The sequence below is a fragment of the Notolepis coatsorum genome, assembly GCF_963971535.1.
Source record: "Notolepis coatsorum genome assembly, chromosome: 13".
NCBI lineage: Eukaryota > Metazoa > Chordata > Actinopteri > Aulopiformes > Paralepididae > Notolepis > Notolepis coatsorum.
This window is the reverse complement of record NC_140177.1, coordinates 40,393,250-40,455,691: the sequence shown is the minus strand read 5'-3', so window position 1 is coordinate 40,455,691 and position 62,442 is coordinate 40,393,250. Positions and strand designations below refer to the sequence as shown.

Genomic DNA, 62,442 nt, shown 5'->3' with positions numbered 1-62,442 from the left:
CGTGTTTTTATAAATTAACACTTTAATCGCCGGAAACGCCGAAACTCGTCATTGCCCGCCATGCTCATTCTGCCGAAGACGCAACACGTCTTTGATATCAATATTTCAAAAATCTGTGATCGACATCATATTTCTCTCCCGGGACCTGAGATATACTGCTGAGCTCCACTCAACTCTCTAACGGTTCAAGAGCGCCATCTGGTGGCCGCTCGGCAGATCACCCAACAGGAAGTCATGTGGATGAAGTGGTGCTCACCCATATTTCGTCCGGGCACTCGCTATCATTAGCAGGACTCCATCTTGACACAGTTAACACCGATCGGTGCACATAACTCGATAAACAACATGATTTGGACATATATACTATTATACAACCTGGAAATGGATCGGATATTTCGACATCCCATAATAGAAAAAATTCTATTCCACGCTCATCCCCCAACGGCGCGAGGAAGATACGGTGAGTTTCAGCGTTATTTTCTAACGTCTGCTATACTAACTGCTCTGATGATCATATGACCCACACTAGATGAATGATATAACGTTGATCATCAATATAATGCATTTGGGGCTATAAATCAAGTTCTGGAGAAAGCTGCAGAAAACGATAAAAACATACTTATACTTTAGACCGTATTTTAGTATGAATATGTGAATGAAAAAGTATAACGTTGCTACACCCTGAACAATAGATATAGGACATTGAATGGGCCATAATAATGTCAATTTAGCAATACAATTAAAAAAGTTATAGCCCTGCAAAGAAGGGGAACTTCTCCATAGACAAATAGAGCTGGCTAGGGATGGTAAATTATGAATTTAACCATGGCGATCAAAGTGTTAATACAAAGGAATACATGAAGACAACAAGCAACAATACAATCCTGCCATAAATATTTTGAGAGAGAGAGAGAGAGAGAGAGAGAGAGAGAGAAACGTACAGAGGGACAGATACATTAGATTAGATTCAAATGTATTGTCATAGATTCAAATGTATTGTCATCATTCAGCACAAGTACAGTACAATGAAAAGAAGCTTGGCATCCAACCAGAGTGCAAATGTAACAGTAAAGTATAGAAATATACAATGTAGAGGTGATTAAACTCTTACTAGACGTAACTAGTAAGAGCAGGATATGTACAGATATAGATCAGCATTACATTAAAATAAAACAAATATAGATGGAATTATATTCCATTAAATAAACACATCAAATTCACCTTAAATTAAAAGTAAATCACTATATACGTAAAACAAATACATGTTAAGCGCGGATAGGATCTAAGTGGGATAGTGTGATCCTTCCACACGCTACGCCCTCTCAGTGAGAGCGGTTGATTGGCTGGACGTGTGTCGGAGGAAGCACGTGGTAGCCTCCACTCTCCCAGACCGACTGTGGGGGGTAAGTGCGCAGTGACCAGGAAGGGGATTGGGAATTGGCATAATGACTAACATTGGGATGGGAGAAAATCGGAGAAAAAGGAGGGGGAAAAAGATCAATAGAAAAAAATAAAATAAAAATACATGTTAAATTAAATGAAAGATTCAATAAATCCTCCAGCCAATCACCTTGCTTGTTGTCAGCTGGTGCCTGTGGCAGGTTGCCTAGCTGAGCTCCAGAGGCTCCGGCCCCAGAGGGACTCAGCGCACCGCTGCTGCAGAGAGGCAGAGCTCCCTGGCTGGGCAGAGAGGAGCCGGGGGCCAGGCCGCTGGTGCCCCGCTGGTGGGGGAGGAGCAGCAGGCAGCAGGCTGGTCAGACCTTCTGATAGGCTGGAGAGGATGTCAGTCATAGCTGTTGAGAGAGAGAGAGAGAGAGAGAGGAGAGAGAGAGAGAGAGAGAGAGAGAGAGAGAGAGAGAGAGAGAGACGAGAGAGAGAGATGTTTGTTGAATGAATAATCAAGTTTCAAGTTTGTTTTTATTTGTAATGTATAAGATACATGTACATTACAGTGAAATGCTTGGTTCTGTATGAGCCCCTGAGAATGTGCTTCATACAGTAAAAAAGGTAAGTAAAAGAGGAATAACACTATACAATATACAAACTAAATTACAACCTAAGTACAATGAAGTAGAAATTCAGACAATGAGGTACAAGATGCAGCCAATGAGGTACAAATATATATTTTTTAAGGCAAGGTGCAAATGCAAATGAGGTATATGAATGTAGTGCAAATCTCTTTAATAAATAGATAAATATGTCTAAAGTGAGTGTTTTTTGTTTTTTTATTATCTTTCCCCCCCCCCCCTCCTTTTTTTCCGATTTTTCTCCCATCCCACTGTTAGTCGTTATGCCAATTCCCAACCCCCTTCCTGGTTGTTGCGCAATCCCCCCCTACTGTTGGTTCGGGAGGCCGGAGACTGTCACATGCTTTCCTCTGACACATGTGCAGCCAGCCGGCAGCCAGCCTGGCCGCGCAGATTCTCACCGGGAGAGTGTAACGTGTGGAAGGTCACACTACCTTTCTCCAGATCCTACCCTCGCTGTGCAGGCGACCCGACCGAACTGTAGGGGTCGCTGTCCACAACACCCAGGACCCACCCATCAGCTTCCCTCCCCCTAACTCAGCCAAACGAGTTAGTATAGCGATCAGCCCGAGCCAAGGCAATGCTGACTCTCCGGGAGTCGAGACCGCAGCCTCTTGCATTGGTGACGAGCACAATCTCCGCTACGCCACCTGACCGCTCCTAAAGTGAGTGTTAAGGTGAGTGTTTGTTTAAAGTGAGTGTCTGCATGTGGATGTGTGCAATGAGTGTAGATGGATGGGTTGATGTTACACATGGAGTCATTGAGCATCCTGATGGCCTGGGGATAGAAGCTCCTTCTGAGTCCTCTCTGTACTGGCCATGAGACTCCGGTAGCACTTGCCTGACCCGCAGCAGTTCAAAGAGGCAGTTGTTTGGGTGACTAGAGTCTTTGACTATTCTCTTAGCCTTGGCCCTGCAACGCTTGGTGTAAATATCCTGAAGAGTGGGAAGCCCACCTCCAATTGTGCGTTCGGCTGATCGAACCACTCTCTGCAGTCTGCTGCGGTCGTTTGCGGGAGGTGATGTTACCAGTCAGGATGCTCTCTATTGTGCATGAGTAGAAGTTCTTAATGATCTTCTGACTCACTTTGAACTTCCTTAGGCACGTAAGGAAGTAGAGGCGCTCCCGTGCTTTCTTGACTACACTGTCAATGTGTGTGGTCCATGTCAACTAAGTCCTCGGATATGTGGACTCCGAGGTACTTGAAACTGTTCACTCTCTCGACCGGAATAATAATGATATTCATAGAAGGATTTTCAAAACGTGCTTAAAAAGTGTTTTATCAATTAATACAAAGGAATAATAATAATAATACTACAATCCTGCCGTAAAATACTTTGAGAGAGAGAGAGAGAGAGAGAGAGAAGAGAGAGAGAGAGAGAGAGAGAGAGAGAGAGAGAGCGAGAGCGAGAGAGAGAGAGAGAGAGAGAGAGAGAGAGAGAGAGAGAGAGAGAGAGAGAGAGAGAGAGAGAGAGAGAGAGAGAGAGAGAGATTATCAAGCCCCTGCAGTGCCAAGAGCTGAGGAGCATCAGGAACCCCCTTACCCAGCTGGTCCTGAGGCTGAGTCCACAAACCTGCTCTCTTAACACACCTCAGGAACAGAACACGTCACCAATCAGAATCAATCAAATTACTACACAGCTAAAACAAAACTACATCACCTATTGGAAAACACAAACAAAAGCACAGAGCAAAATGCAGTGCTATCTGGCTCTAAATCGACAGGTACACCATAGCAGATTATTTGAGCATGGTGACTGATCAACAACTAAAAAGAACCTGACAAAATACAGACTGAGTGAGCACAGCCTCGCTGTTGAAAAGGGGAGGCACAGGAAAACCTGGCTTCCTGCAGAGCAAAGGCTTGTGCTGTCATTGCACCCGCAGTGAGCCTGAAACTGAGTGGCACTTCCTCACCAAATGTGAAAAATATAAATATATTAGAGAAACGCATTTTAAAAAATTTGAATTAATAAAAAAAGGCTTTCTCACACTACCAGATACAGAAAAAACTACCAGTCCTACTAGGGGAGGACTCAACAAGCTGTGAGCTAGCAGCAGCATACGTTGCTGCCTGCCACAAACTGAGGGACAGTGAGTGACAGTCACCTGACATGTTTACGCCGTAATACTTGATGTTTTATTTTACAATGATATTTTGTATGTACTTATATCTGTTTGTAATCCATGTTTAATATTGCTTTGGCAACATGTAGAAGTACGTCATGCCAATAAAGCCATTTGAATTGAATTGAATTGAGAGAGAGAGAGAGAGAGAGAGAGAGAGAGAGAGAGAGAGAGAGAGAGAGAGAGAGAGAGAGAGAGAGAGGTCATATAGGGGTCACAGAGATTATTACAAACACACTACATATTGTGAATATTTAACCCATTAGAACTACATTTCCCATCCAAACACACTACATACTGTGAATATTGAACCCATTGGAACTACATTTCCCATCCAAACACACTACATACTGTGAATATTTAACCCATTAGAACTACATTTCCCATCCAAACACTACATACTGAGTAACTGAGCGGCTCAGTTGAAAAACACACTTAACAGGTTGGTCAGTTCCGCTCACTCTGAGCCACTCAGAGTGTTGCTGAGCACGTTCTGACTCAGTATACTGGGCACGTACTGGGCTCAATATACTGGGCACGTACTGGGCTCAGTATACTGGGCACGTTCTGACTCAGTATACTGGGCACGTACTGGGCTCAGTGTACTGGGCACGTTCTGACTCAGTATACTGGGCACGTACTGGGCTCAGTATATGAAGAAATGGATCCTACATGGACGCTCTTACGTCTGTCAAATGCAGATGGGTCATCCAGCTGCTCAGCACTCAGATAGAGCAGAACATTTAAGGGGAACTATCTTATAAATGGCCTTTTTCAGTGTTTAGCATTGTTTAATAGCTATGTGGACTTATATTAACACTTTAACTGCCAGAAGACGAGTTTAGGCGTCCTTCCCCGCCATGCTCAAGTTGCCGAAGACGCCGTAACTCGTCTTTGATATCAATATTTCAAAAATCTGTGATCGGATTCATATTTCCCATCCGCTGGCCTGAGACCCACCAAAAAGCCCCACTGAACCCTCTAGCGGTTCAAGAGCGCCATCTGGTGGCCGATCGGCGCAATCGCCTAACAGGAAGTTACTTGGACGATGTGCTGTTCTCCCATATTACTTCCGGGCACTCGGTAAAGGTCCCGGCACTCTAGCTCGTCACAATACATAGCGATCCGTTGCCATAACTCGATAAACAACATGATTTGGACTTATATACCATTATACAACCTGGAAATGGACCGGGTATTCCAACATCCCATAAAAGGAAAATGTATACTCCACGCTCATCGCCCAACGGCGCGAGGAAGATACGGTAAGATTCAGCGTTATTTTTCAATGTCTTCTATACTAACTGATCTGATGAACATTTGACCCACATTAGATGAATGGTATAACGCTGCCCACGGAATTATAAACGCCCCCTCGCCCATTCCGTCAACATCAGATGAAGTGTAGTAACTTCCAGAAGTCCGTCCCGTTGGATTTTTTTATATCGCGCCGATTGCTATCAAACTGTATTTTGATCTTCAATATAATGCATTTGGGGCTATAAATCACGTTCTGGAGAAAGCTGCAGAAAGAGATGAAAACATACTTATACTTTAGATCATATTTTAGTATGAATATGTGAATGAAAAAAGTTTAACGTTCATACACCCTGAACAATACTTATAGGACATTGAATGGGCCCTAATAATGGCAATTTAGCAATAGAATTTAAAAAGTTATAGCCCTGCAAAGAAGGGGAATTTCTCCATAGACAAATAGAGCTGGCAACCTATGGTATATCATGAATTTAGCCTTAGGCAATCAAAGTGTTAATATGATCTATGTCTCTAATTCTCATATTGGCGCATTCTTCCAATTCTCCTCTCACAATATTCACCCTCACTGAACTGAGTCATCTGAAAATGTGCTGATCTGTGATGTCAGAGATGTCTCAGCTGCATAAAAATGTGCACGGTTGGCCCCTTGCAGCACCACCGTGGCCTCCCAGCCTCAAAACGGCTTAAGATCTTGAGGTAGAAAAATGCTGTTTTTGAGTAGTTGATTAGAAATACAAAACAATGAATTCAAAAAAATAAAAAAATTACAGAGGTGTTCCATAGACTCACAGGAATTGTGTAAAAGTGCCCAAATAGTGAAAGAAATAGTAAAATAGTTCCCCTTTAAGTGATCATTTCTTTTTAACTTAATGCACCCATTGTGAAACGCTGCGTTCATGTGGTGTCGGACGAGTTTCGCCGCCTGGAAATATCAGCTGAACACAGTCTACCAAGTGGGATAATATAGGAATTATAGGATTATAGGAATTATAGGAAAGTCTGAGACTCAGGGATGTTGTTACGTTAGACCACGTTGACCTGTGCTGCCATTGGCTAGTTCAGTCACAATGGAATGCAGTAGAAAACAATATCATCAACTAGGTTGAACAGTAGTGGCTTAAAGCCGTAGCTCCTGTGTTTTGAATGATTGCCATTTCATCTGACTTTGACACATGAACGCTAGGAGGTTCGGATGACAAACGTCACAAGTGGACTACAAATCCTCTGGTAAAACTACATTTACCTGCCGCCACCTCAGCACTCTCACTGTTGGACCACTTCCTGTTCATCGCTGACTTCCTGTTTCCTGTTTGAGGCGAGGTTAGGAGGGGATGATGTGGACAGTGCAGAGGGACAGATAAATCAGATTAGATTAGATTAAATTAAAATGTATCATCATTCAGCACAAGTACAGTACAACGAAAATAAGTTTGGCATCCATCCAGAGTGCAAAGTGCAACAGCAATGGACAATGTAGGGCTACAATTAAACTGGGTACAAAATATACAAATGAGTACTACTGTAGTGCTAATCAGATGTATGTACAGAGTTGTAATATTAATATGTACAGTAATACAGGTATTAGGACAGTATGGTAGTAGTCATACTGGCCAGCAGCGTAACTAGTAAGAGTAGGATATGTACAGATATAGATATCGTAACCTACCACACTGGAGCTGGTAGTCGTTGCAGCAGGTTTTGTAGCGGGTGCAGCTGGAGTCCACACACACACAGAACGACCTCGTTTAAACGCCTCACCACAGCGCCCTCTACAGGACAAACCTCCTGGACACATTTGAAAGATGACATTACATTCCGACTCAAATATGTCAAGGTTCAACGTGGGTTTAAGAATATTTAACATGCATCATCTCCATCTCACAGCCTGACTATCAGCTATCTTACTACCCAGCTAACTACTACCAGCTATCTACTACTACCAGCTAACTACTACCAGCTATCTACTACCAGATATCTACTACCAGCTAACTACTACCAGCTATCTACTACCAGCTAACTACCATCATCTATCTACTACCAGATATCTACTACCAGCTATCTACCACCAGATATCTACTACCAGCTATCTACTACCAGATATCTACAACAAGCTAACTATCTACCATCTATCTACTACCAGATATCTACAACAAGCTAACTACTACCAGCTATCTACTACCAGATATCTACAACAAGCTAACTACTACCAGCTATCTACTACCAGATATCTACCAGACCTCTCATATCAGGACCATTCACCTACATTCAAATACCTCTGATATTAGCATATTGACATTAGAACCAACATTATCCCCAAAGCATGTTTGTGCATGAATGTATCTGTGTGTGTCTGTATCTCTCTCTTTCTCTGAGTGTCTGTGGTCTGTGTGCGTGTGTGTGCGTGTGTGTGTACCTGGTCCAGCAGCAGTAGTGGAGGCTATAACCAGGGCAGCCAATAGGAGCCAAGATGCCATCATTTTCATCATCTTCATCATCAAGGTTTTCTGTTACTAATTAACATCAAATCCATTAACTAAACATCAGCATCCTGAAAACCTAATCTAAACACACTTACATAATAATATATACTCTTAAATAATAATCTAAAGGACAGATAGACAGACAGACAGACAGACAGACAGACAGACAGACAGATAGACAGATAGATATAGATAGATAGATAGATAGATAGATAGATAGATAGATAGATAGATAGATAGATAGATAGATAGATAGATAGATAGATAGATAGATAGAAGTAGAGACGTTACCTCAGTAGAATTCTTGTTCTTCTGTGTCTATCATTGTGTCTGTTGGTCTTATATACAGCAGATTTTATTAGTGTGACACACACGCAGTCACACACACATACACACAAAACTAGTAAATCAGTGGAGAATACAGTGAGATTTCCCACGCAGACAGGAATTGACCTCCTACACACATGACGTGACCTTCTCCACAAAACCTGCCTCCAGACTGACCAATAGGGAGCGGGATGTGGCTGGTAGTGCCACTGTCATCATAGCCAAGTGTGTGTGTGACCACGTGTGACCGCGTGTGTGTGTGTGTGTGTGTGCGTGTAGGTGTGTGTTCAAGTTTCAAGTTCAAGTTTCTTTAATAGTTGTCATACAGAAGTACAGAATACTTTTATACAAAATGCTTCTTACTGTTACGCTCCAGAGACTGTGCAAGACAAGATAAGTATGAAATAAAATAACATAGTATAGCATGTAAAGTTACCAGTTAATATACAATATACAATACTGTGCAGTGTACTAATATACAATACTATATAGTGCAAGGCAGAAATGGGATGAGGTGCAATTTAGGTACAATTTACAGTAGGTGTACGAGTTGTAGTGCAAATCCTTTATCAATAAATATAAAGTGTGTTTGTGTGATCTAAAGTGTGTAGAGTGGGTGCTGCAGTGTGTGTGTGTGTGTGTGTGTCTATTATGTCATGTGTGAATGGTGTGTCTCCTTAAGACAACATGACTTGTGAGGGACAGTATCGTATGTATTTATCGAGTATAAAGATTGATTGATTGATTGATTGAACATTTTATTAGCAGATTGCAGAATGGGTACAATACAGTACAGCTCAATACACACAATTGTTAAGGGGATGCAGACCAGAGAAAGACTTTCATCTTGTTTACATCAGGGTCCCCCATTTTCAATTCATCATAACATATATGACATACAGATAGACAGTACTGCTACATCTATACATTTATGACATACCAGATTTACAAATACAGTACTGTTTGTGATACAAAGAGTCTAAAAAAGAGAGTATATACATTTGACGAAGAAACTGTACATTGGAGGTGGTTGGGTGGGTGGGGTGGGGGTTGGGTAGGCAGGGTGGGGTAACTGTACATTGGATTATCGACGAAACCTTACTTGGTCCCAAGAAGAGGGTCTCGTGTATTATTGGGTTAGGACATATACTGGGGCCAGTTTCTAATTGCAGTCTCCTGTAGGTGCTCTTTGAGAGTGGTAGTGATTCACATTCCTTTACAGCTTTGGGTAGGGCGTTCCACATTGATGTGGCATAATTGCGAAACGTGTTTAGTCCCTTGTTTGAGCCGAATCTGGGTTTAACATGATTTGTGGAGCTCCCTCTGGTGTTGTGGTCGTGGTATTCACTGACCTTTGGGAAGTATTTAGTGCTGTCAGGCGACTAAAAAAATGAATCTAATTAATTACAGGATTTGTAATTAATTAATCTAATTAATCACATTTTAATCGCATAACCATTTTATGCCTGATATTCTATATTCTATAATCATATTTCAAATTGCATGTGTCCGGATGGCAGAATTCAGTACTGTATCTACAAAACCTTCTGTTTAATCATCTTCCATCTATTAATTTGCTTAGATTTTTCAGGTCTGGTCAATTTGAGCATAATGTTATTCACAGTCAAAGATACATTTTTTTTTATTGATATTCTCATTTGGTTCATTACAATTTACTCAAGCCTAGTAACAGACACAGTATTTCTTTGTGTGTGTTTATTCTACATTCTTATGGAATGAATGAGATAATTTTTTTTTTGTAATACATTTTGAGTACATTTTCATAACGCGATAATTTGCTATGTAATTAATTAATCTAATTAACGCGATAAACTGACAGCCCTAATTTTTGACATGTACATGGGTACCTTAATCGTGTAGTGTTATGGTTTGACACCGACCCCAAACGCAACGACACAAGAGAGTAGGATTCAGAGTTGCCAAATACGAGGGCTTGTTTATTTGGTACTAAGAATAAGAGAAACAGGGAAAGCAGGTCAAACAAGACAGGTACAATGATCAAGGGGCAAAGTTCTGCTGCTCTGCAGCTTCTCCCGTGAGGGTTGTCTTGGGAAGCAGGTGTTGACTTCTGAACCGCTCTGCAGAATCCTCTCGGCGGGTTCTCAGATGTTGTGGCGAGACCGAGAGAGGGAGAGAGGGAACGAGTCAGTGACAGAGCAGTCTTAAACGAGCAGGAGAACAGGGTGTACAATTCTTCGTGTTAACAACACAGTGAGCACAGTTCCAAACACAGCCCAAGTGAATCTCTTCGTGTTAACAACACAGAGAGCACAATTCCAAAAACAGCCCAAGTGAAACTCTTCGTGTTAACAACACAGTGAGCTAACTCCAAACACAGTCCCAGTGAATATCTTCATGTAAACACACAGTGAATATCTTCATGTAAACACACAGTGAATATCTTCATGTAAACACACAGTCCAATTGTGAAATAATATCTTCGGTGTGAGCAAACACACAGTGGATATCTTCATGTAAACACACAGTCCAATTGTGGAATAATATCTTCGGTGTGAGCTAGCACACAGAGGGAGATGGTAGATCCCAAAATATCATTCCATAAAGGAACAAGCAAAAATAGATAAATGGCTGGGTGAGTGACTGTCTGACAAAAAGGTGGTAGTCTTCAGTGTAAGTTTACACACGAAAAACGGAATAGGTCAAGAACAGTCAAATAGATAACTCACCCAGACGAGATGCGTAATTGGAACTGGAACAACAGTGGAGGCGAGCGCGCGCCACGGGAGCAGGTATCCAAGCGAAGGCTTCTAGGAATTCCTGGAGAACAGCACAGAGAAAAAAGCAGCAGCAACAGCAACGGGGAAAAATATCCAGAGACAAATCAAGGCGACAAAACAAGACGATCCAACAACTTAGGGTGGGGAGAAACGGGGTATAAATAATGAGGGATCGATTGATTGAAAAGCGTGGGGAAGTGAGAGAACCAATCAGCGACGTCTCTGATGACGTCAACGGGGAGAAAGCAGTGACAGCTGGGGAATGTGATTGAAAAGCGTGGGGAAGTGAGAGAACCAATCAGCGACGTCTCTGATGACGTCAACGGGGACAAAAGTGTGAACGAGGGGATAGAACCAATTGACAGAAAATGAATGAAAACATAGCGCGGGTGGTTAAAGGAACAGAACGAGTGAGAGCGCAAGGACAGAAACCTCACATGTAGTGTATCTTGTAGACCAGGCCCATTGCAAGTTGCTGTACTCGGTCGTCTACTCCAAGCCATCCTAGGTTGTCAGAGTGGGCAGGGGTGAGGTGGGTTCTAGGAGTAAGGTCAAGTAGTAGTCTGACCAGTTTGTTTTGTGATGTTTGTAATCTTGTTTTTAGCGCCTTTGAGGTGCTTTGGTACCATGAGGTGCAAGCATAGTCGTAGTACCCTTGAATGAGTTGATTGAATTAACTTCTGAGCGTTATGTTGTCCAGCCCCCGTGGGTTCAAAGACAATATTAATCATCACCTCCTGTCACTGTGTTAAAGTACAGATAGGTGATATTTCACTGACTTTTTCACGTCCGATTCCTTCCTTCATTGACTTCCATAGTAAACCAGACAAAGGTCAGAGAAATGGCACCTATCTGTGCTTTAACACAGTGACAGGAGGTGATGATTTATATTGTCTATCTGTGCTTTAACATAGTGACAGGAGGTTTGATTTGATTTTATTAGGGATCCCCATTAGCTGGTGCGATAGCAACCAGCTAGTCTTCCTGGGGTCCACACAAAAAAACATACAAAAACAATCACTATTGCAAAAACAAAATGATTAAAAGTCAGTACACACAATGCATAATGAAACTACTGTAACAATTAAGATAGCTAAAATTACATTAGTGTAAAACAAAAACAAAAAATTACTTTACAGTGTTAAAAACAATTTAAGATTCTTTTAAAAAGTGAATCTACTGTAAATGCAGCAGAGGTAGGTGATGATTAATATTGTCTTTTGAACCCACGGGGGCTGGACAACATAACATTCAGACGTCAACTACATATCCTACTGTATTTGAGTATTCTGGTGTATATTGTACCATGTTTTCATTTGAATGTATGTACATAAACGTATAGGATGTAAAGGTTTTTTGTCAAATATGAAAACATTTAAACTAGCTTCCAGCGAGTGTCCCCAAACTTACAAGGGCAGTGTGTGTGTGTGTGACAAACAGAGTTTGTGTGCATCTGTGTATATATATGCGTGTGTGTATCTCTAATTAAAAGCGTCCTGCCTGAGAAACAGTTGAGTTAACGACCTGAGTGATGTCATCTCATTCTCATGAGTTAATTAACTAACTGTGATTGACAGCTGCTTAACGAGCCCTGGAGGCGGGTGTGGGCATTCTGGAAGGCATTCCGATTGGTCAGCTGGTGTCATAAACATGCAATAAAGCTTTACTAGCTCCCCACGGTGTAACAATGTACAGACAGCCAGCCAGACACCTCACCACACACAGCTCCAGCTGTCAGAGAGCTGTCTGTAGACACGTTCACCAGTGACGTCTGAATGGTTCTATGTTACTGGGGATATTTTGTCTTTGACCTTATATCACCTGTATCCTATGTGTCTAAGATGTCTTTAATCTTATATCACCTGTATCCTATGTGTCTAAGATGTCATTTATCTTATATCACCTGTATCCTATGTGTCTAAGATGTCATTGATCTTATATCACCTGTATCCTATGTGTCTAAGATGTCTTTGACCTTATATCACCTGTATCCTTTATGGTTTGATTATCACTGATACACAGTATCCTTTTAACTTTACCCTTTATGATTTATGATCACAGGGACTCGAACCCACGATGGTCTAGTAATTTTTACCCGAAAATTACTCTTTATTATTGCATTGTGGGGGGGGGGGGGTTATTGTTTACATATGTCAGCTGTCACTTCTAGTTATACGTCGAACGTCTATGCACTCTATGTATGTATGTATGTTGGGAAGTAAAGGGAAGAACTCGACCACCGTCTTGTTAGATTATGGTTGATCATTACCAGCCTTCATCGCCTCTCCTGGCCATGTCTGCGACTGCGTTGTGTTTATTTGTTGATGTGAGGCAATCGTTCGGTGGAATTCTGTCCTCCCAATGCATCCGGACAAAATTTTTACTGGAGTTGTCAGAAAGGACGTTTATTTCCATAAACATAACATCTCGTACAGAATGAAAATCTTTGGTGGTATAAGAAACTAGATTAATAGATTCTATCTCTGTCGATCGATTTGGTGGTTCTGCGGCCTGTCCTGTTAGCCAAAGCCTGTCTGTTAGCTGCTAGCTATCTCTCTACCTCGTGGTCCCCCTCCCCATCAGGAGGAGGAGGAGGCCTGGTGTCGGTCCGTCTCACTCGCTGTCCAAAACTCTTCTGCTCCCTACCGGAAGAACTAACAGCTATGAAGTCTCCGTCTCTTTCGTTGTTGTGGCTATCTCGTCCTCCTAGCAACGGCTTTCCCCCTAGCAACGGCTTTTGGCCCATATATACGCTGCTACTGCACTCCCGGCTATCTGACCTTGGCTCCTATCTCATCTCCCACAGGCCCTGCTACCGATAAAATGTCTGTCTTAGAGTTTAACACACACAGGGTCCTTTAAACTCCAATCTATATAGATATTTACATTACATACATGTTGTTATAACCATATGAAAACCAGTGATATCCTTGTCTGCTGTCTCATCCTTCCTGCACTCCCACATTGGTGACCCGAAGTACGTGAGTTAGATTCTATCATGGACAGAGAAGCTAACGTTACCATATACACCACAGCAATTAAGTTGCCCGACTTCTGGCATCACAACCCCCGACCCTGGTTTCAACATAATGAAGCCCAGTTCGAGCTGAGAGGAATATCCCAGGATGTTACCAAATGCTTTCATGTGGTGGCGGCGTTGGATAGTAAATTGTTAGTTGTTGTTTTGTAGCAGTTTTTATTGGTTAGGTGATCATGTGATCAAGTAGGTCAGCATTTTATTGGACATCATTTTTAATGATCCATAAATCCATTTCAGACATATATAGATATATACCAAGACTAACTCTAAATAACCCTTCAGACTGCCAGATCTATATTACCAAGACTAACCTGAAATAACCCTTCAGACTGCCAGATCTATACCAAGACTAGGCAAAACCTATTTTCCATAATATGTCCCCTTTAACTCATTCTGCACCGGCCATTTTCCGGCTCATCCTGTTCTAGCTAGGCCACGCTTTAAAGATAGGGGCGAGTCACCTTTGTAGAGATATATCTATATACTATGGTCATTTGACAGTCAGTATCTTCTGTCGAACATGCAAAAAAGAATACATTTGTTCATGTATACGTCTACTAAAAGCATTGGTGTTTCATCCCTGGACACGCTACTATTTCCAAATCAAATGTATATAATAGGCATTATGTTTCATCATGAATGCATGAAAGGGGCGGGCGGCTACGTGGCGTAGTGGGCAAGGCGCTCGCCATGAATGCGGAGACGCTGGGCTCGCCTGTTCGAGCCCAGCTCTCCACATTGTTTTCAGTTTAGCTGGTCGTCCGTACTAATACACATTGGCCGTATTAGGGGGTGGGAAACTGATGGGTGGGGATCGGGCGTTGTCGACAGCGACTCCTACAGGTCGGTTGGTACGCCTGCGCAGTAGAATCAGGAAGTGTCGGGGGCAGCGTGAGCCTCCCACGCGTTACTCCTCGCCACTGAGAGATCGAGCTGCGCAGGTGAAAAGATGCGACTGCTGTTACCTCAAGTACCGGAGGGGACTTGTGCTATGTATGACTTAGTCCACATTGCAGCCGGCTTGTGGGAGGCAAGAAACAGCGTCCGTGACAGGGGAGGGTTGAATTGGATGATACGAAATTGGGATGGGAGAAAATATAGAAAATGGGAGAAAAAGTGGATAAAAAAAAATGACTGCATGAAAGGGGGGGGGGGGGGGTCGTTTCTGATGCTTTGATTGCCAGTAACGGCATTCGTTGTGAACACAACACATGCTGATCAGCTGGATCGATATGAAAACATTGTACGATCAAGCTGGAATTGACGTCAGATAGTCCTTACCTTTGATCGGGGGTATTCCAAAAAGAATATTCCAATTGTCTAGGGGTTTAAATGTAACACACGGTCTGGAACAGGGTTTACTGCACTCTCGATACTGCCACCTAGTAGGATCTGGCCGGTACTGCACCCTCTGGGTCCCAGTATGCCTTTTAACGGCAACATACAGGTCCGTGACATTGAATAGAATATTAAAATCGAAAAAAGGAAAACGGACCAAATAACGTATATATACGTGGTTGGCGTTCACCGGTTGTCGAGCAAACACGTATATAAACGTTGTTGGCGCAGATTGAGTTAATAGAATATAGTAAAACGTTTAATACATTTTAAATCAACAGCTCTAGACACGTATTTTAGATTCATATCTTTATTTATTTACTATAAATGTATGATTCATGTTTTATTATAAATGTACATAAATGTTTTATCTCTGCAGGCTGAGCGGTAGGATCTGGTCTAGTCGGTTGCGGTGCAGCTGGAAGGCCGGTGTCACCCAGCAACCACAAGAACACTGGTCACCACACCACCTGAAGGAGCCCAGCTTACTACTACACTTAGGACACAATAACTAGAGAGAGAGGGGGAGGAGAGAGGGGGGGGGGCAGAGAGAGAGAGGGGAAGAGAGAGGGAGGGACAGAGAGAGAGGGAGAAAGAGAAAGAGAGGGGGAAAGAAAAGGAGAGGTAGGGAGAGGAGAGAAAGAGAGAGGGAGAGAAAAAGAAAGAGAGATAGATAGAGGGAGAGACAAAGAAAGAGAGAGACACAGAGAGATAGACAAGAGACAGAAGGAGGGAGAGAGACAGAGAAGGATATATACAGTAAATCATAGTGAAACCACTGAAATGTTTTATCTGTGAGTCAAAACGTTCTCCTCTCCACCACATTGTTCAGAATCAATTCATCTGGTGGCCTTAGTTCATTTAGCTTTATTTTTTATTAATTTACTGCAAATGTATGATCCATGTTTTATTATTAATTTAGCTATACTATCAAGACATCGTTACAGTTTGGGAAATTTATGTTTTCACCTTGATAATAAGAGATAAGAGATATTCATTGATAATAATAACTCTCAGTCCATACGCTTGGTGCCTGCTATAGTTGTGGTCACATGGTGTGTTGTGTATTTCAGGATGATTGACTGATATATTGTGATATATTTCAGGCGGATTAACTGATATATTGTGATATATTTCAGGTAAATGACTGATATATTGGGATATTATTTCAGGCTGAATTATTGATATATTGGGATATATTGTGTGTGTTACCTGTCCCTCCATGACTCCCACTAGAGCCTGCTCCATCCACTGGACTGGTTCTATGAAGTATGATGTACACTGGAGTTCCGCTGCTACACACACACACACACACACACACACACGCACACACACACATTTAGAATATTTTATTTATGTCCACATAAAAACAAGGTTTAAAGGACACAAATATTAACAGTGCGCTTGTACATTGTGGGATTATTCGGATACAATCGCGCCACAGTGGCAATCAAAGTTACAGACTCACACGGATGATGAACCTGACAATCAACACACAGCTCATGGGTACAGATAGCAGCGTCTTCTCCAAATTGCCCGGCTGCCAATAATTGCTGACACTGAGCAATATTTAGCTAATTGTTTGGCTCTTCTCTTCGGAAGACCGGCCAACTGAAGGCCTCTAACACCCAACTTATGGACATGACCCAGGCTTCCAAATATGAAGACTAAAAGTTTACAGTTGTAGCCGAGTTGTGAAATGGTACACACACGCACACACACACACACACACACACATGCACACGCACACGCACACACGTCAAGTCAAGTCAGCCAAACCAAAGTGCTTCACATGATAAAAACACATACAATGCAATAAAATACACTAAAATTACAGAAAAAAGGTATAGTACAGTACATATAAGAAAACAAGGGCAAAGTGCAATATAAAAAGAGACAGGAAAATTGGATAAAAAGTCCAGAGTGACAGCGGACGTCATATGTAAGTGGCAGGCTAGCTCTGGTCAAAGGCCAGGGAGAAGAGGTGTGTTTTGAGCAATGATTTAAAAACCTTTAGGCTCTGGGCAGATCTTATGTGGGGGAGGCTGTTCCAAAGCCGGGGGGCAGCAGCAGCGAAGGCTCTATCTCCCCTAGTTTTGAGCCTGGTCCTAGGCACCTCCAGCAGCAGCTGGTCAGCAGACCTTAGGGCTCTGGATGGGGTGTGGTGATGCAGGAGCTCAGCTAAGTACAGTGGAGCCAGCCCGTGTAGTGCTTTAAAAACAGCCAGTAAAAGTTTTAAATCGATACGGAAACGGATGGGGAGCCAGTGGAGAGAAGCCATAACTGGTGTGATGTGGTCACGTTTCCTGGTACCGGAAAGAAGACGGGCAGCCGTATTTTGTACCAGTTGCAGGCGACGGAGCAGCAACTGGTCAATGCCAACATACAACGCATTGCAGTAATCCAGCCGGGTCGAGATAAAGGCATGGATCACCCTCTCCAGATCCTTCTGAGAGGTATGGCTTGGTCTTGGCCAGGAGTCTGAGGTGGAAAAAGCTGGTTTTAACCACCGAGCTAACCTGTTTGTCAAATTAAACATTTCTGTCAAAGATTACTCCAAGGTTTCTGACAGAGGAACGGATATTTGAGCCCAGAGGGCCTAGGGCATTGGCAGTAGGGTCAACCGAATCATTACTAAATAAAACTATCTGTTTTGCGCTCATTTAAGTTGAGAACATTTGCACTCATCCATATTTTTATGTCAGCCAGGCAATCTAACAGTGGCTGTAATGTAAACTTGCCTTTTGCTTTTAGGGGTAAATAGATCTGCACATCGTCGGCAAAGCAGTGGAAGGACATGTTGTGCTTTGCAATGATTGAGCCTAAGGGCAACATATATAATAAAAAAAGGATGGGGCCCAGTATCGACCCCTGGGGCACCCCACAGGTAAGAGGGGCCGCTGAAGAGAAGAATTCTCCAAGCTGGACTGAAACAAACACAAACACAAACACAAACACACACACACACACACACACACACACACACACACACACACACACACACACACACACACACACACACACACACACACACACACACACACACACACACACACACACACACACACACACACACACACACACACACACACACACACACACACACACACACACACACACACACACACACACACACACACACACACACACACGCAAGGTGCCCACCTGCTCATCGGGAGCAATTAGGGGTTAAGTGTCTTGTGCAAGGACACATCGACACACTGCCCGGGAGGAGTGGGAATCAAACCGGGAACCTCCGATTGCTCTACCTCCCGAGCCACTGTCGCCCCCATGCTGCTATGATGCCTGAATTTCCCCAAGGGGATCAATAAAGGAATATCTTATCTTATCTTATATACACACATACTTTTCAGGCCAGGTTCCATTCCCACCAGTGACAGAATAGATGTGTTTTCCTAACAGTAGAAGATTCTGCATATTGTGAAAACAAACTGATATTTTTCCCGATGTTAACAGTTTGATTGACAGCTGGTCTTACCGTTGAGGTTGCTGGTCTTCTTGTGGTTGAAGGCTGAAGCTCCGCCCCCTACCGCGTGACTCAGAATACTGGAACCTCTGAACAGAGTCCGTCTGCAGGGGAAGATAAACAACGTGACACCAAGGAAGACTCTCTAACCGACACGCGTCGCAGGAGAGGAGGAGACATCGGCTCGATCTCAGTCCACACACTCCACCCTTAGGGTTCTCCCTACATCTCAAAGTGATTAGGGTTCTCCCTACTGAAGAACATCTCAAAGTGATTAGGGTTCTCCCTACTGAAGAACATCTCAAAGTGATTAGGGTTCTCCCTACTGAAGAACACCTCAAAGTGATTAGGGTTCTCCCTACTGAAGAACATCTCAAAGTGATTAGGGTTCTCCCTACTGAAGAACATCTCAGTGATTAGGGTTCTCCCGACTGAAGAACATCTCAGTGATTAGGGTTCTCCCTACTGAAGAACATCTCAAGTGATTAGGGTTCTCCCTACTGAAGAACATCTCAAAGTGATTAGGGTTCTCCCTACTGAAGAACATCGCAGTGATTAGGGTTCTCCCTACTGAAGAACATCTCAAAGTGATTAGGGTTCTCCCTACTGAAGAACATCTCAAAGTGATTAGGGTTCTCCATACTGAAGAACATCTCAAAGTGATTAGGGTTCTCCCTACTGAAGAACATCTCAGTGATTAGGGTTCTCCCTACTGAAGAACATCTCAGTGATTAGGGTTCTCCCTACTGAAGAACATCTCAAAGTGATTAGGGTTCTCCATACTGAAGAACATCTCAAAGTGATTAGGGTTCTCCATACTGAAGAACATCTCAAAGTGATTAGGGTTCTCCATACTGAAGAACATCTCAAAGTGATTAGCTGGGAGGGTTCTCCATACTGAAGAACATCTCAAAGTGATTAGGGTTCTCCCTACTGAAGAACATCTAAGTGATTAGGGTTCTCCATACTGAAGAACATCTCAGTGATTAGGGTTCTCCCTACTGAAGAACATCTCAGTGATTAGGGTTCTCCCTACTGAAGAACATCTCAAAGTGATTAGGGTTCTCCCTACTGAAGAACATCTAAGTGATTAGGGTTCTCCCTACTGAAGAACATCTCAGTGATTAGGGTTCTCCCTACTGAAGAACATCTCAAAGTGATTAGGGTTCTCCCTACTGAAGAACATCTCAAAGTGATTAGGGTTCTCCCTACTGAAGAACATCTCAGTGATTAGGGTTCTCCCTACTGAAGAACATCTCAAAGTGATTAGGGTTCTCCCTACTGAAGAACATCTCAAAGTGATTAGGGTTCTCCATACTGAAGAACATCTCAAAGTGATTAGGGTTCTCCATACTGAAGAACATCTCAAAGTGATTAGCTGGGAGGGTTCTCCATACTGAAGAACATCTCAAAGTGATTAGGGTTCTCCCGACTGAAGAACATCTCAGTGATTAGGGTTCTCCCTACTGAAGAACATCTCAGTGATTAGGGTTCTCCCTACTGAAGAACATCTCAAAGTGATTAGGGTTCTCCCTACTGAAGAACATCTCAGTGATTAGGGTTCTCCCTATTGAAGAACATCTCAGTGATTATGGTTATCCCTACTGAAGAACATCTAAGTGATTAGGGTTCTCCCTACTGAAGAACATCTAAGTGATTAGGGTTCTCCCTACTGAAGAACATCTCAAAGTGATTAGGGTTCTCCATACTGAAGAACATCTCAAAGTGATTAGGGTTCTCCATACTGAAGAACATCTCAAAGTGATTAGGGTTCTCCCTACTGAAGAACATCTCAAAGTGATTAGGGTTCTCCATACTGAAGAACATCTCAAAGTGATTAGGGTTCTCCATACTGAAGAACATCTTAAAGTGATTAGGGTTCTCCCTACTGAAGAACATCTCAGTGATTAGGGTTCTCCCGACTGAAGAACATCTCAGTGATTAGGGTTCTCCCTACTAAAGAACATCTCAAAGTGATTAGGGTTCTCCCTACTGAAGAACATCTCAAAGTGATTAGGGTTCTCCTTACTGAAGAACATCGCAGTGATTAGGGTTCTCCCTACTGAAGAACATCTCAAAGTGATTAGGGTTCTCCCTACTGAAGAACATCTCAAAGTGATTAGGGTTCTCCCTACTGAAGAACATCTCAGTGATTAGGGTTCTCCCTACTGAAGAACATCTCAGTGATTAGGGTTCTCCCTACTGAAGCACATCTCAAAGTGATTAGGGTTCTCCCTACTGAAGAACATCTCAAAGTGATTAGGGTTCTCCCTACTGAAGAACATCTCAGTGATTAGGGTTCTCCCTACTGAAGAACATCTCAGTGATTAGGGTTCTCCCTACTGAAGAACATCTCAAAGTGATTAGGGTTCTCCCTACTGAAGAACATCTAAGTGATTGGGGTTCTCCCTACTGAAGAACATCTCAGTGATTAGGGTTCTCCCTACTGAAGAACATCTCAAAGTGATTAGGGTTCTCCCTACTGAAGAACATCTCAAAGTGATTAGGGTTCTCCCTACTGAAGAACATCTCAAAGTGATTAGGGTTCTCCCTACTGAAGAACATCTCAAAGTGATTAGGGTTCTCCATACTGAAGAACATCTCAAAGTGATTAGGGTTCTCCCTACTGAAGAACATCTCAAAGTGATTAGCTGGGAGGGTTCTCCATACTGAAGAACATCTCAAAGTGATTAGGGTTCTCCATACTGAAGAACATCTTAAAGTTATTAGGGTTCTCCCGACTGAAGAACATCTCAAAGTGATTAGGGTTCTCCCGACTGAATAACATCTCAGTGATTAGGGTTCTCCCTACTGAAGAACATCTCAGTGATTAGGGTTCTCCCTACTGAAGAACATCTCAAAGTGATTAGGGTTCTCCCTACTGAAGAACATCTCAGTGATTAGGGTTCTCCCTACTGAAGAACATCTCAGTGATTAGGGTTATCCCTACTGAAGAACATCTAAGTGATTAGGGTTCTCCCTACTGAAGAACATCTAAGTGATTAGGGTTCTCCCTACTGAAGAACATCTCAAAGTGATTAGGGTTCTCCCTACTGAAGAACATCTCAAAGTGATTAGGGTTCTCCATACTGAAGAACATCTCAAAGTGATTAGGGTTCTCCCTACTGAAGAACATCTCAGTGATTAGGGTTCTCCTGACTGAAGAACATCTCAGTGATTAGGGTTCTCCCTACTAAAGAACATCTCAAAGTGATTAGGGTTCTCCCTACTGAAGAACATCACAGTGATTAGGGTTCTCCCTACTGAAGAACATCTCAAAGTGATTAGGGTTCTCCCTACTGAAGAACATCACAGTGATTAGGGTTCTCCCTACTGAAGAACATCTCAAAGTGATTAGGGTTCTCCCTACTGAAGAACATCTCAAAGTGATTAGGGTTCTCCCTACTGAAGAACATCTAAGTGATTAGGGTTCTCCCTACTGAAGAACATCTCAGTGATTAGGGTTCTCCCTACTGAAGAACATCTCAAAGTGATTAGGGTTCTCCCTACTGAAGAACATCTCAAAGTGATTAGGGTTCTCCCTACTGAAGAACATCTCAGTGATTAGGGTTCTCCCTACTGAAGAACATCTCAAAGTGATTAGGGTTCTCCCTACTGAAGAACATCTCAAAGTGATTAGGGTTCTCCCTACTGAAGAACATCTCAGTGATTAGGGTTCTCCCTACTGAAGAACATCTCAGTGATTAGGGTTCTCCCTACTGAAGCACATCTCAAAGTGATTAGGGTTCTCCCTACTGAAGAACATCTCAAAGTGATTAGGGTTCTCCCTACTGAAGAACATCTCAGTGATTAGGGTTCTCCCTACTGAAGAACATCTCAGTGATTAGGGTTCTCCCTACTGAAGAACATCTCAAAGTGATTAGGGTTCTCCCTACTGAAGAACATCTAAGTGATTGGGGTTCTCCCTACTGAAGAACATCTCAGTGATTAGGGTTCTCCCTACTGAAGAACATCTCAAAGTGATTAGGGTTCTCCCTACTGAAGCACATCTCAAAGTGATTAGGGTTCTCCCTACTGAAGAACATCTCAAAGTGATTAGGGTTCTCCCTACTGAAGAACATCTCAAAGTGATTAGGGTTCTCCCTACTGAAGAACATCTCAAAGTGATTAGGGTTCTCCCTACTGAAGAACATCTCAAAGTGATTAGGGTTCTCCATACTGAAGAACATCTCAAAGTGATTAGGGTTCTCCATACTGAAGAACATCTCAAAGTGATTAGGGTTCTCCCTACTGAAGAACATCTCAAAGTGATTAGGGTTCTCCCTACTGAAGAACATCTCAAAGTGATTAGGGTTCTCCCTACTGAAGAACATCTCAAAGTGATTAGGGTTCTCCCTACTGAAGAACATCTCAAAGTGATTAGGGTTCTCCATACTGAAGAACATCTCAAAGTGATTAGGGTTCTCCATACTGAAGAACATCTCAAAGTGATTAGCTGGGAGGGTTCTCCATACTGAAGAACATCTCAAAGTGATTAGGGTTCTCCCGACTGAAGAACATCTCAGTGATTAGGGTTCTCCCTACTGAAGAACATCTCAGTGATTAGGGTTCTTCCTACTGAAGAACATCTCAGTGATTAGGGTTCTCCCTACTGAAGAACATCTCAAAGTGATTAGGGTTCTCCATACTGAAGAACATCTCAAAGTGATTAGGGTTCTCCATACTGAAGAACATCTCAAAGTGATTAGGGTTCTCCATACTGAAGAACATCTCAAAGTGATTAGCTGGGAGGGTTCTCCATACTGAAGAACATCTCAAAGTGATTAGGGTTCTCCATACTGAAGAACATCTTAAAGTGATTAGGGTTCTCCCGACTGAAGAACATCTCAGTGATTAGGGTTCTCCCTACTGAAGAACATCTCAGTGATTAGGGTTCTCCCTACTGAAGAACATCTCAAAGTGATTAGGGTTCTCCCTACTGAAGAACATCTCAGTGATTAGGGTTCTCCCTACTGAAGAACATCTCAGTGATTAGGGTTATCCCTACTGAAGAACATCTAAGTGATTAGGGTTCTCCCTACTGAAGAACATCTAAGTGATTAGGGTTCTCCCTACTGAAGAACATCTCAAAGTGATTAGGGTTCTCCCTACTGAAGAACATCTCAAAGTGATTAGGGTTCTCCATACTGAAGAACATCTCAAAGTGATTAGGGTTCTCCATACTGAAGAACATCTCAAAGTGATTAGCTGGGAGGGTTCTCCATACTGAAGAACATCTCAAAGTGATTAGGGTTCTTCATACTGAACATCTCAAAGTGATTAGCTGGGAGGGCTCTCCATACTGAAGAAAAATAAAACTGCACCTGTGGTAACCTGCAAAAACGATTTAAACACTTTTTAAAATAGTGGAGAGAACTCTTGATAAGGAGTTTCCTCCACAGCTGAGACAATCTGTAGTGAAGAGCTGCTGGTTTCAGATGGGGACATGTTGCGTAATTCTTTTCCGTAGCCGCATTTCTGGCACGACACTCTCTGATTGGCCGACGCCTGTTTCTACACTGGTTAAGCTTAGGCACTCTTTCGAAGTTGGTTAAGGTTAGAGTTTGTCTTAGAGCGTGACGGCAAGTTCTTTCGACGGTTAAGCTTAGGCACTCTTTCGAAGTTGGTTAAGGTTAGAGTTTGTCTTAGAGAATGGCGATAGAACGCCAGGTAGTTTGCAGGCTGTTTGACGTGGAAATGGGCAAAGACACAGGTCGTCACGCGATTGGGCAAACGAATCAACACCAAGCGCTGCTCACCTGCATTTCCTGCACCTATAGGAGGGTTCAGAGGAGCTGCTGTGGGCGGGGTCAGCAGCAAACACCTCCCTGGGCACCCGCTGAAGCTCTATACACACACAAATTAAAGGTGCTGTAAGTGGTATTTTTTTATTTGTTAAAATAACTCTACACTCAGACAGTCATCATGATGTGTCTGGTCAGTGACATGGGTCTCCCAGGCCCTCCGCTCTGCAGTAAACACAAAACATGTATTTAATAAATTTCCTGGTATCCCATTATCCAATCAGGACAGAGAACCCCACACTGCAAAAATGGTTTGACAACAATAAGAAATCAAATATAGTTTTAAGCAAATGTGTCTTGGCAAGATTTCAAAAAAATATCTAGGGTTCTCTCTCCTGATTGGATAAAGTGGTAACGGGATACCAGGAAATGTATTTTCTGTTTACTGCAGAGTGGAGGGACTGGGAGACCCATGTTACTGTCCAGACACTCTATATCAGTGATGGCTACTGTGACGTAGGTGGGTTGGTCATTATCATTATTATTGTATTTGTAACACCATGTGAACATCAGGGCCCTATTCCCCGTACCTGGCTAACTCAGGGTTAGCCGGATAATTTTCAGCATAGCTTGACTTAAGCCAGACCTTTCCGTTCCCCGACGTCGGATTTTCTAAGTCGCCATGGCAACAGATCGAAAAGTTTGAACCTGCTCCGGAGCAGGGTTTAGTTCAGTTAGCTGGATGAACCATGGCCACACCCTCGCAAAGAAATGCAGCTCGCTTCCTGAAATAATTCTCACAGTGTAGATCTGTATTATACCATTCTGAATTATGTTTTTGTGCTTCGTTTTCCTAGAGGGGGCTTTTGAAATGTAAAATAATAGACCTAAAATGCTGATAATAAATCATATTCAGCCTATAGATTTACTTTGTCCTAAATAATGCACGTCATAGTTATACGGATACGGCGCTCGGAGTCGCGATACACACTGCATGTGGTTATTTTAACACATTCCCCGCCAAACACGTTGTACGACGGGTTTGCTGATCATGCGAATTCCGCCAATCCACGGCGTACGACGTTATTGAGATCATATTTCATTTTTTCGCCATGGTATTCATAATTCTGCCACCCAGCCTCGGCTGAGACAGTGGGACTCGGCACAACCGTGCAATGCTTCAATACCGCCGCCTGGTGGATGATCGGGCGAGTTACAACCGGAAATGGATCTCTGGTGATCTCGTAGCCCCTTTCGTGACTGCGGTGTGCAAGCCTGGGGCTCTAGTGACCGCAGTCACTCTCAGCTAGACCGCGACCATTGTCAAAATAAGGTACCAAGCGTGATCGCGGGGCTCGGGGTGGGTCAAAAATATATCATGTATGAATTTCAAAGATACCCAGCGTACAATATGGGTTTAACACAGCTTTACAGTGGGGTCTGGAAGCTCGGAGTTGCTAATAAACAGTTTAAATCATTGTTACTCCACGAGTGGTACTCACAGAGCGAGCCGTGTATTTCCGCCTGTAATGCCTGGACCAGGCAGCCAAATGCCTGGTGCGCATGCGCGGTGACACCTAGAGCTGCCGCGGTATTGATTATTTCCTTACCGCACAAATTTGCAAAATATTTCCTACCGCCGCGGTTTTTACCGCACGCACACAAAAAATAAAAATAAAAAGTTTGAATGCATTTTTTTTTTTAGTAGTAGTCTACTCTTTATAGCATATAGCCTGCCTCTAGTCTAAATGTCTATCTTTAGAGGATGACTTTGCAGCATGAATATTGTTTGGGATTCGGCAAGCACGCATTAGTTATTGAAAGTGAAACACGGATGCGCAGTTCACTCGGTGTCGCGGGCAGGGGTGGTTACCCCTAACCCCCCGACCCTTTCTTATTATTATTACTATAAAGTTACTACTTTATAATAAAGGCATTCGTTTTGTGGCATTGACATTATATAGTTATACGTTCAATAACATCAGCGTATTTACCGGACCATAGCAAGCAATACTCTATTCATATCTCAGTTCCTTTCTTTGCTCAGAGCGTGCTGAGTTGTCCCATTCTGCGGTCTGTTAATAAAGTTTTCAATCAGACAAGTGTATAGAACGAAGGGCTTTTATTATAACATTCGTTGCAGACAGTAAAATCATTATGTCTCGTTTAGTACTCCTGAGGCGCGATGTTAGTCCACTCCGGCGGAGAGTTAAAGCTAACGTTATTAGCCGTGTTGTGATGTGCTGACATTCAGGACGTAAAAACGTGTGACGCGTCTCTCTTCTGACCAATCAGTGGTCTGCAATGTTTCACGTGACTTTTCTGGTACCCAATAGGGTCGCTTGGAACCTCGATAGACGAGTAGGGTATATCTGCAGAGCCGCAAGCCCAACGAGAGGAGGGTAATTTATTATTATTATTATAAAAAACAGCGGTGACGCGGTATTCAGCCTACTCTGCGGTGGCCGTGATGTAACAGCGATACCGCGGTAATGCGGTAATCGCGGCAGCTCTAGTGACACCAATGGCGGAAATACACGGCTCGCTCTGTGAGTACCACTCGTGGAGTAACAATGATTTAAACTGTTTATTAGCAACTGAAGGAGAATGGGCTTCTAAAGGAAAAGCAGACGAGGCTGGTCTTAATTATTATCGATAGAAGTTTATTCAACTTAAAGCATTGGTTTAAGAGTACAGAACAGAATTAATACAGAAGTAATACAGAACAGAAGTAATACAGAACCAAATTGATATGGAGCCGGCGCCGGCAAAGAAGGAGGAAGAGAAGAGGAGAGAGGTCCCTCCCTTTACATTGACATTTATAGACATTCTAGAACAGTTGATCACATGACAACTTTAAACAGGCGTCTCTTCCCCTAACATCATACGATCATGCCCTAAATGCTTCTGAACGGGATGTCATTATGTCCCCCCCCGTCCTGGTAAAGATCAACACATCCCCACAGAGGTCTGTTAATATATTACAGAGTTCTGTTAATATATTACAGAGCTCCGCGGGAGAGTGCAGATCGATAGTAACGATGATCTCATATGACATAGAACCTATACATTTTCTACTACACAACTCCGAGCTTCCAGACCCCACTGTAAAGCTGTGTTAAACCCATATTGTACGCTGGGTATCTTTGAAATTCATATATGATATATTTTTGACCCACCCCGAGCCCCGCGATCACGCTTGGTACTTTATTTTGACAATGGTCGCGGTCTACGTGAGAGTGACTGCGGTCACTAGAGCCCCAGGCTTGCACACCGCAGTCACGAAAGGGGCTAGTGATCTCGGTGCATCTGGGATATCCGTCCGGCAGTCACATATTGTTGCGGGACTCTAGCCACACATCCGTGTATATGGATCGCTGCCATAACTCAATAATCGATATGATTTGGGCGTTTATTGCGCCATACAAACCGGAAATGGATCTAGTCGATCGACGTCAACTAAGTGGGATCTTTTTCCTCCAGTCTCATCGGCGAACGGTAAGAGGACTGTAACGTTACTTTCAGCTTGATTGTTTATTCTTTTCAATGCAAACCGCTCTGATCAATATATCACCCATACTACATAAAGCATTTACTGACGATCACGGAATTATAAACTACCCCCCCCCCCCTTTCATCCGCGCATGATGAGTCATAACGTTTAGGATCGTATTCAGTTGGATTTTTTAATATAGCGTGTATCGCGAATAAACTGCAATCGATAATCTATATTATGCGTTTAGGCCTATAACGTTAGGTTATGACTATAACCAAGTTCTGTTAGTATAGCGACGCTCGGCATCGCTCTCTGCACTATCTCGCATACGTGCACGCGCACTGAATAAAGACCACAATGTACCTTTAATCCCAATTTTCGTCTGACCACACCCCTATCAGCTTACCCATATAAGCAGGGGTGGGGCCACCCACTCTCCTCCTTCCCAAGCTTTCGCCACAAGGCGAGGTCAAAGGCTGCAGCGGCGTCGGATGCCGAGCGTCGCTATACTAACAGAACTTGGTTATAGTCATAACCTAACTTTCTGTATCGTATCGCTCTCGCTCGGCATCGCTCTCTGCACAAGGGAGGCCGAGCGAGAGCCAACGGCCGACAAATACACCCCGCTGACAGCCCCCCACAAACCATCAGAACAGGGAGGGCCGAGCCCCCCCGACCCACCCTAATGGCGGGCACCCCCCCTATTAGGGGCTTCACGGGAGGGCGACGGACCCGACCGTGCGAAGAGGCACTCAAGCAACTCAACGCACAGGGTGAGCAGACCGTGGCTTGACCCCACGACTACACACACGCACAACCCGCATGCCACCCGGGAACGAACGGAGGAACAACCTCGTTACTGCCCCCAGAATCACAGGGTCAAGGGCAAACCCAACCCCGTGGCAAGGCCGTAGCAGCGGAGCACGAAGGAAGACCCAGACCCACCAAAAGGACTGGACTCCCTAGAATGGGGGCCCGGAGAAGTCCATGATGCCAGCATCAAGACCCCACCAGGTGGGCACGTAGTGCCCCGCCCCCCACATCGCCAGCGTATTCGGACAAAGGCCCCTCAGTTACTGCACCTGGTATTCCCAGGCGGAATCCCATCCAAGTACTAACCAGGCCAGAACCTGCTTAGCTTCCGAGATCGGACGAGATCGGGCGTGTTCAGGTTGGTATGGCCGTAAGCCGAGCGGGCCCTGTCCCCCCAATAGTACACCGCCTGGCACACTGACCCTGCAGAACAGGCAGTCAGCATGGCCGTAAGCACACAAAAAAGGTTAACCAACGGAAGCAGGCAGCGCACCGGGGAAAAACCAGGCAACAGGCTGTTAACCCTAGCCTGGACACTGCGGACGAGACAGGCGCCAGAGGGGACAGCTGAACACAGCCGCCCCGGCGGAAGGAGCGTAAGCTGGCGGTGTTGCATGACCAAGCCTCCATTTAAAAACCCCCACCCAGAGGGGTCGAGGCAGAGAAGGCTGACACGATTGGCAGACGTCATGAACGTGCAGGGGCACCCTCAAACGGTGAACCCGGGAGTTGACACTGCTCCAACACACCAGGGAATCAACCACCTCGGTGTTACCCAATGCGGTGGTTGTTCCTATAACCCCTCAAGAAAAAACTCCAAAACACACCTGCGGGTATACACCGGCTATACCGCAGTACAAGTGTTTCAGTTTCCAAAAAGGGTTAACCCAGGCCTACGGGTCGCAAACATCACTTCGGACCGGGCCTGGCGGTACGGGAAGCACAGGGTCACCAGAGGAGGTCAAAAAACCACCCCCACAGGCCCCTCTTCGCCATGCGTGAGAGAGGAGCGAAAAATAATGGAGAACCAGCCCCTAAGCACACCGTACCTGGTATTCCCCGGCGGTCTCCCAACCAAGTACTAACCAGGACCAACCTGTGTAGCGGCCGAGATCCGACGAGATCGAGCGCGTACAGAATGGCATGGCTGTAAGCCATGACGACAGTGCTGAGTAAAAACATACCTAACCAGGGTCTCCATAGCGCTTAACCCTGTGACACCCAGACCGACCTGGCATTTTTCCCCCTGAAAAAAGCCCAAGTCCCTCAGGGTACCAGAACAGCAGATCTGCATCCCCGGCGGACAACGGGTTCAACTGATCTGGACCAGCGTGACCAGAACCAGTCCCGTGCCCTAACCACGCCGACATGCCTACTCCAGGAGAAGGGCAGATATGCGTGTTGATCTTAACATGAAAAGAAGGCGCCACCCAGACGTTCGGACGAACCGCGCCTGGTGGCCCACCCCAAGGGCGTGAGACCCCACCACATATGTTCAGATCCATCCCGTCATCATCCCCCAGACATGAACGAGAATCCGTCGACAACCCACCCAGGTCATGGGATGTGGTCGTCGGAAGAGGAAAAACCCCCATCTCAGTTGCTTTATAAAAACGCTGTTTCAACCACAAGCAACCAAGGCGTGCCAGTCAATCGCCTGTTTACAGCGAGCTAGCACTATACGTGCGTCGGGACACACCCCCATCAATGAACAGGCTATTTAGACCTGTCATTGAATCCCCAAGGTGCCCAGGGGAACGACAAGAGGGGTGTGACACTCCCTAACTCCAACACTTCTGGAATAGAAAGAAGGAAGCATCAACAGTATGTATCCCAGTCTACACAGCCGGGGTAAAAAATGTTCACATTTTTACATCCCACCACCCTCCCATAGGAAAGAGACGGGGATCCCCAGAGAGACTTCCCACGCGAGCTGTACAGATTGAAAAGAATATATTGCACCTCGAGCCATGTAAAAAACTGGTTTTAGGGCCTCCGGGGAAGAGGCACTGAACCCATACACACTCAATAAACGAATTGAATCGAATATACATACAATAGAAAAGGACCCTTCTAGAGGGTCCACTCACTTTGACAATCTGAGGAGGAAGGCTCTGTACTCTGATGGAGGCTTCCTCACATGGAAGAAGGAGTCCGAACTCACAGAAGGCCTGAATAGGCGCTTGGTGAGGAGGAGCCCTGACCACCCCCCCTGAAAACAGATCCATCACATGGACCTGAACAGCACACGGAAGTCCTACCAACAGAGACGCGCACGGTGACGTACTCTATGGCGGGGGAATTCCTGCGGTGCACACGCCCAATATACAAGGCCGTGGGACCAGGAACTCCCTCCCCCCCCCCCCCCCGTAACGTGCCGAACCGCCACGTGACGGGAACCTTGAAGGACAGGGGGTGTACCCCTGACCGACAGAACAATGGGGAGAGGAAAGGTTACCAGTTCACCCCTTTACGACCCCACACCCATGATACGATGTAACGACAAAAAGAGAATATGACACAGTCATAGTCAGCTCTATGAAGCGTTTCACAGCTCCACACAGCGCATGAGCTAACCTGCTATCTGATTTTTACTAAGGAAAAACACAGAATAGAGAGGGCTCTAAGAACCCCGGTCCAACATACACATGTGCTTCTGTGGCCAGTACAACCCAGTTGTAGGTCACATGACACACACAACCCATCATCACCTACAAAAAATGGCAAAAACACTCAACAGAGGAACGCCGTTTTTTTCACAATGAGAGAATACATCATTCTTGATTAGTATCGACCACAGGCCTTGCTAAGCACACATGACAGCAACCAAACCAATTTCCCTTTAGGAAATAAGTTTCTCCAGCTGATTTAGCACAACCTCAGCAATCAAGCTAAGAGTTACATCGTATCCCTACCACACAAAAGACACAATTAATGCACAACATGTCTGATAGGAGGATGAAAAAGTCCCCAGGGAACCGGGGGGGAAACACAATCCTCCTATTTTACCCTCAATACGGCCAGTTAAAACAGGAAAACCTGTTAATGTGTGAACACACTGTTCATTGTCATTACAGTCTGAGAAAGAACATTCTTTTACTCACTTGTCACCAAGCATAGCTTCATAGGTTAGTTACCTTAGTTGTGAGTACACGGCCGTGTTTCTCACACAACAACCAGATCATTACATCCCGTTTGCACGGAGAAGCTAACTGCCAGTGACAAAAACAGCTCACACATAACCCGCAACGTATCCTAAATGCATTGTAGCAACACACGTTTTGGGAAAAACACCGTTATTCAAGCAAAGTAAAACCAGAAGACGTGTTATGAGGTCTGGTCAACCCCGTTCCTACCCGGAACGCAGATCAGCGAAGTGCAGTCACAGACACCGTAGGAAACACAGCCGCTCCTGTGTTGTCCGAACTGGGCAGCGTCACCGCCCCAACCCGCACTACAGTCCCCTGTTGATGCAACCTTGCCGTCCTGGCTCAGGGCAGGGTCGACGAAAACATCCCCTGTCAAGGATGACGTCGTGGTCAAGAGTGTAAAACATGTTAAAATCAAAGCACGTTCAACAGAACAGCATCAAGCTAACGGCCGCTCCAACCGTTCGGGTGCTACTGCTTCCGCTCGCGAGACGCCGATCTAACGACGCACGCGATCAGAAGCGAGCTCACGGCGGCGCGCGAGAAGCTAAGCTACCCCGCGCCAGGCCATGGCCATAGCAGCAAGCTAACGTTACCTAGCGACCACGACATGCTAGCCCCGCAGCTAACAGCTGACTGGCTAATAGTAGGCCCTAAGCAGGCCATGCAGCGATCCAGCAGGCTAACGCAGCAGTTAACAGCTGACTGGCTAACCGTAAGCTATGAACATGTAAACAATGACATAACACTCACCCAGACAGGCCGCCGTTCTGAACCTCTCCTCACTTTTTAAGAGAAAAGAGAAAACAAGATGTCAACACCGCTTCACAACGGTGACTTTACCACATCCGACGGAATCAGCACAGTACCAACTGGCCTGTGTAGCTGACTTTGAACATGAATCTGCCGCTATCGCACATTACATGCACATATCCCCTCGTGAAGGAATACTCTCATTTGGATATGAAAGATGGGGCCTTAACACGGTGACAGAGAGAATCCACTCGTCCAGAACACACAGGGATCACCAGTGTCAATGGTCGCGGCCCACTAGTTAAAACTATAATGGTCTCCAGACCAAGGCCTTCTGTCGCCTAGGTGGCTGAACAAAGGACCCTAGCCTGGGGCCGGTTTCCATAAACTTTGTCAAGTAGCCCCCATAGCACTAACAGACAAGTGGAGCCCGCCAGCAAACACTACTCACCCAACCTGGAACGCACCGCTTCTCACAACAGCGGCATGTCCGACAGTTCAGCTGTGGCCTGACAGGTTTCACCCCAACAAACACAGCAAGGAACTGCAGTTGAGAAGCATGCAGCGGCGTGCTCCCAATACGAAAACCGGTGGAGGGTTTTTAGAATGATCATCATCTTCCAGACACTCCAGTACGAAGACAATATCGCCGTATTTTGTCGAAAATAGTGAGAGAGAAAATAAAGATATGATGTCAACGTATCCTTGTTTCCCAAAGCTGCTCCTAAACCTTTCTTCCATCATGGTGTCAAGTGTGGGGATCTACCGAGGCACTTCTTCCTTGTGGTGAAAGCGAGAAGGAGGAGAGTGGGTGGCCCCACCCCTGCTTATATGGGTAAGCTGATAGGGGTGTGGTCAGACGAATATTGGGATTAAAGGTACATTGTGGTCTTTATTCAGTGCGCGTGCACGTATGCGAGATAGTGCAGAGAGCGATGCCGAGCGAGAGCGATGCCGAGCGAGAGCGATACGATACAGAACTAGCGTTCTAGGAATTACTGCAGAAAACGATAAAAACATACTTATATTCTAGACGGTATTTTCGTATGAATATATGAATGAAAAAGTATAACGTTCCTACATCCTGAACGATAGATAATCGATGTTGAATGGGCCATAGTAATGTCAATTTAGCAATACAATTTAAAAAGTTATATCCCTGCAAAGAAGGTGAACATCTCCATAGGCTTAGACTGATGGCAGTGATCATACATTGATGGATAGAAGCGTGGCAGTTAATGTATTAATAACGGTGCATTGCAAATGTGAATCCCTCTGGATATTTTTAATGAATGAAACCTATCGGCGTTTGGCTCTGATTAGTTTCATATTCTCTGCTGTGGATGTATTTGCTTAACGGAGCGCCCGGATTGTGTTTCATTCAAGCATAAATTGAAGTTTATGCGTGGACTGTGGATTATGAATTACGAGGAATCTGAATCTGTGGATTGTTGAATTGTATCACTGTCACTCACACGTTATTGTGATATTGTAACTGGGATTAAAATGTCTGATGAGATGCGCTGTTTGACGGATTTGAGAAATGTAATGAGCCGTTGACATTAATGCATTTGAGAAAATGCATTTATCTGTTCAAGCACTGTTATCTGATGATGAACATGAGATGTCACTGGTATAAACAAAAGGTTAATCAATTCAATGCATGTATGGATTATGTCCGAAACAGATTAAAACCTGATTAATAGTGAAACTGTATAGCCGGCTCCAAGCCTCTGACACGTTATTTTGGGTCGCGCCTTGAAACTTTGGGAACCATGTATTTATATATAAAGTACATGATACCTAAGCCGAGCGCATACAGTACAGATATCCTCATAATTATCTATTAATTCGTATCAATTAGATACTCTTTGTGCTTGTTTGTATCTACTTATTCTGAAAGAGTTTAACTAATTATTTTCGCTAGCAATAGATCTCATTCGATTATTCATTCCATTAACACTTTCAGTGCCCACCACGTGATAAGACGTTTTATCAGCCCAATGCCTGAATGCCCACCACGACAATTAGCGTTTTATATTTTTATTAGCGATCTGAATTTATATTTCATCAACCGAGTCTCCCGTTGGTATGCAGCCCCTGTAGGAGCTCAGATGTGAAAAAACCGCCCCCTATCGTCTCCCAGATGGTAATGCACCCTCTTGGAATGGACTCAATGAAAATGGATGAGAAAAGAAAAATCCGGAATCCACATTTTACTTCTCAGGCATGTAACCCGAGCCGATGGGATTCATTGTGGAGCCTCAGAACAGCGTGGAATACATAATACAGTATGTAGCGTTGGATCAATAAAAGCGATCGATTTTTGGAATGGCGATCAGGAATTGGAATGATCTTTTTGGAGAACATCTGATCTGAGGTAAGGAATCTATTTTACAAGTCTTGGGATAATCAGAGTTGTATTTGCTGAGATCTCAGTGTTCGCCCTATGTGTGTGTGTGTGTGTGTGTGGGCGATCGCTTTGAGGAAATCAGAGAATACATTTTTCAGATCGCCTATATAGCGTGCATACGTACACATATACTATCGATAATCTACAGTTTATTTGAAAACGATTCATAAATAGGCCGAAAAATGACTAGAATATTCCAGTAAAGGGCGATTATCATGGAATATTTATATTTTCCTTGAAAACGAGGGCTTTTCAAAATGCTATAAAACGAAAATGAAGCGATAAAAAAACAATCCGCTTCGACAATGTTGACTGGAAAACGAGTCATTGATAAGCGACGGGCAGATTAGACACATAGCCATAATTTAAAACATAGATTAGGCGTTATTAACGCTAACATTGAAGTGGATGGTGGACATTCAAGCGGTAAATCAAGATTAAGTTTGGGCTCTGAAAGTGTTAAGCCTACTGCCAGCAGGCACATTTAAAGAAATATAATCTGATTGATTGGGGTAATGAGGGATTTAACATTAGCCTATAGATTATGCATTTAACTTGTCGGCGAGGCTATTGAGCCGTACTGTATATTGTACCCATTCTGCAATCTGTTAAATCAATCAATCAATCAATGCCGTTAGAAAATCTAGATTTCTGCGATCGACACCTGCTGTCTTTTCAGGTGAGGCGGCCGCGCGCAAAGATCCTGAGTATCAAGTCTGGTTCGAATTAACGAGACTGAATCAGCGTTTGAGGAACAGGGAAAGCGCGGATTCAAACATCAGGTTAATTGAATCTGGATAATGGGACTTTTGATCGACTTAGTTGAACCAGGTACGGGGAATAGGGCCCAGGTTAGTATAGGTAAGTGTTATTGTGTTTGTATTGAGGTGTGTCACCTTTATAATAACCCCCTTTTTGTTTCCCCCCCTTCCCAGGTGCCGCCCGTCCCTCCCTCTAGAGTGCTGATTGCCCGAGGATGTGGCAGCTGAGGGCAATCACACCTAAAGGGGCGGGTGGATAAAACCTGGGATGCGACACACCCTAATGGCCTTTTGCCATTATCACCAGACACTGTTTTGTGGGTTGGGTGTTGGCTTTTTGCCATTCCCACTGACCTGTGTGAATATTGTGTTGGCCTTTTGCCATTCCCACTGACCTGAGTGGATTGACTTTGTGTTGGCTGTATTATCCCACTGTGGTGTGGGACGCCACACCATTTTGAAAATGGCGTCAAAATTACTACAATTACCGACGGTCGCTTTTTCAAAATGGCCGACTTTCGCGATCACAACAACACAAAAACGAATACTAAAATCGCACTAATAACACTTTAACCAATTGGTAAACTAACGTATTGATGATAATATACATTATGACTGCTGTTGTGACATGGTTATGATGTTTATACTTGAATACGTTTGAAAAATAAAATGATAATTTTGTCAGTCTGGAGAGATTGATTTATGACGTGATGTCATCTGCGGACCGCACGGCCGGAAGAAGTTAAGTAGCTGTTTGCATGTGTCCCAGCTACAATACATGCAGCTTGCTCCTTCTTCTTCACCAAATGGGTTGGAGTAGCGTTAGTAGACACGCTCATGGGCGACGCATAGCTTGGAGGTAAAATGCAGCCTATTCCACAACATTAATTACGCGGTTCTTTTAACACATCATGCGCCAAAAACGGGTTTACTCGTTATTGCCCGCCAATCGAATAACGCCAACAACGAGTTTACTCGTTTTTATGATCGTTATTTCCTTTATTCGCTATTGGCATTCATAATTCATCCAGGAAGGCTCCGGGAGCCAGCTGGACCCTGTCTGATATTTCAACGCCTCAATACCGCCGCCTGGTGGAGTTGCACTCCACTCTAAACCGGATGTGGCGCTCTGTGCATCGGGGAAAATCCTCCGGCAGAGATATCTTGTTATGTTGATCAAGACAAACACTTGAGTGCATTTGATCGCTTTCGAGACGCAAGACTCAATATGCTTTTGGCGTTTATTGCGTCATACAAACGGAAAATGGATCTAGCAGATCGACGTCACATAATTGGAATTTTTTTTAATTGGAGTACATATATTCACAACGGTACTAACACGACAATGTATGAATGGAAAAATATAACGTTCCCACATCCGGAACGATAGATACCCGATGTTGAATGGGCCATAGTAATGTCGATATAGCTATAATATTTAAAAAGTTATAGCCCTGCAAAGAAGGTGAGCGACTCCATAGGCTTACAGCACTGGCAGAGTGGTATATGATGGGCAAACTGCGTGGCACAGAATGTGTTAAAAACTGAAAATAAAAATATTATTTATTAAAAATGTATTTAGGTAAATAATTTTGAGAGACCCCCACAGGTGTCGTTGACTATGGGGGCCGCGTGTAGCTTAATCCCAGCGGAAGAGTCGCAGAACGCTTCCGCATTCTTCGCCGCACGCCAGTACGGTAATGTGCATTTCCTTTTCCTTCGCCCAGGTGCTCGCGAGGTGCTCGCGTGCGCATGCGTATGAGATCCGCGCTTGGTTCGACACATATTAACACGCTTTGGTTCATATTAATCACGCTTTGGTTCATATTCTTTGGTTCATATTAATCACATACACGCGATGGACGCAGCAGGCGATCACTGCTACTGTTATTCAGCCGCGCCGAGGTACCATTTGTGTGTGTAACGTACTGTAAAAAATAAATGTTTTTTCACAGGAAATTCACTTCTCTGGTCTGCATCCCCTTAACAATTGTGTGTATTGAGCCGTACTGTATTGTACCCATTCTGCAATCTGTTATTTTCATTCAATCAATTTCATTCAATCAATTTTATGAATTACCGAAAAAACAATGTTACAAAGTAAAGTTGACAGCTGCGTTGTGTTATCGTTACAATGTACAGGGAAATAACATTATGGCGTTGCGAGTGAATCGCGTCGCGATAATATACATGTATTCCATAATATGTAAAGTACAGTTGACAGCTGCGTTGTCCTCGTTTGGATAATATGTAAAGTACAGTTGACAGCGAGTGAATCGCGTCGCGATAATATACATGTATTCCATAATATATAAAGTACAGTTGACAGCGAGTGAATCGCGTCGCGATAATATACATGTATTCCATAATATGTAAAGTACAGTTGACAGCTGCGTTGTCCTCGTTTGGATAATATGTAAAGTACATATCAATCAATCATGTACCTCGGCGCGGCTGAATAACAGTAGCAGTGATCGCCTGCGTCCATCGCGTGTATATATGTGTGCTAATATGGCGCGTTAGCGTTAATATGTGATTAATATGATCGCCTGCTGCGTCCATCGCGTGTATATATGTGTGCTAATATGGCGCGTTAGTATGAACCAAAGCGTGTTAATATGTGATTAATGCGTCCATCGTGTGTATATATGTGTGCTAATATGGCGCGTTAGTATGAACCAAAGCGTGTTAATATGTGATTAATATGAACCAAAGCGTGTTAATATGTGATTAACATGAACCAAAGCGGCGAACCAAGCGGGGATCTCATTCGCCTGGGCGAAGGAAAAGGAAATGCGCATTACCGTACTGGCGTGCGGCGAAGAATGCGGAAGCGTTCTGCGACTCTTCCGCTGGGATTAAGCTACACGCATGGGGGCCCAGACTCTATCTATGGGGGCCAAGCCCCCATTGGCCCCCCCATAACTCAAACCCTTTATTACTTGTTTTTGGTTAGTGTTACCTTGCACCTGTTTTGGTTTGTCTTCCTGTTATTCCTGTTTGTTCTCCCCTCCCCTATCCCTGTGTGTGTGTTCACGGGTTTCATTCCCCTTTTATTTAAATAAACATTTACTTTTGAACGGGTTGGCTTCACAACAACCCGGTCCAGGTATTTGTGTTATTAGACATTTGTTTGTGACAGCTACCTACCGGAATGTAGAGCTATTTAACACATATTTTAACAAGAATATCACTTACAGCACCTTTAAACCAAAATAGAAAATAATTATAAGACATTTAAATAAATGTAAGGCAAATCAAATGTGAAAAATATAGACATACATTTCTGAATAAATACTTAGAATGTGTGTGTGTGTGTGTGTGTGTGTGTGTGTGTGTGTGTGTGTGTGTGTGTGTGTGTGTGTGTGTGTGTGTTCGTGTGTACCGGGGTATTTCTGGGTGATCTTGGTCAGTCTGTACTGTTTATAACGAGAACTGCTGCTGTCCACGTTACACTGCATGTCTTCATACAGACGAAGCTGTTCCTCGAAACCTGCATTCACCCTGAAACATATCCCAATATATCAAGTCATTCACCTGAAATATATCAAGTCATTCACCTGAAATATATCCCAATATATCAGTCATTCACCCTGAAATATATCCCAATATATCAAATATATCCCAATATATCAGTCATTCACCCTGAAATATATCCCAATATATCAGTCATTCACCCTGAAATATATGCAAATATATACAAACACAGCATGTCAGCGTGTGTCTGTCTCTCTCCTTACTGGACATCCTGTTTACAGGTCCTCAGGCGGCTGTAGGCGTCTGTAAAGCTCAGCTGGTGTCTCTTCATCAGGCAGGCTGTTACCACAGCAGCACTACGACTACGACCTGCCTGACTGATTAGACAGACAGACAGACAGACAGGCAGGCAGACAGACAGACAGACAGATAGACAGGTAAGTATTATGTCTGATTATCACATGCAGCTCCGCCCCCTCTCCTCTCTGATTGGTTCTTCCCAGAGCTGGTTCTTCCCAGAGCCATACGGCTCTGGTTCTTCCTAGGCTGGTAAAGCTATGCCTCCTAAAATGTGAATCGGAAATACAGAAATACCGGCTACAGGCTTTCCGGTTTCCGGGCACCCCCTGATCCGTTTATAGTCCCCAGCGAAACAAACAACAAGCAGGTCTGTCAGCCTGTCGAGGGAGGCGATAACGAGGTTGTTTCTGGGGGGGATACATTTTCATGAGCACCGTGTCGTGATTTCAGGGGCGGGACTTCCTAACTGATTCCCACTTTCGGCTGTAGTGCTTTACCAGGCTTTATCTCTCGAGATAAAGCTGGGAACGAGGTTAGGTTCTTCCTATGTAGTAGTAGCCTAAAGCAGCTCTGGCGCTCTCTGTGATTGGTTCTCCTAGAGCAGCTCCGCCCCCCCTCAACCCTCCTCTCTGATTGGTTCTCCCTACGTACCAGTGGACCAGAGCAGCTCCGCCCCCATCCACGGCATCCTGTATAAACAGGAAGCAGTCATCCATGTGAGTTAGCAGGTCGGACGTCTCCTCATCCAGAACGTTCACCCACTTCCTGTGGAACCCCCCGCCAGAAGGCAGCAGGTGGGTGGGGTCTACTGAGTCCACTGACAGAATGTGAGTGACAGCTGCCTCAGCCAATCCCTCGCTGTCGTTGAGGTCGGCCGCCGTGCCGATGTAAAGACCTGGATCTATTAAGAGCATGACTAGAGAGAGACAGAAAGAGAGCGAGACAGAAAGAGAGATGGGAGAGAGAATGAGAGGGAGAAAGAGACACAGAGAGCAAAAGAGAGAGATGGAGAAAGAGACACAGAGAGATGGACAGAGAGATAGAAAGATCAACTGACACGCAGGTGGAGTCATGATTCAGTCTGTCTGGTAATAACTGACACTATAGAGGCAGGTGGAGTCATGATTGAGTCTGTCTGGTAATAACTGACACTATAGAGGCAGGTGGAGTCTTACATTCAACAGTAGTTCATCATTAAAGGGGAACTACACCCAATTTCAGAATTCCTACATGTTGTCTCTGCTAAAAGTGTTGAAACTCAAATGTGTGACGTCATCAAGTATAAAGTCTGGAGCTGCTCCAGAGACAATAACTTGGCAAAGATGGTACGGTTACCTGACAGCAGTGGTTCTCAACCACTTTCCTAAGGGACCCTATTTTATCCCATGTATACACTGACGACCCCATCCACCAAATATAAACAAAAAAGTAGCCTACTTCTTTTTAAATATCTTTATTTATATTTCATTATGTTCGTTGCATTAAAAAACAATAACAGCACAGAACAATTAACTGTACAAATAATGAAACTAAATAGTGAACTTAATTAATACCTGGCTGCTATACCTGTTACACCGCAAATTACATGTTCCAATAATTGTGTCCATTGTCTCTATGAAGTAAAACTCAACAATAATATTCCAATGATCCTAGTTTATTTCCCGTTGCAATGTTTTCTAATGCAATAACTGACTTAAAATATGGACACCAGTGACAACCCCACCCTGTATTCAGTAAACCTGAACATATTATTTATAACAAATAATAAAATAACAAACTCAGCAAGACCGACGGCTTCTCAGTTACAGTGGGTCACAAGGAAAGAAGATATTACCTACCTGGGTTCCATCCTAGAGGCAAATCTTTCCTGTGACAAAATGGCATCCAATGTAATAAAAAAAAGTCAACCAACTAACTAGATTCTGTGACCAGATCTCCTCACTGGTAAACAAGAATACCCTGAAGACTCTGGCAGGAGCACTCATTCAAGGGTACTACGACTATGCTTGCACCTCATGGTACCAAAGCACCTCAAAGGCGCTAAAAACAAAATTACAAACATCTCAAAACAAACTGGTCAGACTACTGCTTGACCTTACTCCTAGAACCCACCTCACCCCTTCCCACTTTGACAACCTAGGATGGCTTAGAGTAGACGACAGAGTACAGCAACTTGCAATGGGCCTGGTCTACAAGATACACTACACGACCAAGGTACCCATGTACATGTCAAAATACTTCCCAAAGGTCAGTGAATACCACGATCACAACACCAGAGGGAGCTCCACAAATCATGTTAAACCCAGATTCGGCTCAAACAAGGGACTAAACACGTTTCGCAATTATGCCACATCAATGTGGAACGCCCTACCCAAAGCTGTAAAGGAATGTGAATCACTACCCACTTTCAAAAACACTCTCAAAAAACACCTAAGGGAGACTGCAACTCGAAACTGGCCCCTGTAAATGTCCGAACACAACCCCCTCCAATGTACAGTAAATTACCAAGTATGGTCTTGTCAATATTCCAATGTACAGTTTTGTTTGTACAGTTGTACAGTGTCCCCCACCCACCCCTCCTACCCAACCTCCCCCCCCCCCACTCCTACCCCCCCCCCCCAACCACCTCCAATGTACAGTCCCCCCCCACCTACCCAATCCAATGTACAGTTTCTACGTCAAATGTATATACTCTTTTTTCTGGACTCTTTTTGTATCACAAACAGTACTGTATTTGCAAATCTGGTATGTCATAAATGTATAGATGTAGCAGTACTGTCTATCTGTATGTCATGTATGTCATATATGTTACAATGAATTGAAAATGGGGGACCCTGATGTAAACAAGACGAAAGTCTTTCTCTCGTCTGCATCCCCTTAACAATTGTATGTATTGAGCTGTACTGTACTGTACCCATTCTGCAATCTGTTAATAAAGTTTTCAATCAATCAATCAATTTGATTTGATATAGTAGTTAGCAGGCAAGGCTAACTGACACCGCTAATTAGCTACGTGATAAATTCCCCATCAGTCATGTTCAGCTTCCTAAACCCTGTAAGTGCTTCCATATCGACTGGTTTCATTAATCAATCAAATAATAGAACATAAAGAAACAATAGCAAGGAAATAAAAGAGAAAAGTCACGTCTGTTTTCAAACCTGTTGGGTTCGCCTGAGAAATACCTCCGACTAGAAACAGACGAATCGTGTCTTAGTTCCAATTCCACTAAACGAAAGCGCAGACATGAATGAATGAATGAATGAAAACTTTATTAACAGATTGCAGAATGGGTACAGTGCAGTACAGCTCAATACATACAATTGTTAAGGGGATGCAGACCAGAGAAAGACTTTCGTCTTGTTTCCACCAGGGTCCCCCATTTCCAATTCATCGTAACATATATGACATACATGACATACAGATAGACAGTACTGCTACATCTATACATTTATGACATACCAGATTTGCAATTACAGTACTGTATTTGTGATACAAAAAGAGTCCAGAAAGAAAAGAGTATATACATTAGGCGTAGAAACTGTACATTTCCTCCTAAACACAAAATATAATATATTGTCCATTAATAAATAATGTGGCTACTCTGTTGGTTAATAGCATTAATTTGGTTTATGTCGCTGATATTTCTGTTGTATGAGTTTCAGAAGCTAACAATGATTTATAGATGTGTCACAGCCTTCCTACAAGTCAGACTGCCATTCTGTTACCTTTCAGCAGAGGGCGACAGAACCTGGGGTTGAATCTGTTCTGTTCCGTTTATTTGAGTTGAGTTCTACTTCTCTTCTGTTCTGTTCGGTTCGGTTGAATGCATGAATGAATTAATGAATGAAAGGGCTTCAAAGCCCTAGACCTGGCATACCGTGCGGCAAAGGGAACCGCTCCCGCCTACCTCCGGTCGTCTATGGTCTCTAAGTCTCTAACTACACACCCTCAGTCAGCGTTGCGTTGTTATTATGGGCTGAGCCGCCACGCAGGATAATGACGCCGCGCGGTCCCGCGCGCATGCGCATATGTTCCCTCGCGCACAATAATACACTTTGTTTGTATAGCCTTTCATACAGAAACTGCAGCTCAAAGTGCTTCACAACAGAATTAAGACAGGCATAAAATGAGCACATAAAGTGCAGACATATAAAATCAGTTTTTCACATTAGGATCTAACATCCCAACAGGCAACCTTGTTTATGGTTTGATTCAGTTTTAATATAAATAATAAAAATAAAGAGAAGATTAATTCTACTCAGTCCCGAAGTTTGTGATGTAGATATGGAATGTCCCGGGTTGCTGCTGTTTGCAGAGTGTGTTGTTGTCCGGGGGTGAGTGGTGGTGGGTGGGGGGTTGAATCAAAACAGTTGTCAATTCGGAATTGACGGCTGTTTTGATTTGGCCCTTCGTTCGCCGTCGTTCACCTTTGGACGGCGGTGCACTCTGTGGGCAGCGGCAACTTGGGACGTTCCATATTTACATCACAAAGAGTCCCAGACTGGTTGAAGACACCAGCCTATAGCGGCTATTGTTATGATAATGCGAGGTAGCGCCGCAGGTAAACACAACGATCCGAGCCGAGCGCAGCGCGTTCTCGCGAGCGCGTGCATGTGCGTGCACGCGCTTCTGCTCAAATCTTTAATACTCAGTGAGGTACCACTGAGTGGTACCCCGTGCCATGAACAACGCATGCCTGCCCTCAGTCAAGACCCCTACGCTCTGCATCTTCTGGCCGCCTCAGACCTACTCCTATCCAAGCTCCGGAAGGGTCATCAAAGAGATGTCGCTTTATAGGTACGGGGGGGGGGGGGGGGGGGGGGGGGGGGGGAGATAATCGTGAAAGTTAGAATTTGACGACGCCCATTTGGGAAATGATTAACACTATTAATACAAGAAGTTTGACACCAAAACCAACTCTGTATATTGAAATAAACCCCCCACCACTTGAAAATGAAAAAATAACACAAAAAATTGCGTTTTCTGGCTTTTCCACCATGTGTAGGAACTGACTAGTGTTTTTTTCTGCTAATACTAGTGTGTATAAATTATTTCACTTCATTCAGAATACTTTGTTAACAATAACAATTTAATAAAAATTTGACAACATACATTTTTCATTATTATTGAGTCACAGTGGCATGGAAACGACCAGTCGCGGACTGGGACCATAATTCCTACCAATTTGACTCAGGCAGGCCAGGCCAGGCCGCGTGAATATTAAAGGCAACCAACTTGTGTTCGGCTTTTCTCTGATTGGCCGCGCCCCCCCCCCCGCCCCCACGCGCAGGCAAGCGCAGTCGTCCCACGTCCCAAATGAAATCCAAGGAGCGCAAGCGAGCGGCAGGGCGGGCAACCAACTTGTGGCTGCTGTTCCAACGCACTTGTGTTGGGCTGCGGTAGCAGTGGAGCGCTATGAAATGCGCTGAACTAGAAAGCGTAACGTTATTATGTTTCGCGTTTTTAACAACCAACTACCAGATTCACTCGTGTATAAACAAAGCCCATACAGTTATGAAATGCGCTGAACTAGAAAGCGTAACGTTATTATGTTTCGCGTTCCATTGATTAACGCCATTACCTGCTGTGCTGTAGGAAGCAGAGGTACAGTAAGTTACTGTACAGTAGGTGTAGGTTACATGTTTAATCAAAGCCCATACAATTTTTTAGATGAATGATTGTGGATATAATATAGAAAACACATCATTATGATATATTGTCAGATGGCGCAAAATACAATGGTGAGTGAGAAATATATCTCCAGTGATAAAACCCAGTGCTCTATGTCTCTATGATACACAGCGTGGATGGGCTTTCAGAGGGAGAGGCATGACTTCGCGACAGCCATATTAGACACTCACTGTACATCAGTGTGGAACTGTAACGTTATACTGTACTGTACCCATTCTGCAATCTGTTAATAAACTTTTCAATCAATCAATCAATCAATGTTATTTCGCCCGTGGAGGCTGCTGAGCCTGAAGCGCCAGCGGGGCGACGCAGTGGTTTATCCCCGGCTTCCGTGCGCCGCCGCTGGCTTGACTCGGTCCAGCTCCAGCAGCAGCGGCCGTGCTCCGTTGTAGAACGAAGCCCTTCAATGACAGAGCTCTCATATTTTGCGAATGCATAAACTATATCTTAAATTATGGCTATGTGTCTAATATGGCTGTCGCTTATCAATGACTTCGCGACAGCCATATTAGACACATCGCCATAATTTAAGATATAGTTTATGCATTCGCAAATATGAGAGCTCTGTCATTGAAGTGGGTGGTGGCAGCATTACTAACAGTAGCGATTTTTATTGTTTTGTCATGACCAAACATAATCCCAACATAGATAGGAGGTGTACTGTATGTCAAATGTCGGTCATGTGGTGGAAGAGTTTAGTACAGTCACACAACAGAACACCGCTGTAGTACAGTCACACAACAGAACACAGCTGGTTCTGTTGTGACCACTCCTGGAGTGAACAAGGAACCGAGGCCCATCATTGTCAAGCTGAACAGGCTACAGCAGAGAGAACTCATCATGCGGTCGGCTCGTGCCAGAAGGGGTAATCTAAGGCTGGGCGATCACAAAGTGGCCATTTTCGAAGACTTTACGCCGGAGGTTCAAGCACAGAGAGGCGAATACAAAGTGGTCCTGTCCAAGTTATGGAAACTAGGCCTGAGGCCCACGCTATTCGCTCCCGCGAAATTATCTGTGTTGGATAAGGTCGATGGTCGGCGTTCATTTTGGTCGTTGGCTAAAGCGAAGGAATATCTCGAGGGGATAGCCGAGACTGTAGCTTGATATCTATGACGGGTGAGTGACTTGGCGATGTGGGCCTGAATACATTGATAGGGCCGGCTATTCATGCTGTCATGCCTAGACATGCTAACTGTCCACTGCCCATCCAACTAGCGGGGCTTCCCAATGACTTCTGTTACTTGCTAATGCTGACCTCATGGTCGTACTTGTGTATCGCCTCTTTGGAAGCTAACGAGCTAGCTGAACAATGTACATAACAGACTCTAACGTGCTATCCGGATTCATCACTAGTTTACGCGCTAGCCTCGGGCTAGCTAGCGGGCTGCGTCTAACGTCTGCGCTGAGACATTCGAGACCCGTTAATATTTACGCACTTTGGTTGTTGTTGCTGTTTAAGTGTCATCGGTTCGCACAATTCAACGGTGATCGGGTCCTTAACTAACTTCTTGTATGCTTTTATTTTTATATCCAGGCTGTTTTGAGCTTTGGGCTCCGGTAGGAGAAGATCGGTTGAATATATATATAAACAATATATGATAACAGGTTGTGTCAGGTATTGCTTATTACCATCCCTGGGTTAATGAATGTGTTTAATTCTATTCTTACAAAGGTTATGTCATTCCAGCCGTTGTGCCTGATCAGAGGGGCACTTACAGGTGTGCACTTTGACCATAACCCCACTTTTTTCCCTTTCTTATTATTGTTGTTGTTTAAATGACATCTGTTTGCACAATTTACCTGTGATCCGATCCTGCCTTAGACTATCTGCTGGTATACTTTAATTTAATTTTGTTTTGAATTTTCCTTTATCCATTTGTGCTATAACATTGCGACGTTGATGCGCAGACTTGGAAGTAGATGGTTGCAGGGTTGATGTTGAGTTATTATATAATAATGGCTATTTTTTCCATTATAGTTATCTCATGTTAGGGCCAAGGCTCACGGTGGTTTTCGACCGATATCTTTATTGAAACAATATATGATAACAGGTTGTGTCAGGTATTGCTTATTACCATTCCCGGGTTAATGATTGTGTTTAATTCTATTCTTACATAGGTTATGTCATTCCAACCGTTGTGCCTGTTCAGAGGGGCTGTTACAGGTGTGCACTTTGACCATAACCCCCCTTTCTTATTATTGTTGTTGTTTAAATGACATCTGTTTGCACAATTTACCTGTGATCCGATCCTGCCTTAGACTATCTGCTGGTATGCTTTAATTAAATTTTGTTTTGAATTTTCCTTTATCCATTTGTGCTATAACATTGCGACGTTGATGCGCAGACTCGGAAATAGATGGTTGCAGGGGTGATGTTGAGTTATTATATAATAATGGCTATTTTTTCCATTATGGTTATCTCATGTTAGGGCCAAGGCTCAGGTGGTTTTCGACCGATATCTTTATTGAATTTTATTTTTATTATTATTTGTGTTTATTGGACTAGTGGGGGTTTAATCAGGGGTTTATCTAGAGGGGGGTCGGAGTGGGGAGCGTCTTATTGGATCCATGACTCCAGTGGGAAATGATAGGAAGATGACCATCCTTAGTGGATGGGGCATAGGGAGGGGATTGGAGAGTGGGTATAGGAGGGCTTATAATAGGACAGGTGGGTTAGGGGTTAGAGTAGAAGGAGGGGGGGTTGTAACTGGGGTGGTATTTTTATGTGTTTTATGTACTGTTGTCTTATATGTGTGTAATTGTTCCTCCTCTGAACTCCTGGGATTGACCGTCTGGGCCCGCCTGGATCAGCACCTCTGTACTCAGCCTGGCTGCACTGGTATGTTCTCTACGCATTTAGACAAACTCGACCATGGCTAAATTGAATATTTTAATTTGGAACGCAGGAGGTCTTAACGCCCCACACAAGCGTGCCAGTGTCCTTTGGTTATTGAAGAGAAGAAATATTGACATTGCTCTCCTTAGTGAGACGCATTTATTGGTGGGTGATGTGTCAAGGCTAGCAAATCGACAATATCACGCTATCTCCTCATCCTCAGCCGATGATAAGACGAAAGGAGTCGTCATAGTTACAAGACGTAACCTTGATATCAAAGTCCTGGATGTGTGGTCGGACACGGAGGGAAGGATTACTATAGCAAAAGTTGAGTTCTCTCATAGGAAGATGGCAATAATAGCATTGTATGCCCCTAACACATTTGATTCAGCGTTCTATAATACAATCACAAAGAATATGTTGGAACTTACTGGATACGCTCTCATTGTGGGTGGCGATTTTAATGCGTGCTGGGATGCAGAGATGGATAGGTCCGGGCCCTCTGAAACAAGCGACCAAAAACGGTCCTCTAAGGCCCTCAGGATGTGGGCCCAGGACACTGGGCTCGCAGACCTATGGCGCTTATCCAATCCCACCCTCAAGGATTACTCTCACCTGTCTGCCAGACACAAAACCTTCTCTCGAATAGACTATGCATTCGCATCCCCTAATTTGTTTGATAGTTTCGACGTCTCATTGGTTCCCCTGGCTCTCTCGGACCACAAGGGGATTTTCCTTGTGGCAACCTTTGGCAGGCTCTCCACGAGAGCTCCCAGGTGGCGTTTTAACTCAACCTTATTAAAGAACGATGATTTCTGCTCTGAGTTCGGGAGTAAACTAGCTGAATTCTTGCAGATCAATGTTGGCACGGTCGATGACCCCAGGGTCCTATGGAACGCATTGAAAGGATTTATCAGGGGTCATGTCACACTTTTCTCCTCCAACTTACGTAAATCCCGATCAAAAAAACTAGAAGGACTGGAAACATTATATGCGGATCTATACGCATCTTTGCAAACTAACTATAGTGAACGACTAAACACACAACGTAAGATAGTCAAGAAGGAAATAAACTCCATACTTAAACAACAGTCTGAGTTCTTGATACATAGGACAAGGCAAAATTACTACTTTCACGGCTCCAGGCCTAGCCATCTATTGGCAATGAAAATACGCTCAAATGATCATTTCTCGGATATCCCCTCGATCAAGACGCGACAGGGTACAATCACTACTGATTCGAAAAAGATCAACGACACTTTTAAAGAGTTTTACTCACAGTTATATAGCTCAGAGGTTAATCTCGACGACTCTAAATTTGAATCGTTCATTGGCGGGCTTGAGATACCCCACATTTCTAAGGAAGAGGCTAAGGAACTGGGGAAACCGATCACCCTTATGGAACTAAGGGAGACGATCGCTGAAATGCAGAGGGGTAAGGCACCAGGCTGGGATGGTATTCCACCCGAGGTGTATTTAGCTTTCTGGGACCAACTGGGCCCATTGATGCTCGATATCGCTGCTGTCGGGACAAAACCTCATAACTCCAAAAACCCAACTTTTCAGCAGATGAAAAAAACGAACACAGATTTGAGGGTGAATAGAGTTAGGAGGTTTAGACAGATGATCGGTTTAATGCTTTCCCATTGTTTAAACTTTGTAAAACCCACACACACATATGGAGGATGATCTACGGAGTTGATTTATATAATAAAAAAAATATTAAAAAAATGGAGTTATGAGGTTTTGTCCCGACAGCAGCGATAAGATCAATTACGCTATCGAACAGGGGGAGTTCTCAAGAGATGTCAACATGGCGCTGATTTCTTTACTTCTCAAGAAGGACAAAGATCCCAATGATTGTGGTAGCTATAGGCCCTTGAGTCTTCTCGGGCCGATTTAAAAGTGTTTGCCAATGTGCTGGCCCGCTGCCTGCAGAGATTTATGACGGTATTGGTACACTGCGATCAAACTGGTTTTATCCCGGGGCGCCTGGCTGCAGATAATCTTAGGAGGCTGTTGCATGTAGTCGATAACAGTAAAGACAATACAGCTCCGTCCACTGTTCTGTCTTTGGATGCCATGAAGGCGTTTGACAGACTAGAATGGTCATACCTGTGGAAGGTACTTGAGGTCATGGGTCTGGGAAAGAATTCTATTCATATGATTAAAGTCCTGTATGCCTCGCCGTCGGCAATGATACTGACAGGCAAAAACTGTTCCACACTTTTCCCAGTCTCCAGATCTTCTAGACAGGGTTGTCCTCTGAGCCCGGGACTATTCGCGCTTTCCCTCGAACCATTGGCCCAATTTATTAGGCAATCAGAGGACATTGTCCCCATAATGATCAATAATACACCACACAAAATTGCTCTCTATGCGGATGACCTACTGATTTTTATGGATGACCCTTCCCGGTCGGCCACAAAAAAACCTCTTAATGAGCTGGCCAAGGCGGTGCGACTACCAGCTGATATCCCCATAGTGGAACATTTTAAATACTTTGGTATAGAGATATTCCCCACGCTGAGTCAAACTACTAAGTACAACTTCACGGGTACTTATGATAAAATACGCCAGGATCTAGACAGATGGTCGTCCCTTCCTAACTCCCTTCAAGCCCGAGCTTCCATAATCAAAATGAACGTTCTGCCTAGGATACATTTTGTTAGCTCAATGCTCCCCCTGCCCCCTCCAATAGACCACTGGCGCAAGGTACAATCGATGGTATCTAAATTTATCTGGAATAACAAACGCCCGAGAATCAAAAGAGCTACTACTCAACGTAGGAAACAAGATGGGGGCCTCGCAATCCCTGATTTTAAGCTTTATTTCTGGTCCTTCTCACTGAGACCTCTGATGTGCTGGCTAGACCCTGTAGATGCTGTATCTTGGCGCACCTTAGAAGCGGCGGCGGTCTCACCGCTAAGATTGCAGGATGTGGTGTACTCCACTGTCTCTATTTCGAAATGCCGGCTGAGGTATGGACCGATCATAACTCACGTGATCCAAACGTGGCGTAATGTACAGAGGTCGTGTGGGGTTAAATGCCCATGGCACCTGGACTCTCCAATTTTTAATAACCAGCAATTACTTGTTGGGCACAAGCCGGTTAATATTCCTCAATGGCAGAGGAGGGGAGTTCATACTCTGGAGGATATTTATGATAAGAACGGCCTCCGTGCGTTTCAGGACTTAAGAGAATTTTATGATCTTCCCGGCGAGTCCTTTTTTCTTTACCTTCAACTAAGGTCAGCGCTGAGGGCGCATGGCGTGCCGTGGGCTCAAGCTTTGCAACCACACCCCTTCCTCAGGCTCATAGTGGACAGGACGACCTCCAGAGGGTTTGTCTCAGACTTTTATACGCTCTTAATTCAGTCCACGTATAAAAATGTATCACTGGATACAATCTGGCGTGTGGATATCCCGGAGTTGGACCCCGAGTTTGACTGGGATGATGTTTGGGCAAATGTGGCATTATCTTCCCGCAACCCCAATCACCAGCAAATTAATTTTAATTATATTCATAGGACATATCTTACACCTAGGAAGCTATTTGCTATGGGACTGATAACCGACTCTCGGTGCACTTTGTGCTCTCAAAAGGCCACTGGCACTTATATGCATATGTATTGGGATTGCCCACCAGTGGCCCGCTTCTGGAGGTCAATAACGGACAAACTTTCAGATCTGTGTGGCTTAACTATCCCATTCACAGCTGTTACGCTACTCCTGAACGATATAACGACACTACCTGCGTCCGTTCAACTAAAAAGGGTTGTCCTAGCGGGTGTCACAGCAGCGAAGAAGCTAATAGCAATGAGGTGGAAGGAGCCTGAGAAGCTTACAGTGATTAACTGGTCCCTAACACTATTGGATGTGATTTATCTTGAGATATCCACGGCGCGGGTGATTGGGGTGGGACAGGCAGGTATTGACCTGTGGTTTTCAGCAGCCGAAAAGGTCAGGACCGCCGTGTGCGGCTGAGCGGGGTTGAGGTGCGTGTTCGGGTGAGTCCGGGGGTCTCTTGGGAGGGGGAGGAGGAAATGTTTTGTCTGTCTTGTCTTTTGTCTTGTCCTCTTGAGTTTAGCTGGGGATTTTATGGGGGGGCAGCTATTTAACTATTTCTTCACTGTTTGGTCACTTTTACACGGTCTCTGTGAGTCTATGGAACACCTCTACAGGTTTTTGTTTTGTCATGAAGGTTCATTGCTCTGTTTTCGGGTCGTGTTCTCAAAAAGTGGACGCTGGGCTCGAACTGACACATTTGCTTTCAGTTTAGCTGGTCGTCCGTACTAATACACATTGGCCGTATTAGGGGGTGGGAAACTGATGGGTGGGGATCGGGCGTTGTGGACAGCGACTCCTACAGGTCGGTTGGTGCGCCTGCGCAGTAGAATCAGGAAGTGTCGGGGGCAGCGTGAGCCTCCCACGCGTTACTCCTCGCCACTGAGAGATCGAGCTGCGCAGGTGAAAAGATGCGACTGCTGTTACCTCAAGTACCGGAGGGGACTTGTGCTATGTATGACTTAGTCCACATTGCAGCCGGCTTGTGGGAGGCAAGAAACAGCGTCCGTGACAGGGGAGGGTTGAATTGGATGATACGAAATTGGGATGGGAGAAAAATATAGAAAAATGGGAGAAAAAGTGGATAAAAAAAAAACATGTGAGGAAGAGTACTCACACTGCACACAGGTCTAGGACTGTCACACAACTAGTCCAGAATCACACTACACCTTAAAACACAGTTCACTGCAAATAGCCTGAAATATATATATCACGCCATATCTCAGGGAGTCACGGCAAATGATTATAGAGAACACATGTTATGGCAATACACACTGGGTGTCACACAGCAAAATAAGGGCGCTTGTATAGGGTAGTGGGTGCTGTTCACCACTAGGGGTTATGGCCAGGGCTAGAATGCTCCTCTCACATCCTAACCTAGGTTTTGGCAGTGGAAGCGCCAAAACACAGACAATACAAAAAGGTTAATTATGAACGGAGCCCGAAGGTGAGGGGAGGGAGGACTCCTCCACCTCCCTCTCTCGTAGCCCCTCACGCCTTCGGGCTAAAAAAGCGTTCAGTCATGAAACGGGGAAGCAGTGCCTTCCAGGCACAGGCCTGTAATATTGTCCTCCTGCCTGCAAGGGAGAGCACAGTTCAGAACAAGCCACACTCCCACGTCCGTGTGTTAGAGAGAGTCAGAATGCGCACATTCAATGCTCTCGACAGAGAGGGGCAGTTCACAGAATGAAATGTGTTCAGAGCACTGCGCTCCAATCCTCCACCATTCGACTAATACTGTTCATATAATTCACAGTTCCAATAACAGTTAATATGAATCCACAATTCCAATGCAATCACAGTTCTTCTATTCCTCCACTGACAGCTCTGGAAACAGTTCACTTGTCAGGCGCTGTGTTTGAATATCCGATACAATGTATATCCACTCACCCTGGCGCACAGTGTTGCAACAATGTATCTAAATGGCCCGATGCTCTGTTCGTTCCGCAGCCCCGTGGGCGCTGTCTGCAAAGGTTCGGTAATGACAATCCCACTGGCAGGAAGCAGCAATAGCGCTGTGTGTACCAGCAATATCACCAGTCGGCGTCCTCGGGTTTCTCCTTCCTCCTCTGCTCCGGGTTTCGTTCTTCTGTGTCTCGCGCCCAGCTGTCAATACTCGCCACCCTTTTGAGCGAGTTCGCGGGGTTCCAGGGCACCGCCCCTATGCGCCAGCCAGCCAATCAGCTTCCTCCAATGGCACAGCCTGTAACGCAAGAGAGGGAACTCCCATGGGTAGATCCCACCACTCAATGAATACACACACCTGACTAATTCTCTGCACTCGCCTGATATCAATTACTCCAGCACATATCACCACATCAGTAGGACGGCTCCTCCGCTCTCCACTGGAACACCATGGACCTCATCTGACAAGGGAAGAATGGACAGCATAGCTAGCACGGCATGGCTATAGGAAATGACCATAAATACATATATTGCATATGCACTTGCCTGACAACACTGCCAGGTACACCTATAGATCCTCACAGGACCATCACTGGGGCGTGTCCTCCTCTCAGGGTCCAGCAGGTACATCAGCACACACACCCCCACCCGCGACAGTAACACCTCTGATTGCGCCCCGCTTTCGTCTCATTCTTTCAATTTTAGTCCGACGTTCGTCTTCACCCATTCTAGAGCTATCCAAAACGTTCATATCTCCCGGGTTTCGGCAGTTACTTCGAAGCAGAGAATATTATGTACAAGGCGGAAGAGCCCTTCGGAGCTAAACCAATCAGAGAGGGTCTTCGCTGTACGCGGGCTAGCCAATCAGAGAGCGTCTTCGCAAACTGCGGCTACGAAAAAAAATCACGCATTCCTGCCTGCTTGCCTGAACTTATATATGCGCAAATAGAAACATGTATACCGACCTGGCCTGCTTCGGAGTTCAGTGGCCTGACTGCGGGCACAAACAAACACATTTTTAAAAAAAATAAGCATTTGCCAGTCTGCCAGTGCAGCCAGGCCATGCCAGTCTGTCAGGCCACCGGGAAAACTCCTGGTGCTCCCGATGGCCAGTCCGCTAGTGGAAACGACTTAGGAAGATGCCAGCCTCTCAAGACTTTGCTGGAATTTATCATATTCCAGTGTGGTTCAGTCACTCCTCCTGCCCATTAGGGCATCTCCAAACTCCTGTGCAGTTTTCATCCTCCTCTTCCCATTGGGCAGTGTCACCTGGATTCGGAAGATGGGGTCAACTCTAGGCAGAAGCATGGTGCTCTCTCTGGCAAACTGGACCTCCAGCTTCATCCTCTGCTGCTTAGCATTGTCGTCCAGAGTTTCATCCATGAGGAATTTCTCAACTTCTCCACTGTCTGTGAAGGGGCCACCACTAGATTTCAGTTTGTCCAGCATGTCCAGTCTTTTCCTTTCCTTTCCTTTCTCTGAGCCATCTCCTGTTTCTGTTTTGCCCCATTCCCAAATTTCTCCTTCATGTGTTTACTCCATTTGAGTTCGACCTCCCTTTTAGCTTGTGCTGCTGCCTTGAAGCCCCTGGAGGAGTGAGACTGTCCAGCCCTCAGCCCCTGGCTCTTCTGCAAGATGATTAACCTGCTGACTGCATTCAGTGTGCCTAGCTTTCTCAGTCTGTAGTCCAACTTGCCACATTGTCTTTCCATGCTGTTGTGCACAGGGGTTCCATCGATGGGGTTCCATTGCCTGATCGCTCACAGGGTAGTCCATTTTGAAGGCCTCCTCATCAATTCCATAGTCCATCCTCTGTCTGGCCAGGACAGTCTGTATGTGGGGAAGCAATAGGTTGGTCAGCTTCTTCACTTCCTCCAAGTGCTCTGCAGCTAGGTCAGACACAGAGTTCAGGACCTCCTCCTTGTAGGTCTTCTTTACGCCACTGAATAGATCATTAGATACCCCAGCATATTCAGACTTTGTGAACCTTATGAAGTCGTCACTGATTGGCTGGCCCAAGCCTGTATGCAGTCCCTTGTAGAACTCCCTGAGCTGAGTATGGGTAGCATCTTTCTCTATGGTCCTCCTGGCATAGAAGGGCTCCACCAAGTGCACACCCAGGCAGGCAAACACCACAAGGGCCACGTTGAGGTAGGGAAGCTCCATCACTTCTCTGACCAGGCAGGCTAGGCGGTTGTTGATGTGAGGATTCTGGCTCAGGAACTCTGCCAGGTGGTCATAGTGGTATATTAGGACTGCTGCTGCCCTGGAGAGGCACCCAAACCTACTATCTTTGTAGGCAAACGGCAAACTTGATACCTGCCTTTGCTCAAGGAAGAGGAGGAATTGCTTGTAGCGGTTCCAAGGGCGCGTGAATATTAAAGGCAACCAACTTGTGTTCAGCCTTTCGTTCAGCGTTTCTCTGATTGGCCACGTGACCGCGCTGCCGCACGGCAGAGAGTTGCGCGCGGCAGAGAGTTGCGCGGCAGCGGCCGTCTTCCGTTGGCCGTCGCAATGACTTGTTTTGTTTACATCAGGGTGAACGCTGTTGTATTCGCAAATATGAGAGCCAGCAATACGCAGTACGCAATACCACCCACTTCAATGACAGAGCTCTCATATTTGCGAATGCATAAACTATATCTTAAATTATGGCTATGTGTCTAATATGGCTGTCGCGAAGTCATTGATAAACTACCAGCCTCCACACTGATGTACAGTGACTGACGTTAAAAACGCGAAATAACATATAACGTTACAATGTACAGTTTCTAGTTACAGTAGTGACGCGTGAATCGAGATAGTCCTAACAGTGTTTATTATTAAGAGTCCTAACAGTGTTTATTATTAATTAACGTCATAAACAAACTACCAGCCTCCACACTGATGTACAGTGACTGACGTTAAAAACGCGAAATAACATATAACGTTACAATGTACAGTTTCTAGTTACAGTAGTGACGCGTGAATCGAGATAGTCCTAACAGTGTTTATTATTAAGAGTCAGATAGTCCTAACAGTGTTTATTAGTAAGAGTCAAATAGTCCTAACAGTGTTTATTATTAAGAGTCCTAACAGTGTTTATTATTAATTAACGTCATAAACGGGGAACTTGAAGGTTCCTGCCGCGCTTGCGACAAAAGGGGGCGGGCTAGCGGCGTGGGGTGGTGGCCAATCAGAGAAAAGCTGAACACAAGTTGGTTGCCTTTAATATTCACGCTTCCAGGGCTTGTGAGCGAATTCAGGAGCCACCAACTTGAGGCACATGTCTGCTTGTCCAGCCACACTGATATTCTTGCTGTCTACCTCCAGATCATACCTGTCAACAGTCCCGTTTTTCCCGGGATTGTACTGTATTTCAACCTTCTTCACGCCCTGTTCACGGTTCACGGAATTGGCAATTTCTTCCAAAAAAAAAGAAAATAATAGGATTTTTATTTTTTTATTTTTTTTATATATCATTTATTTTTTAACTCATAAAATATATTGGGTCGCACCTAAATCGGCAGGGTCGGTCGGCAACCGGAAACAAACCATTATTTTTTTTAGGCCTAAGTGGTTGCCTAGTGGAGATTTAGGATTCACTGACTGTACACTGTAAGAAAAAAAGCTGCAAGAAAACTAAATGTCTGGCATCAATGGTTTCCAAATACTGTCAAATTACAGTAAAATCAAATACATTTACAGATTACAACCTTTATTTAATGGTTAATATTTTGATAAAAGGTAATTTACTGTATTTTTATAGCATTTACACTTAAAGTAGGAAAACAAAAGTAATCTGTAAAATAATACAGTGAATTTCCTTAAAGGGGAACTATTTTACTATTTCTTTCACTATTTGGGCACTTTTACACAATTCCTGTGAGTCTATGGAACACCTCTGTAATATATATATTTTTTTTATTCATTGTTTTGTATTTCTAATCAAGTCCTCAAAAACAGCATTTTTCTACCTCAAGATCTCGAGCCGTTTTGAGCCTGGGCTCCAGCCACTGTGTGCAGCCCATCTTGTACCTCGCCATTATCATGCAGCGGTGTCTTTCTGACATCACAAATCATCACATTTTCAGATGACTCAGTTCAGTGAGGGTGAATATTGTGAGAGGAGAATTGGAAGAATGCGCCAATATGAGAATTAGAGACATAGATCATATTAATATAAGTTCACATAGCTAGGAAACAATACTAAACACTCAAAAAGGCCATTTATAAGATAGTTCCCCTTTAATACAGGTTTTGACCAGCAGATGGCAGCGACGAGGCAGCTCCATTGGGAGGGGGCGGGGCCGGGTGGGAAGGGGCGGTGCCGGGTGGGAGGGGGCGGGGCAAAAATGTGCACGTTTTTTCTCCTGCCAATGTTGACAGCTATGCTCCAGATCCACCATGAAACACTTCAGCACTTGCTCCATCTTCATATCTGGCTCCACCAGCCGCATAACCTTATGCATGGCACTGCTGAAGCCCAGTGTAGTGTGGGTGCCACAAAAGAGCTGTCGTGCTGGTGTTTCCAGGTTGTACATCTCTGCCACCAGCATTGAAAACCCCTTGTTGTGCTCTGTACTATCTGTCATAATGTGCATCTACAAGGTTGTACCAACACTGACTAGATGTGAAATCTCTAGCTAGTCCCGTTTCTTCAGTTCAGCTCAGACAAGAACCTCCCCCACTGAACCAAGCCATTCAGAATTGACTCGCTATCCTACGTAGCAAGCCGCTGAAACATCAGGGATATCCTGACACAAACTGTACTTTACCTGCACTATTCTTACCCTACCTACTTTTATACACTTCCTATCAAATTCATGTGTCGGTTCTATGCACATTTTATCTCACTACCTCCTATGCACTGTAATTTTAAGAGCACTGCTCTGTTGTAATTCAAAATTGAACTATTTTATCACACTTTTTACTTCTTACTGATGCACTGCTCTGTTGTATGTTAAATACCCTGTTGTATGTCCGTTCTATTTTAGAATTTTTAGCCTATTTTTTAACTGAATCATTTAAAACTATTTTTATTATTACTGAATGAAACTGTAAACAGAAAGGCCTATTGGAAGGCTAGATCCTAATGTGAAACACTGATTTACCTTACCTTGCTACCTCTCTATCTTTTTTCTGCTCGCTTATGCCTGTATTTTCTTTACTGTTGTGAAGCACTTTGAACTGCAACTTCTGTATGAAAAGTGCTATACAAATGGGCGGCTAGGTGGTGTAGTGGGCAAGGCACTCGCCACCAGTGTGGAGACGCTAGGATTCGCGTGTTCGAATCCAGCTCTCCACATTGTTTTCAGTTTAGCTGGTCGTCCGCAGTAATACACATTGGCCGTATTACGGGGAGGGAAAACTGAAGGGTGGGGATCGAACGTTGTGAACAAGCGACTCCTACAAGTCGGTTGGTGCGCCTGCGCAGTAGAATCAGGAAGTGTCGGGGGCAGCGTGAGCCTCCCACGCGTTACTCCTCGACACTGAGAGATCGAGCTGCGCAGGTGAAAAGATGCGACTGCTGTTACCTCAAGTACCGGAGGGGACTTGTGCTATGTATGACTTAGTCCACATTGCAGCCGGCTTGTGGGAGGCAAGAAACAGCGTTCGTGACAGGGGAGGGTTGAATTGGATGATACGAAATTGGGATGGGAGAAAATATAGAAAAATGGGAGAAAAAGTGGATAAAAAAAAAGAAAAGTGCTATACAAATAAAGTTATTATTATTTATTACATATTAAAGAGTACAGGGGACAAGATGCAACCTTGTCTTACACCCTTCTCCACCGGGAAGTCTCTTGATTTCTCCTTTCCTATCGCTAACATTAGCCTTCTGCCTCCAGTATAAGTTGGCAATTATTCTTCGGTCAGAAACTGGTATTTAAAACTCTTCCATTGTTCTCATCAATGTTGTATGTTCAACTCTGTCGAAGGCTTTTGTGAAATCGATGAAGCAAATACAGCTTCTTCTGTAGGTCTATAACTAACTAACTAACTAACTAACTAACTAACTAACTAACTAACTAACTAACTAACTAACTAACTAACTAACTAACTAACTAACTAACTAACGAACGAACGAACAAACTAACTAACTAACTAACTAACTAACTAACTAACTAACTAACTAACTAACTAACTAACTAACTAACTAACTAACTAACTAACTAACTAACTAACTAACTAACTAACTAACTAACTAACTAAGGATGAACCGAGTAACCAATTCAATAATTAACTGATTAACAAACGAATTAACCTGTTAAGTTGTAGCCCTATTTTCAGAAAATTCGCCTAAAGGTACATGCCTAAGTAAATGGAAGATTTCTCCACTTCTACAAGGCCAATTTGCATGTTCTTGGTATCTAGGAACATCTAGGGACCTGGGGGGGTATGTATTTCTAGTAAGGCTGAGCCCGAACGTTCGAACGTTCGTTACGCTGGCATTCGGATTTTAATGAATGGGTTAGAACGTTAAAAAAAAAAAAAAAAAAAAAAAGGTGAGGAGGCGCGTCCCCGCGGCGCTCGCTCAATTATTCAATCATGGCAGCTGCAAGAAGTGGGAAGACGTCACCTGTGTGGAAACACTTTAAATTAACAGAGGATAAGGCAAAGGCTGTGTGTCAAATGTGCGACAAGCACTTGGCATTCCAAGGTGGCACATAAACTGGATCTGGACGGCGGGCCCACCTCCTCAACCACGCAGACACTACTGCAATTTGATACCAAACCAATGAGCGAGAAGAGAAAGAAGGAGTTATTTAGAGCCCTATGAAATCCACGTTCACGGAATCGCGGACGGAATCGCGGAATTAACCAATAAAAATGGAATCAACTGCAAAACGTGGAATATTGCAGAATTTGGCCTAATCTGGACCGAAATTCCGTTTTTGGGTGGAACGTTTGGTGCACACGCGACCGGGGAGGTGGGGACGCTAGAGCGGGTTACACACAACACAGCAGTGCTCAAGCACCATGCCCATTACACCATGCCCAAAAGATCCACCGTTTCCAACAACCTAACTCTGAAGTACGGGGCCATGCGGGAGAAAGTCTTCTTTTACATTGACCATGCCACAGCTGTGGCTTTCACAACAGACGCTTGGACGTCGGTGGCGATGGAGAATGGATGATAAAGAAAATGGCAGTCACCTGACATTTTATTTCCAACGAGTGGGAACTACTGGGATATGTCTTGGAAACAAAAGAACTGGAGATAAAACATTCTGGAGTAAACATCGCGCAACGCCTGGGTGAAGTATGGGCATACCCAACAAAAAGTGAGTGCGTTATATGATATTATGTTTGACTGCTGTCTTTTCCCTTTATTTTCTTCTGAGTGCTTTGTTTACATGTTTACATGAACAGCCACCACTGTAAACAAATTTCTTTTCACCGATAGACTATGCAATGCCGCCCCCATAAAATCTATAATAATAAAATTAATTAATAAAAAAAAACGAACGTTCGAACGTTCGAAAAACCCTGGCGAACGTTCAAACCCTAAAAACAGGGTTCGGGGACAGCCTTAATTTCTAGTGTCAGAAATATTTTGTCTGTTACTAGGCTTGAGTAAATTGTAATGGAAAAAAAGGAGAATATAAATTATGATCTATTTTTGCATCTGTGCCGGTGAATAACACCATGAAAACATTGAGGTTCTTTTGATTTCGCGCACTGAGCTCATTCACCACCTTCTTGAGATCAAGTGTAAAGAAAATCTAAGCAAATGAATAAACAGAAGGATTTGTAGATACAGTAATGAATGATAATTGATTTTAATTATAAATTCATATTTGACCTTGAACTTGACCTTGACCTTATTATGGCCAAATCATACATCTATGGATAGGGAAAAGGCTCCTCTTTCCAATGGCAGGGTTAAATCTGGATTTAGTCATTTCCTTGCAGTTTTACGATAAAAGAGATATAATTAGCATTTTTCCGATAAATTCTTATTTTTGCTAAATCGTATAAAATATACACTTTGACTTCTCTTTTGATAGGGTTATGGTCTTTACTCTTGGCAAATATATTTTAAACATTAACCTCTTAACACCACATGTGGGCCCTCATGAGGACGATTCGTGATGCGCCACTTTTCCGACCTCTAGCGGCTTGGGTGTGCATTTCTTTTAATACAATATATAGATAGAATTAAAGCCCTTTGTTGCCTGTCAATTGCCCTTTCAGGTGACAAAATCCGTTCAGCGGTTCTCGAGTTATGCCGATATGTGAGGCATGCGCCAAAGTACACATTACCACCCCCGACCTCCGGGGGCTCTAGCTCCGTCAATCATTTGGCGATCTCGAACATTTTTGGACAGGGTTGTAGCCAATGAGTGTGGCTTTCCAATGATACCCCACATGGGGTATACAGTCTCTATCAATCGATTTATGATAAAGAAAAGCAATGGTCCCCTTATAAGGGGACCTTACAGCTTAACAGCTAACAAACTAACTAAATAGATACCTAACTAACAGTAGGACGTTCTGTCTGTCTGAACTAGTCTGTTTAAACCAGTCTGTCTGAACCAGTCTGTCTGAACTGGTCTGTCTGAACTAGTCTTTCTGAACTAGTCTGTCTAAACTAGTCTATCTGAACCAGTCTGTCTGAACTAGTCTTTCTAAACTAGTCTGTCTAAACTAGTCTGTCTGAACCAGTCTGTCTGAACTAGTCTGTC

General features: G+C 44.2%; 1 protein-coding gene across 1 annotated transcript; it reads right to left on the bottom strand.

The window, feature by feature from the left end:
* Positions 1–15,744: 15,744 nt before the first annotated feature.
* Positions 15,745–43,625, bottom strand: dusp12 (dual specificity phosphatase 12; the record flags this gene model as incomplete). The annotated part of the gene is made up of 8 exons (XM_084327644.1): positions 43,497–43,625; positions 40,422–40,686; positions 39,734–39,847; positions 39,379–39,497; positions 24,624–24,711; positions 18,877–18,968; positions 16,590–16,672; positions 15,745–15,888 (listed from the first exon to the last, which is right to left on the bottom strand). The coding sequence occupies exons 2-8, from the start codon at positions 40,682–40,684 to the stop codon at positions 15,745–15,747; spliced, it is 903 nt and encodes a 300-aa protein (XP_084183770.1). The 5' UTR covers positions 40,685–40,686; positions 43,497–43,625.
* Between the last annotated feature and the right edge of the window lie 18,817 nt (positions 43,626–62,442).